Here is a 72,089-nt window from a genome sequence, read left to right on the forward strand (position 1 = left end):
ATCTCCTAAATGCAGGCATGTGCTAATGTGACCAGTCATTTGAGATTAAAATTATTTGTGCCCAAGATATCCCAAGTTGGGAACCAAACAACTGTTTAAACTAATAACAGCATTAACTCGTAAAAGGAGTGCCTTGGTTAGGGTCTTCCTACTGTGAACAGACAAGGCAGCCAAGGCAACTCTTATAAAGACAACATTTAATTGAGGCTGGCTTAGAGATTCAGAGGTTCGGTCCATTAGCGTCAAGGTGCGAGCATGGCAGCTTCCAGGCAGGCATGATGTGGGAAGAGCTGAGAGTTCTACATCCCGTTCCAAAGGGAAACAGAAGAGTGACTTCCAGGCATCTGGGATGGGAGTCTTAAAGCCCACACCCACAGTGACACACTTCCTCCAACAAGGCCACACCTCCTAATAGCGCCACTTCCTGAGCCAGGCATATCTAAAGTAAGGAGTATTTCAGTTTGGTCACTTAAAAATTGTCTTATTAGTTTAAATATATGTTTTCACCATGTCTACGTATGTATTGTGCAAACCTAGTGCCTATGGGGGCTCAGATCCTGCTGCCAGAGCCTCTGGAGCTGGAGGTAAAGACAGCAGTGTGCTCCAAGAGCAAGTGCTGAGAACCGCTGAGGAACCGCTCTAGCTCAGCGTTTTAATTTTCATTTGGTATACTTGGGTAGACACTTGACTAACATGCGGTCTAGAGTGACGCCATCCCACATGGTTGGGAGACATGGAGGCCGGGGCAGGAAGCTGAGAGATAACATCTTCACATGGAAACAGGCCAAAGGACCCCAAGTGTGGTGAGGCCAGGGACTGTAAAAGCCTGCTCCCAGTGACATAATCCCTGCACCAAAGCCATGCCCCCTTAACGTCCTCAAACAGTGCCACCAGCCGGTGCCTGAGTGTTCAGATGTCTCAGCCCGTGGGGGCGTTTCTGAGTCTAACCACCACGCTGGTGGTGGGACAGAATGTTTGAAGGAGCCTTCTACCTTCCAGCCTGGTCATGAAATATGAACTGTGGGTTCAAGGACAGACCCCTCCTCTGGGAATAGACAGGGAGTGTTAGGGGAAGTCACCTGGCACCCTCATCTGGTCTCCTTGCACAGATGCACCCACCTTGAGCACGCATGCCAATTCACTCATGAACGTGCACACCAGACTTCTCTGAAGATGTTTTGTGGATGACACATGAGGACAGTGTTCAGGAAAAGGGTCGTCACCTAGAATGACATGCTCCAGGTGCAAGTGGCTGTGTGACCCTTTACAGGCACAGATCAATGTATTCAGTAATTACTTGACAGGGTCTTCAAGCTGGTTGGCTCCGAAGCCCGTGTTATCTGGAGGTTTCAGATACCACAGCAGTTTTAGTGTTTGGATTGAATTAGAGAAGTTCTGAGTGTAGGGCTATATCAGGAAAAATGTAGGGGTTGGGGATTTAGCTCAGTGGTAGAGTGCTTGCCTAGCAAGCGCAAGGCCCTGGGTTCGGTCCTCAGCTCCAAAAAAAAAGGAAAAATGTATTTGTCATGACACTGTTTGATACAAAAATTAAGGTAATTGGCCATTAGAGGCCTAAGATGATTCAAGACAATTTTGGCTGTCCCCTTTGATGATATATTCTAGTCAGCTATGGTCAGGTAGTCTGCATGACTTTCACTGTACAGAAAACTTTCCCAGAGAGCTTCATTCTACTCTTTTGCCTTTTATTTTAGTTTTCTCTCAAGAGTTTTCTTTGGTTCTTCATATTTACAATAATATTTGCAATTGTGAATTTCTTTTTCTTACTGGTATATGATGGCTTTTCCATATCATTCAATTCATTTTCTGCAGAGTGTGAGCTAGTTCTTTAAAAAGTGCCCTTTCTAGGCATATTCATGTAGCCCATGGCCCATGAGTCCCAGAACAGCTTGAGTGTGGGCCATCGCATTTGTAAATGACATTGTCATGATGCTGTGTCAAAAGGTTGGCCAGCCATGCTAGCACTGTGACTTCCCAGATGACAGCTCCTGTGCGGTGCGCCATGGCTTCTGTCCTGTTGTTCCTCTTCGGCTCCTCTGGGTGATTTCTTCGCGTCCCTTTAGCCACTTTCCAGGAGCATCCTGTTTGCTACATAATATGCTAATGACGGCTTTAATTCCAACAATAATTCATTTTCAATATTTCTATTCACTGTTGTGCCTTGTAAGTTCATTTCTATTGTATATTCTACTTCAGATGGTCTCAGCGTCTTAACCTTTACAAGCTTCTGTTTGAGGTATTGTCGCAGCAGCCCCTGCTTCCCAGACACCCCCTACTTCCCAGACACCCCCTACTTCCCCCTCTCCCCTACAGTCATCCTGCTGAGAGCATTCTCAGTATGTCTCTGCCTAACTAACTTCCAAGTGCCCTGACTTCTCACCAGCAGAAGTGAATTTATATCAAAGTGAGTATTGGGGACCACCTATGCCGAATCCCACACAATCTACCTTGCCTTCTGCGGGGGGGGGGATCAGAAAACCCACTGCAGGCTTGTGCTGTGGAACATACCCCTTCCTTGGGGAGCTATTAGAAGGGACTCTGATCCTGCCTGAGCCTGACTCCTTCCTCCAGGATACCCACCACGCCTACCTGTCTCTCCACGATGCCCAGGCCCTGACTGCTCTTCACAGAACTGTCTAGCTCTGGGGCTGGGGCTTGAATTCTCCTCAGAGCCCCGCCATGCTGTTGTCTGCCCATACCCTTAGTAACTAACGCTTCTAACAGATTTCCTACCCCCAACATTTTGTCTCAGTGTCCTCTTGAGTCCCACATCTGAGACTTAGTACACTTTGCAGCACACATCCTGAACTGAATTTACAGATTTGTATATATTAAAACAATCTTGCATCCCTCGAATGAAACCATGCATATACATCTTTCTGTGTACAAATTCCACAGGTATTTTTATACTTGATCTTAGCCAAAAGGCCGAGAAGCGATCCACAGGTATTTTTAATAATGCAGATTATTAAAAACATAAATCTGAAAATTCAAGAAAGTTCCCTCCTTTAGCAGCTGGCAGAGTACCATCTTGTTTTATGAAAGCTAGTCCTCAGGGTGGAATGGGAAACAAGACTGAAGCTGGAATTAGGTACCCACCAAACTATAAACTTAATTTTTATTGAAAAAATTGAAATGATGAATGGGAAATTAATTTTATCTAAAAGAACCCACCAGTTTTCAAAGGATTGGCATTGACAGTTTATCAATATATTCAGAGACTATATTATATGGACCATTTTATAATGGAACAGAGCTTTTTGGGGAGAGTAATAAGTAATTGCTACAAAATTTGGTGTGATGCCCCACAAACATGTAGAGTCTGTAGTATTGGGCTTCTGAGTAACAAGGGGTTGAGGAAACAATAAAAGTTGCAGTATTGGTGAGAAAGTTGCCCAAGCTATCTACAATCAAAATGTGGAGAGCGCCACCTGGTGGCACTTGACTGCATAGGCTTAAGGTAGCAAAGGCTGTTTTTTGTTTTTTGAATTCACTTTACATCCTGATCACTGCCCCACTCCTGGTAACCACCTTCCACAATCCTTACCCCAGTTCTCCCACCCCTTCTCCTCTGAAAGACTGGGGGACCCTTGGGCATCTCCCCACCCTGGCACATCAAGTCTTAAGGCTAGGTGGATCCTCTCCCACTGAGGCCCAGCTAGAAGAACATAGCCCACAGACAGGCAACAGCTTTTGGGATAGCCCCTGCTCTGGGTGTTGGGGACCCACATGAAGACCAAGACACCCAGAAGCTGACTCGGCAGATGCAGAGACCCACAGCAAAACAGTGGATAGAGCTTGGGGACTTATGGAATTACAGAAGAAAGGATTGTGGGGCCCGAGGGGAAAGGAACCCCATGGGACCAACAGAGTCCAACTAACCTTGGGGCCCTCAGACACGCTTTCCCCAGGTTACAGTCATTTATTTACTTTTGTTAATTTTTTTGTACCGCTCACTTAAGTCCTCCCAGATCCTTCTGGCCCATCCTTAAACTGAAAGTTGCCATTCCATGTGGGGTTACTAATTTGGCAATAGTAAGAAGTTTCTGGATGTGTAATCACAAAAAATCCACCGAGGCAACCATGAAGCGTCACTGACTGTGTGGCTTGTGTTGAATGCAAGGGCTCATCTGCTACACTTGGCTCCAGAGACAACAGGAACATGCTGTGATGCCAGACCCGATTTCCTCACTCAGCACTGTGCTGCTTAATCATGAGTTTCTGAATGTCCTGTTCTCTTTTCCTTGTGGTTTTATTCCATTGTGCTCAAAAAACTTTCCCGATATGCTGATTTGAGCGCTCTCTCTCTCTCTCTTTCTCTGTGTGTGTGTGTGTATGAGGGGGGCGGGGAGAGAGAGAGAGAGAGAGAGAGAGAGAGAGAGAGCTAAAGTTGAAAGTTTGATGAGATGTTAAGAAAAACACGCATTCCCAAGTCTTTGTGTGAACCGTCTGTAGTTACCTTTAAGTTCATTTGGTTTATTATGCTGGAACCCTCACCCCACCCCGTTCTCTTACCTGGATGAGAGTGGAGTATTGCACAAATTGTAGTACTGTGCTGGGATTAATCTTATCTCTAGTAATATTTGTTTTATAAAATTAGGTAGGCCTGCGTCCTATGCCTACCTGTTTGGAACTGCCATGTGCTTCCAATGGGTTCTTTGCTAAGTCATTATGAAGTGACTCTCTCTTGATTGAAGTCACTTCTGCCAGCGATCAGAACAGTGATTGTTTTCTAGTTCTCCATCACCTGGAACACCTTTCCCATCCTTTCACTCTCGGTGGGAGTGGGATGGTTTGAATGAGATGTCCCCTCCATATACTCCCAGGCATCTGAATTTTCAGTCCCCAGCTGGGGATTCTGTTTGGCGAGGTTTAGGAGTTGTCCCTGAAGGATGGGACTTAGGTTTAAAAGCCTGTGCCTTTCTGGGAGAGCCCGGTTTGAGGATGTTGGTTCAGGATGTGAGCTCACTGCTGCTGCTCCAACCAACCATGTTCTGCGTGCTTCACTGCTCCCCACTGTGGCGGCCATGGTCTTAGAACTGTAGGCCACTGCTCCCCACTGTGGCGGCCGTGGTCTCAGAACTGTAGGCCACAGATAACCCTCCTTTCTAGACGGTGCTTTGGTCGTGGTGTTTTCAAAATGGGAAATAACTATCGAGGCTGAGTCTCTGTTTTACAATGAGATGTGTCTCTAAGAAGAAAGACAAGGTCCTGCATTTAATCCATTACACTAGTGCCTTTTCACTGCAAAATCAGGACCAATGATAGTTACTATTGAAAAGTGTGTATATTTCCTCTCACTCTGTTGACTTTGTAGTATTTGGCATTTTCTTATCCTCCCTTGTTTTCCACTTATTGAGGAGTGGTTGATTTATCTCTGTTGAGATGTTTGTCCTTCCTTTTAGTCTGAAGACTCAGCCTGACATACCTGGTTGGAAGCTAAGAGTTCCCAGAGGTCGCTTCTGCAGTGGACAGCCTTGAGCTGATGAAGGCTGAGGGCTGTGGGAAGCAGTCTGTGGGGCAGTGCTCTTTACCCCTAGTCACGGGAAGGTAGAGGGGCTCCGTCCACTGCCCAGGCAAGCACAGCACACGCACACATGGGTAATCAGCTGCTTGTTGCCTCAGTGAAGATGAACATTGCAGGAGACCATCCCTGTCAATCACTTCAGTGAGCTCAGCTGCCCTGTCAAACACTCCATACCCCACATCCCACAAACTGTTAGCAATAACATGACACTCCTTGAGTAATACAAGCTTCTCTGAAAGAATAAGGGCGAGCAAAAATGTCAGATGAAAATTAATTAAGGAGCTCAACCAAGCAATGATCTGATTCCAGATGTGCAAATCAGAACATAAAAGCAGGACAATCTTTGTTCTCTAAATCCCATGGCCCACAGTAATGGCGGCCATGAAAGTAGATTATATGAAATCTCAGAAAATGAATTAAAAGAGAGTCAGCTCTGGAAGGCATGCTGAGACCACAGCAGGCACAATGAGCTAAGGAGGCGGGTGGTACATATCCTCATCTGCCAGGGGAGTCCTGGAGCACAGAGGAGTGGAGAAGGAAAACAAAATGTAAACACCGGAAAGGAACTATTTAAGTCAAATAAAAATATCTTTGGAGTGTCCTACTAATAGAATTGACCAAAGAATTTAACCCTTTAGAGCTGGAACAGTCCAACAAGAACAATGATTAATCAATAAAAGGGGTACAAGCTGGGCTTTCGAGGTATTCAGAAATTATGAAAATGCTAACTAACCATGATGAACATACAGGAAAGTAAAAAATTTCTTTCCAAAAGCAACATTTACTAGAGTAAAACATTTCAATGACAGCCTATCTGGACAGAGAAGGCATTTAGAATATAAAACAGATGAAACCAAAAACCTCTAAAATATTTGAAACAAAGAAAGTACACTGAAAGTCGTGAGAGAGACACACGAAGTCCAGTTACACACGAAGGCGAGCTCCTCAGAACAGAAGCTCCTGGGTGTCTCAGCAGAAATGCAAAAGTAGGAGGGCGGGGAAGGGTCGTGCACTGCGGCCCCCAGATTCCTACACCCACCAAACCTATGGGACATAATTGAGGGACAGAGAAAATCTATGACTAAAAACAGATTTAAAGAATTCACGCACACTATTGCGGCTCTGACAAAACTTACGTGGAGGAATTCTTTGAGCCGAAGAGAAAGAAAACAGCCTCATCTTTTTTGCTTAGCACTGCGTCGTCTATGGTGAAGCACAATTCATTTACTTGAGAGGGCGTCTGTGGCTGCTGTCAGCTGGAGCTCGGAGAATAAGGCTGCTGTGGACACTTGCAGAGAGGGCCTCACGGACCGTTCCCGCCTCCAGGGGACAGATGAGCTTTTAGGAACGAACCGCGCCGTGCCTCTCTCCGACCGCTGTGGTGCTTTCCCCCTCTGCCTGAAATGTGACACTGTTTCTCTGACAACTCCATCCTACCACTGTCGTAAAACTTTTTGCCATTCTGATAAGTGTGCTGACACACTCGGCTTGGATGTCACTTGAATTTACCTAATGGCTAATGTTGCGTAACTCTTTTTTTAGTTTGTTTTAAATGACAGATCCCTTCTAGGGCATTGGCTTTGGCCATTTTTTATCGAGATTGTTTTTACATTATACGTTTGGGAAGCTCTTTGTGTACTTTAGGTAAGAGTTCTTTGTCAGAAATGTCTTGCAAATTTTTTTCCCACTGGGACTCCCACACCACACACACACTTATTTTTAGCGATCACTTTTCCTTGGTAAGCACCCTGCTCAGCTGTGGGTTAGGGTGTTTTGGGGGTGTTATGTCTGTCTGTGTTCCAGTTTCATTGTGAGTGCATTGTTACAGATGGCTATTGGGAATGGTGCGTAACTGGGCAAAGGCCTCTTGCTACCCAGTGCTGGGCAGGTGTCTGTCCTCTGAGGAAGTGCCTTTGACTCTGTCAGTATGAAAGGTGATTTCACGCATCTTTTGCTTTCTGGAGGGCCCTGGGTCCTACTTAAGGCCCCTTTAGGAAGGCAGCATCGCGGTCGGTCTGCTGTAATTAGTATAAGAGCTGGGTGGTTGATCTCCCGAGAAGGCAGAGCACTGACCCTCATGCAGATGGAGGTGGCAATTCCGCTCCATGTCTGACCTTGCTGATCCCTTCCTGTGGCGGTGGGCAGTGATTTGCAGTACAGAAGCAGAGTGACAGCAGGCCTGTGACTCGCCACCTTGCTCCTCCTTGTTGACACACAGGGGAAACAGAGCTTCAGATAAACACCACGGTTTACTGGAGTGGACTCTCATTGTTTTCTGGTGCTAAAGATGGAATCCTGGATCTTTAAATGTTAGGCAGTTAATCTACCACTGAGCCGTACTCCGAGCTCCCTAGTGGAAATCTTTTATGTTCACCTTTTCCATTCTTCTCAACTTAAGCAGTAGGTGAAGGAAAGTAATGTAATATATATGATAACGTGCTTATTTGTTTATTGACAGGGTCTCTCTGTGTAGCTCAGGCTAGTCCCACTGTGCTAGCCTCTTCAGTGCAGGGATTATAGGTGTTTGCGATCACTGCCAGGTGAATATTTGAATAAGTTCTAATTAATGCTAACTACTGACTATCTCCTTCTTCATGATCCTTAATGGGGCGCATGCTCAAATGTATCAATGGCACGTTATTGAATGTTGTGTTAGACTAAAAACTATACTTAACTGAATTTTCTTGTACAGTGAAGTTCTTATTTTGACAAAATATTTTTTTAAACCCCAAGGCTGATTCTTTTTTAAAGGTTTATTTATTTTTAATTTATGAGTACACTGTAGCTGTCTTCATACACACCAGAAGAGGGCATCAAGTATCAAATCCCATTACAGATGGTTGTGAGCCACCATGTGGTTGCTGGGAATTGAACTCAGAACCTTAGGAAGAGCAGTCAGTGCTCTTAACTGCTGAGCCGTCTCTCCAGCCCCTTGACAAAGTATTTTAAGTAGTGTGTACAAGGTTAATGTCTAGAGGCGTGTGACAGGTTTACTCATACTGACTTAGGAGCAGTCTGCAGTAACAAACTACACTTACACTAGTAGTAGTTTGTGCCGTCTGAGATCTCTGGTTTAATGGCAGCATAGCTTTATTTCTTTTTGTGTACAGCAGAGTGCATACTGTGATGTGAACGAAGTGCTGGGATTGAGGCTTTGTGTGTCTTTAGGCCGTCTTTCACATTGAGGAAGAAGCTTACTAAGTTGGAAGGCATAGACTTCTCAATTACTGAGGCAAGCAATTTCCCTTTCATTTCTGTCTGGACAAACACCACTAGCTTGGAATATGCTGGGTTTCTGCAAGTGGAGGAAGAGTTACAAAAGGTAAAGCATTCTTAATTTGATCCTATGAGACGGCAAGTTTATAGAGAGCAAGATTCTTAAATCAATTCTCTTTGGCTCTTTCTACAGTGCCCGTGACAAGACAGTTAATTCAAGGAGGAAAACGGAGAGTGGCCTGAGGTCAAATCCTTATAAAACATTAAGTAGCCAGAGTATATATTGAAATTTTACATTCTTATACAATATTAAGTAGTCATAATATATACTGAGATTTTAATTTAAGTACCTCTTCGTTTTGTTGTTTGATCATTTGAGCAGACACAACCCTCAGAATACAGACCCTTTCTTTTCTCTGGACACCTGTTCTAATCATGTTTTTGTAGCACTTATAAACCTTATGCAGCACTTTTCTATATGTAAATGATTTACTTATAAGAAATACAATATCTGCTTCTATTAAAATAAATAAATGGAAATAAAAGTTATATAAAATGTTGCTGCATATGTGCAGTTTTTAGTGAAATATAATTATATTTTTTCCTTTTATTATAAACATAGATTCTTTTTTCATACAGTAAGTCCGGATTATATTTTCCCTTCCCTCTATTCCTCCTAGTTCCCCACCATCTCCTCTCCCATTTGGATCTCTTCCCTTTTATGTTTCTCATTAGCAAAGAACAGGTTTCTAGGGCACAACAAAAAATAAAGAAACAAAATACATTAAGAAAATGAAAACCCTCACAGTGAAAATGGATAACCAAGCCAGGACTGTATTCATATGGCTACGTTTACTCATATCTCAGACTGGCCTTGAACTCACGGTGCAGCCCAGGCTGTGCTTGACCACCTCATGGCAATCCTCCTGCCTTCACCTCCCAGGTTCTAAGTTACAAGTTATACTACCACATCCACACATGCAGTTTTAATCTTTAGATATCATGGCTATAGAAAACACATTTGAAAACTTTAAGTCATACTATCTTTAACAGAAAATTATAAGTTTATTTTAAAAAATTCAAAGCTGTCAATCTATGCTATTAGCAAACTATCATGTGAGAGGAAAAATTTTAAATGCAAATTCAAGGAAGAAAGGAGTGATTCAAAGGCTCACCACAGTAGAGGGCAGGGCGTTATGCCCTTTGAAATGAGCAGTGTAAGGCTCCATTCGAGTTGCTATGCTATACAGGTTCTACTGGGCTCATGAGGGTAGATCCACTTAAACACATCACTATTTGGGAGAGACTGGAAAGTTCACCTTTAGTGTATGAGAAGTTCTATGTCAACTTGAAAACATGGAGGCTGATGGCGTCTCACTGACTGATTAAAGACTGTAGTAGCGGAGTGTGGCAGTGTCACCATTTCTGCGTTCCCCTATGAAGAGCTTAGGCTGCCTTTGTCAGTCCTAACCTCTCCTGAGTTTACCATGGGATCACACACGTGAGAACGCTTTCCTGCTGCTTATGGAGAGTACTGCAGGAAGGACAGTGTGTTACAAGTGTTTGCATGGCTCCGTTACAAATGGCTGCTGTCCAGAATGTTAAACTGCAGGGAAGAGAAGCTAGGGAACCATGGCTTCTGCCAGCATCTTTTCCAGTCTGTGAACACAGAACTGTGACATTAACCTAGCAGGATGGGAGGTGGAGTCTCATCCCACAGAGTTAATAAGACCATGGGAGTTCCTGATTCTCCTCATTCATTTGGTTTTGTTCCAGTAGGGACCATAAGATCTTGGCCACAGATTCAAAGCTGACGACTAACTGGAAAGGCAGCACATTACACCTATTACAGCCATGGGGAGCAACTACGGTCCACTAGTGTGTAAAACAGGTCTTAAACCCTCCAAGGTCAATAGAGAAAGCAGTGAGAAACACAGAACTAAAACTACAAATGCACTTTTTTTCTCTTACAAATGTCTATTTCACCATCCAAAATTTTATGTTCACTTTATATATCGATATGGATTTTAATAGGAAATAACAGCATAAATTAAAATATGTAGAGTGATGTATATGCATGTGTGCATACACTCCAATTCAATGCAGTGTGCGCTTTTACTGAATCTATTTAGATTATAATTTTATCTTTTGACCACCTGTTGGCAGTACCTCAACTCTGATCTTGGCAGTTTTTATCTGACTATCCCATGGGACGTCTCATTCTGTATATTATTTTTAAAGCAGGTGATCCTATGGGAATAATTCACTTAGGATAACATACTCATGGTTCATAAATATGTGTTGTGTTTTCAGGGAATTTTATTTCTTAATTACAAATTTTAAATTTTGTTTTATAACTGTTCATGGAAATAAGGAGTACTGTATCTCCATTATTTCTCCTTCTCATCTAGCTCCTCTCATGTCCTCCCCGCTCCCACGACTTCTCAAATGCATGACCTCTTCTTTAATTATTACACGCACACATATAGCCAAGTACGCTTCTCATCCATGCATGTTTAAGAATTCCTTTATAGTGGACAGACATAAACATTATGGGAGGTTTAGCTGTGGAAAAGCATTCGTTTGTTTCATTATGCCCAGAAACATCAAGTCTATCTTATTCTTATATTTAAGCCAAAAATATATAAAAGTTGTACTTAAAAATTGATTTTAGGGGCAGTTTTTCTATTCTAACAAAATATATTGGTACATATTTCTATTGGTGAGTGAGGTAAATCAGATGTGAAAAATCTCATTAAAATGAATAAAAATAACACTTACTCCTTGAGAGGTGAGCACACATAGCCGGAGGGATGGTTATAGCCACGGATATAATGTGACGTGGGAGGGTATCCTGGGAACTCCACACTCCTAGCTGTGATGTAAAATGTTGAAGTGAGACCCAATCACAAAGCAAACAATGTTATTTCTAGAAGGATAATCTTAAGACATGTGATAGCATTGGCTTCAATGTTAACACTGGTTTCCCAGTGTGCATGTATCTGAACCAGTTCCTAAAGATACTTGTGTACTTTTTTACAAGGAAAACTCTTTCAAAGTATCGCTTCATTCCTTTCTGAGGTTTGGAACAAAAGAGCAAAGCAGAGAGAGAGAGAGACTGTATTATTAATGAGTCAGGGGCTCACTGGCTGCCGTTAATACTGTTATTCTCCACAGAATAGCTCACTACTCAGACACGTTAAATGCCCTCTTCTGTTAATTCCATGTGCTAATTTCATAGGGTAATTAAAACTTAGAGAATTTGCCTCAGTAATTAATTATGCTGCAAGATATATATGCTGCACTGAAAAGAGGGAGGTGATTGTGATTATGTTGATGATAATTATATATTTTCTAAAAATAGTTTGAGAGCATATGTCAGATCAGAGAATATAGATTTTCCTGAAAGTTCATAACAAAGTCTGTGGGAAAGGCAGTGTGAAGCCCGGGTGCAGAGGGCGAGGTGCTTAGACAAATGTTCCAGTTTGAACCACTTTCTAAACAGAGCCTCGTATGCTGGCATGACGGTAGTGCCTGGAGGGCTAATAACATAGTTTTCCTTTTAAAACATGGAGATTATAATTCTATTTCTTTTTGAAAAACCTTAACAGTATACCAGAAAGCATGACTCGTTGATGAGGCATGATTTTGACAACCAGAAAGACAGGACTTTAAAATTCAGTAGCTTGTTAGAAACGTCAATCAATGTTTTCGCTGCTTAATTTCTGGAACTTAAGACTTATTTTTGGTGAGATTCCACATGCAAAGTCTCTACTTCAAAGCAAGGTGCAGAGTGAGCTTTAAAAACACTAAGAAAACTGACTAGTCATTGAAAATTTATTCACTGGGAATGTCTGACAGAAAATTTAGCTTTGTTGCTTCAAAAACAGAATTATTATTTCTAGTTGCTAGTTTAAGCTTATATCATGCTTTATTATTTTTTGAGACAGGACAGAATCTCAATATGTAGTCCTGGTTGGTTTGGAACTCACTATGTGGACAACACTGGCAACAAGTTCATAGAGCTCCACCTGTCTCTGCCTCCTAAGTGCTGGGACCAAAGGCAGGCTCAATCATGCTGGAGCTGACATACTGCTCATTTATTTTCCTATTTTCCTATTTTCCTATTTTCCTATGCTAGGACAGGGCCTAGCCTCACTCAGGTGACTCTGATAGAACTGACACAGCTAAAATCGCAGCTGCTATTTTACCTCCTTTTTGACTAGTAATAAAAGCCTAGAATGGCTTGCTTTCAGAATACGGAAAACTATAGATCTACAATTCTGAAAAGGCAAAAATGTGTACAGTAGGCTCTGAAAGCATTCTATATACGGTAACTCTGAGAACAACAGTTAAAACATGTATATACTGAGAGCATCCATCTTCAGTGATCTCCGTGAGACTCGGAGAACTGGCTTTGAGTTAGAAGGCTGAGAAGTTTTGTCTGTGAAACAGACTACGGGAGGCATTCCATATTAAGATATTGCATCCCATGGGAAGTAATAACGCAGTTTCACTGTCTATCTCTGAGTAGCTTACAGGAGAGGAAACATTCTGATAGAAATGATAAGATGAAATCAAATTCAAGAGGGAAACTGGGATCTTCGCTACTATCCTGCCAAAGTACTCTTAGTGATCCTAAGCTTTCAGAGTCCAAACTGATGTGGTGAGAAAGTTTTGGGTCAATAACACAAGTTGGCAAACGATACATTTGCATGTCACAGAGTCGTATTACTGCAGAGAGGTGCAGGGTTAGATCAAGACTTGCACTCCCTAGAGAAGATGTAGTAATAGTACATTTAAGGAGTGGCCGATCCAGCACTATTCATTCAGTATTTTCATATTTTACACTTAGTACTGTAAGAATTAATATATACATGCCTATTTTCAACAAGCCAAGTATAAAATCATATATAAAAGCTAGCTTTGTTTTATAGGATTACAAACGTATACACTGACGTTTTAGCTTACAGCCATCTATCTCTATTGAGTTCACGGTTCATACTGCAAATGTGGAGGGGGAACTTTCTAAACAGCACCTCATGTGTTAGGCACAATACCTGGCCTGTGTATAGGACACAAGCTTTTTGGTTGCACTGAATAAACAAACAAACAACAAACAACAAAAAAACTGAAAAATACAGTTTCTTCTAAACTGTTAACATTAATAATTAAAGGCAAAAAATTTTAATGATACATAGTAATTCTAAAACACGGGCAAAATGTTTCAACTTACTACTGATAATGTCCACATTCCCTTCCTGGTGCTTGATGTGTACTAAGTCGATAAAGTCTCTAGGGGAAATTGAGCCCATGGCAAAACTTTGTGTGACGGTGTGGCATATAAGTGTGTCCTGCAACAAATCAAACCATAAAGATTGCAAGAATTACTTAATGTGAATGATTGATTGCTCCCCAAAGAACTTCACCAGGTATGAAGCCTGCCTTTAGAAAATAAAATCAAGATTTCAAAAAAGTGTTAAGCCAGCATCACCAAGTCAGCCTGCATTTTTAGTGGTCGAGAAGGTTAGAGCCACAATGGTGAAAGCACAACATTCAGCAAGGAATAAAATGACCATTTATTCTATTTGTAGATGGGGAAGACAAGGCCCATGAGATGGAATCATACGCACAGCTAGAAAGTAGTTTAGAATTAGACCCAAGTTTTCTGTTTTCCATCCAGCCCTCTTTTGTCTATGTTAGGTAGGTAAAATACCTAGTCGATACTTAACCCTTTGAGTGATTTCAACTCTCTGCTGGCCTGCGTTGCAAGACAGACTTTTCCTGGAGAGAGATCATTATCGGTCTGCTCATTCCAGAAAGGGAACCCATGGTAGTCCAGTATAAGGATACAGCAAAAGTGCGATTTGATGAACCAATGAGTTTTATTAGGGTTACTTCCAGGAATATGGGCGAGGCCACTTACTTAACTGGAGCAGAAATGACTCAGAGACAGCTGCACTGCCAAAGCCACCCCATCATGAGTAACAGCTCAGAAGAGCGGAGCCTGGAGCTCCCTGCAGGGTCTGCGGGGAGCTCAGAGTGTGAGAGTGTCCTTTCCAGGTAGCTCAGTTTATCTGAACCTCTTCCAGGCAGCTCAGCTGGTCCTTGTTTCCTCACAGTAGTTGGGCAGTTCTCTGCTTATCTGAGTGACTCTCAGCAGTCTTTCCTAGTCACATCCTTATAAGGAGGAGTCTAGTGAACCTGGTGAGTTTCAGGAATTTGTTATAGAACTACCTTTGCATGTAACTTTTTCCCCCATCCTGTTGAATACACCTTCCTCCCTCCACTGTGTACTTAATGCTTTAATTATGATACTAAAGGGAGTGTTTCTTTTCTGGTTCTATTTAGTGTTCTATATGCCTCTTGAATTTGACAGCCATCTCTTTACTTAGACTTGGGACATTTTCTTCTATGACTTCATTGAAAGTATTTTCTAGGCCTTTGACATGGACTTCTCCTATTGAGCCCATAATTTGAAGGAGACTTCAAACACTCCATTTACACTTAAAAATTATGCTTTAACTGAGTGATTCAACTTTTCTACCTTATCCTCAAGCTGTGTTCTTCTGTCTTCTGTATGATGCAGCCTATTTTTTTTATTGAGTTTTCATTTGACTTTGAGTCTTCACTTTCAGTCTCTTATCGTCATGATTTTGCTTTAATGTTTCTATATTTTATAGAAATTTATTTTATTATCCTGAATTGACTTTTGTTTTAATCAGATGTTTGTTTTTTTGAACTTCACTGAAGAGTTGTTTCTGTCTTTATATCCTTCCTGGTGTTTCTATCCTTATTGAATGCTTTTTGAAATGTTGTTTTTGTTGTTTGCACTAGGAACCATTACTACAAGATTGGGGATCTGTAGACAAGTCATAGTTTTGTTTTTCATCTTGCTTGACTATTTACAGTAGGATTGCAAATATTTTAAAATATGGAATATAGAACGAGCCTGCGTGTCGTGCTCTGTTTGGATTTTAGTGTGTGTCTTGCCATACAATCTCTTTGTTGTGTGTTACTGCATGTGCAGGCTAGCTGGCCCATGCGTTCTGGGACTTCTCATTTTTCATCTACCCTGTGGGAATGCAGGGGTCACCGCTGCTACTTTGCCAACCCCCGCCCCCACCCTGTAACACGGGTTCTTGGCCATCGCCCGTGAGGCTACCTCTCCAGTCTCTGTCTTTAAGTTTCAGCAGTGCCTGCTGTTTCTCCTGAAGTCCTATGACTCACAGCATCACGTGCAGGCTTTCCAATGCCTATCCACAAACCAAACGGTGCCTGGATGCTTGTGGTCTCAGCATCAAGGAGCAGGAGAGTCTTCAGCTTCAGGCCAGTATGGGCAGGGGAGTGAGCACTGGGACCATGTGGACTTCCTCAAAAACAAACTAGCAACAAGTCCCCCACAGCCATGGCTGGAGAGACAGTTCGGCAAGTAATAGCACATAGTGCCTCTGCAGGGGACCTAAGTTCCGGTCCCAGAACCCTTCTCAGACAGCCCACAACGACAGGAACTACAGCTCCATGGGGATGCTCTGCCTCTGGCCTATTGAGCAGATGCACTGGTGTGCACACCATTCTCCCCATATAATTTTTGACTCCTTTCAAGCAGGTGTGTTTAAATTTGTTTCCATGTAATACAGGTGGACAGACAGCTAGGTTTAATTCCCCCATGGCATAAGTACATAGCAACAGGAGACTACCATATTAGGAATGGGAGACTTATTTACCAATAGAGCAAAGCTAATTGCTATCGAACTTGACTATGAAAATGGGTATTTTAAGGCTTCTATATTTCAGATGGGTGTAGTGGTCCATGCTTAAAAGTCTATCATTCAGGAAACAAAGGTTGACAGGAGCCTGGCTGTAGGTGAGATGTGACTCAAACTACTTTTTAACGGAAGCAGTGGTATACGTTGTGTGGGGCTGTTCAGTGAGAGAGTTTGCTGAGCAAGGAACGGTCCTTGGCTCGGTCCCCAACACTACCATTGAAAAAGAAAAATAGCTAATTTATATGATTAAAACATACTGACAACTAAACAGTTTTCAATAAGCTCAGACATCGAAATACAGTAATGTAGGAAACAGTGGTTTACTTTTAAATGGCAAATTACCGAATCAATCTTGTGTATCACGTTGAATGCTTTCAAAGATTTATCCCATGAAACTCTGTGTTCAGATTTGTAGAGGAAATCAGAGAGGTGAGCTGGTGATTCTGGAATTACTCCTTCAATACGGTATCTATGGTTATCAAAGTAAAGAAAATTTAAACATTTAGCTTAAGCAGAAAATATACTGGTACTGAAATTAAAAATAGCAAAGAACAGTAAAGCAATTGAGTATCCCATATCTAAAATGCTTGGGATCAAAAATGCTTTTAATTTTGGATTCTTTTGAGTATATGCATGCATATTCTTTTGAGAATATATATACAGACCTTGGTTATGAGACCTACGTCTAAGAACAAAATTCATTTGTATTTCAAGATCTTTATATACATATACTAATAGGAATTTTATATAACATTTTACAATTTTATTCAATACACGGTATTGAGTGGGAACTAGCATAGCTTATTTAAATAAACATTGCAGTCATCATTTCAAAGTTTACTTTTATAGTCAGGCAGGCCTGGTGACACAGGCCTGTAATCTCAGCTGGTTGTGGGGCTGAGCAGTCAGGAGAATTGAATCATGATATATAATTTCTGTCTAGGCCAGAAGGTGAGTTCCAGACCAGACTGGGCAATTTAGTGCAATCTTATTTCAAAAAGTATAAAGATAGTTTTGGGATATAGCTGAATGGAAGAAAACCTTCCCAGCACATGTTAGGCTGGTATGTCTGGGCTGTCATTAAATTTCTATAGATAATAACTTTTAAATTTTGTGCGTTCTTATCTACCAAAGAATTAAGGTATCAGAGAAAACAGCATGGTAAGTCAGCATGAAATGTTAAATGAGAAAACGTAGACTCTGGTAGATGCTTTCTCTGGATGACTTGTCTCAGTTATTCAACTCACACGCTGGATGCTGTTAGGATTCAGGAGAAACAACTGATAACACAAGTAGCCTTTGAAGCCAAGCCCTGGCTTCTAGAAGTTTCCATTTCACTATTGCAAGATCATCACCTATGTAAGTCTGAACTCACCTGAGCCGGGAAGGAGTAGTGCTATTTATATTGTATCTAATTGTAAATTGTGCAATTGTAAAATGTGTTTGTACGTTGTAGGAGTGAATTTTTGTTTGCTTGATGTAATGGCCAACATAGCATTAAAGGAATGCATTGTTAAGGGCAGGAAGGAAAGGGGTTCTAAGCACAGATGTGCCTTCTGATGCATAAAACCAAGTCCTCAAAAAACTAACCACTTTATGGACAACAAATTAGTAACAAAAAGCACAAATCCTAGTACAATATATAGATTACCTTTTTATATTGCAGTTACATTTAACTTTGTTTGGAAACCAATATAGCTAAAGCTCGTATATTCACTAAATAAATATCTACCGTGTGTCTATATGACGGGCAGGGCTCTGGTGTAGGGCCTACCACAAAACACAAGGGTGACTTATTTCTAGTTTCCTTCCTATTCAAGTTCCTGTTCATACCACTTCACATTCTAATAAGACATATGTAATGAGTTAAAAAATAAGTTCCATGTAGTGTCACCTGTGAAGGTTACATGAGCAGAACAGTTAAACAGGGACTGAGTGTGGGCAGGAAGGTCACTGTGAAGAAGCGACTGTGCAGCTGGGAGCCTGATGATCTGAGCTGACGTTAGCTTTGGAGAGAGATGGGGAAGTATGCCAAGCAAACAAGGATTATGAGCACCTGCAGGTTCGGTGCAGGGCATTTGATGACAGACCGCTTGTGGATAACACAGGGAAAAAGAGCATGAGGTGATAGTATGAGGCCACAATCAAAGTTTGGATCTTATTTTTAGAAGTGAAGAAATCCTTTAAAGATCTATCCAGGGAGTGACAAAGGTGGATCTATACTAAGAGCGTCACTTTGGGCACTGGTGAACAGTCTTGGCGTAGCTTCAGAAAGCGGCAAGGAATCATTCCATATTCCACTGAGAGGAGATAGCTGGCGACAGCAGGAGTAACGTCGAGGAGCTAATAAACCCCGACCACTGTCTCTGTGCATGTTTGGTCACTCGGGGTGTCTATATGGATCCAAGCTTAATACCAATGACCCTTCTCTAATCTGTTCTAGAAACAAGTATTACTAAAACCAAAGTCAGTGAGTAGCCCTGTCCTTGTGACTGCAGGAAAGGACGGTGCGCTCACTGGACAATGCTACACCTCGAAGTGACCACATCAGGCTGCACCAAATGCGGAGCTCAGGGAAGTAGCAGATCTGAAAGGGAGGCCCCACAATCCTCCTCCTTGCTACAGTCCACAGTGAAGCGATAAACCGAGGCACCAGGTGAACACCGAGTGCAAGAGGCGACTAGAAATCACCCCTGAAATTCTCTACCAGATGTCAAGGGCTCAGCAGCCCAGGGTCACTGCTCAAACAAACAAACAAAAAACCTAATCAAAAAAACAATGCAGAGAATGAATCATCATACAAGTTGGTTTTTTGAAAAGAGTAAAATTGACCAACTCTTAGCCAAACTAACCAAAAGAGTAATAAAATCTAAATTAGTAAAATTAATCAAAATAAATACTTGAAAAGAGAAAGCCTTTTAAATAAATGGTGCTGGAAACGCAGAACATAAGCCTACAGAAGAATGAAATTGGGTCTGTATCTGTCACCTTGCACACAAGTCAATTCAAACTAGATCAAAAGGACAAGAAACACTGAAAGTGGTCAAGGAAAACACTCCAGCACACAGAGACAGGAAACAAACTTCTGAATGGACCCCTAACAGCATAGCAGATAGCCGTAAGAGCTGACACGCAATGAGAAAGTTTCTGCACAGTCATGGAAACCAACTGGGTAAACAGCAGCCCACGAGTGAGAATCTTGGCTAGCTATACTTCAAACTGTTAATACCCAGGCTCTGTAAAAAACTGAAAAATTAAACACGGAAACCTTCCGTGCCACTCAATAAACAAGCCAACAAACGGAGCAGACATCCTTCACAGGAAGGACCACAAATGGAGGGTAAACGAGGTGAGCTGTGGAACTGTGCGGTGCTCTGGGCACCAGAGAGCCGCCAGAAGCTCCGAACCGTGCGAGAACGAGGCTACTCTTTGTCCACCGCCCTTTCACGTCCTATGCTGGAACCCGACCCAGCCCCCATTCTCCACTACTGCGCTCCTTAGCTCTGTCAGTTCAGTAGGCCTCGCAGCTGGGCAACACTGCCACCTACTGGTTGGACCCTTTTCTATCCCTTCCTCTTTCTCTTTCGGGCCTCTCTCTTTTTCTGTTCCCATTCTTACTGTGACTTCTCCTAAAGTGCAGAGGCTGGCCGGGTTTGCCATTTCTGGGTAGAGATTCCCCACGCTCCACACTATTTTTCCTTTATTTTAATTATTCCCTCTCCTGTGTGCAGCCATTTAACCACCCACCTGACACCTGACGCCTGTCCCCAGTCTCCTTGTGACTGATTACTTCCTTCTTCTCTCCCTTCCCATGGATGTTAACATATTAGTATACATGGTTCTATCAGGGCCCTCAGACTCCGCAAATCAATCAATATTTAACAAGGGTAGTTTTTCTTGTCTGTTTTCGGAGTGGTCTAACAATCGGATAGTGACGTGTGCTGCAGATAATAATGACAAATAAAACTGTCATTATGAAATGTGAAAGAAAAGTTTTCTATGACAAAAGCAGGCTGCAGGAAGGCTGCTGCCCACAGGCCACAGCAGCCTGGGTCTTCCTGTATCAGGTACTCAGGACCACCCCCACTGCCGTGCCTACAGACCAACCTGATCTAGGAAACCCTTCACTAAGACCCTTCCTAGATCCTACGCTGTGTCAAGCTAAACATTAGAAAGGTTTTATTACTCGGGCATGCCTGGGCTTAAATATACCTCTACACACACACATTTATTTTTATGAAGTGCCACTATTAGGTTCCTTTGTTGCTTAGACAACGAAAGAAATAATTACTTTCTTGGTACATATTAAAATGAATAAGAGAAACTCACTCCATCCTTAAGTATTAATTTTTTTTTAAATGGCACGCAGGAGGCTATGGCATGAAAGGCTTAGTGAGACCAACTGCCAAAAACAACAACCAACTCACAGAGATTGGGATGCACACACAGACAAACATCAATAAGATGAAACACAGACAAACAACAGCCACGCAAACCACACCGGCAGCCAGACGTGCGAAGTAGGGGGCTTCACAGGGGCAGTTTCTACAAATTTGGTCATGGTTTTCTCAATAATCCAGTGACCCAAGGGAACAGTTGTGAACTCCTAAAATCAAAACAAGAAAAAGACAAAAACGCTTAAAATAATGTCAGGCCATTGATTCACTTTACAAACACATTCTAATTGTGTTTGAAACAGTCTGATCCACAAAAACCACGCTTGCTTAAAGCAATTTATAGGAAAAGAGTGAGTAAGAGAAAATAAATGACGGGGAAAATATCTTTAGTGGTTTGAGAGAAAAGTGAAGGATTCCAAACATCATCAAAATGTTACTGTTGGCAAGGAACGTCAGTTTGCTTGTGCAGAACTTTTCTATCCTAGGGAATCAGAAGGACATCGCTTTGCACACATATCCATAGTTTTCTGGTGTTAGGGGTGGATCTAGGGTCGTGTGCAGTCCAGTGAAGTGCTCCACACCAGAAGTAAATCTGCAGAAAGGAATTAACTCTGACTGTACTCATGTCTGGAAGTTTGCACAACACCCAATCACTCTACTAGGAAAGCCCGTGGTTCCGCACACCATGTCTTGCTTAGTAGCAAACGGTTGGTTCTACTTAGTGAAGTTAACTTCCAGATTTGCTAATGGCACTGAATTTCAAACAATGACTGTAAATGGGAAAATGTACTCACAGGTTTCCTTGGAATAGTTTAGAGGCCTTGCTGGAAACAGTTACCTTTTTCTCAAAGGGGAAATAAAAATCCAGAAATAAATTAACTGTCAGACACGGAAAACAAGAAAACCCCAAAATAAAACAAAAGGAAAACTATGTTTTTCTGGCTTTAAAAAAAAAAAAAGAAAGAACATTATTTTAAAACATCTTTACAGTAAACTTTCCCCTGAAAAAATAAACTCTTGAGAAATACTTGTTTGCTTACTGAAGTTTTAACGACTTTCCAGCCAGACAGGTCTTGATTGTAAGCTAAAACTTGTTCAGTAGATTGCTGGGCGATTGCCTTATAGTCCATCTACCTGTGGAAATTTAACAAGGATTGTAACACATGATTTCGCAAACAAAAGGGTTCTGTGCTGCACAGCAGGTCTTGAACTCATGAACTGAAGCCATTCTTCCGCCCAGTCTGTAGAGCGGTTGGTACTACAGGTGTGCAATATTACACTTCGATACTTTCTCTTTTACACCATCTGTCATTTAGCATAATCATTATTTGATCACTTGCACTCACAAACCTCTTTCTTCAAATGAGAAAGTGTGTAAGCATTTAGAAAGCCAGATTTTGAAATCAGGGGCCTGGGTGAAGTCTGATCCCTGCCCTGTGTGAAGCATGCTATGTAATGTTTCCCTTTCTTCTTGATGTAAAACTAGAATATTCCCAACGCCCTGTGGCGTCAAAGTGTTAACTAAAGCCTCCAATGGGTTAACTAAGGTCCCAGGGCATGGCAGGTTCTAGTTTCCCAAAAGCCATTAGTTATTTCTAACGAGCTTTCCCCTATGATGTGTCACACTCTTCTATCATGTGCTCTTGGTATTAACCTTGAGTGGCTGAGGCCACATACGGCTTTCTCTCCAAGCATGCTCCTGTCAGCTGTCCTGTCCACTCAGGCACAATCATAACAATCTCCTGGATTTTCCTCACATACCAGCAAGAACCGCCCTATCTCAAGGTCTCTGTCCTTACTCTTCTTTTCCTTGGAAAATCCACGATAGATTATGTTTCACTGAATCCTTTGCTTAAATGTCAACCATTCAGACAAGATCATATTCAAAGCAATTTGGCTTGGAGACATTTACTAAATCTTTCCTTGCTGCTAAGTACTTCAAATGACTGTTTTCCTTCCTCCACACTCACAGACTGAAACCGAGTCGTGATTAAGTCATGAGGGCATGTTTGTCCCCTCTGCCCTGAGAACACAGCCATAAAAGCAGTCTATATTCCAGAAAAGTGCACTGACCAGAAACCAAACATTATGGCATGCAGGTCAGACTTATGGCCTCCACAATCAAAAAAAAAAAGGCAATGTTTGCTCTTTATAAACCACATTCCATGGTAATATGTAGTAGTACCTCAAGGCGAGCGAGTGCTCTAGTAAGTATAGCAAAACAAAACAAAATGAAATCCTGTGTCTGTTGGGACTGTGTTCTGATGAGGCCTGGGGTATCATGGTTCTTCAGTCAGTCACCCACTTTCAGTTACAGGAAGCTGAACAGATGCTACAAAGAACAGGGTAACGGGCTGGAGAGATGGCTCAGCGGTTAAGAGCGATATCTGCTCTTCCAGAGGTCCCTGAGTTCAAATCCACCATGGTGGCTCACAACCATCTATAATGGGATGCTCTCTTCTGAAAGAGAACTGCAGTGTAATGACATATAAATAAAATAAATAAATCTTTAAAAAAAAAAAAAGAACAGGTAACATCTGGACCAAACCCAGACTCTGACACTGCCAGTTGGTGAGTGCTTAGGGTCTGAACTTCAACTTCCCACGTTTCTAGGAAGGAGATAATGATACTCAGGTGTGTGTGTGTGTGTGGGGGGGTCCACAAAGGTTATGAGAGTTATTATATGCAAACATGCTTGAAGCAGTGAGTGGTTTTGTTCAAGGTGGTCAGTACAGTGAGTTTCTTATAATTAACTGTCATAACCATCCCTAAAATGTTCTTCAAATAACTGGCCCCTAAGCACCTTAACACATCTTAAGGAATGAATATCGCAACGTTTGGAAATCCTTAGCTCTCTCCTAACAAATTTACACTCTCTTCCTTGGCTTCCCAGAAAGGCATGATCACTAGGTGATACCTTTTATGTTGGAAAAACCACAGTACAATATCATAGACTCCTCTTTCCTATAAAAGTCCTGGTTTCTTTACCTTTCTCAAATCTAGTCCAGAATTTTAGTGCCCATTGTTACTGGTCTCCAAATCCTGGAGATCTCCATCTCTGTTAACCTGTAAGGGAGTAAAGTGGAAGTCGAATTATTTTGATCCACGAGATTTAGGTCAGCATATTTTATCAATTCTTTTACATTTCTTCCACTAACACTTTATATCTTTATTAAAAAACATACATCTAAGGTAGAAGTAATGGGTATGCCTTACTGTTCTATTGCTGTGATAATACACCATGACCATGGCCACTTATTAAAGAAACTGTTTCAGAGGATTGGAGTCCATCATGCCAGAGCAAACGCACGGTAGCAAGAACTGAGAGCTTACATCTTGATTTGCAAGTTGGAGGCATAGGCACAGGAAGTCGCACAAGCATTTTCATGCCTCAAAATCCATTCCTGCGGGACATACCTGCTCTATCAAGGCCACACCTCCTAATACTTCTCAAGTAGTTTCACCAACTGGACAAGTATTCAAACACTTGAGCCTACGGGGCCATTCTTACTGAAACCATTACTGGGTAGGTAAAAAACTGCCCCCTCCCAGTATGAAGATTGAATTTATCATCTGAGCAAGTATTCTACCATTGAGCTACATCCCAAAGCCAAGAAACATTGAAGAACCTTTAAAAGTAGAGGTTAAAAAGATACCTAGATGGAGCTTAGGCTTTTAAAGAAAATTTTAGGGTTTTTGTTTTGTTTTGAAGGTCATGCCAGAAACCTTGTTTGGCTGGTCTCCAACATGGGTCTCTCTTAGCATAAGAGGGTTTTACTTATCACCGACTTACCTAACACTGATCTAGAAATCTCACACTTACTGGTGTTTATCCCTAGCTGTAAGTTTCTGCGTGGGTTGTCTAACGATTTTAGAACCATTTCGCATTCCACAGTAGATGTGTGTTTAATGAACTACTGAACTGTGTTTTATAGCACCTGCCAATTTTGATAAGAACAACAGGAAGGTAAAGTTTAGAAGGCTAGAGAGAGTACGAAGATACAGGAGGCAGCAAAGCCGTGGTTCTATTACCTGATGATGCAACATTGGATGAACTAGAATGTATTCAGATGAAAGCCAAGGGTGTCTTCAGCCATTGGGTCAGTGGAAGCCAGACCATTGTTGAGATGGCACCTTCTTTTGACAAAGCACTTGGTTGCAACTTGATTCTTCCCACTTCATATCCGGCCCCAGCCTGGTAGACAGGGTCACACCAGTTAGTGATCTTTACGTTTGTATGATTTCCTGCTTCCTGAGCTGCCTCACTGGATTCCCCAATGCGTGTTGGCTCACGGGCCGTTCTTTCCTGGGAATCAAGGTCCCCCAGAAGTCAACTGACTTCCTTCCCAAGTCCTGAACCTGCAGTGGGTGGAAGCCCAGGAGGGTCAGGGATCCGGGGCGGGATGGAGATGGCATGGAGGTGAGCAGTTTGACCCTGGCTGAATTGGTACCTAGCTGGGATTGGGGTGGGGGTGGGGGGCTTGCTCTGAAGCCGCGCAAAGTTCACCGAGAAGGACTTGGGCTGTGGATGTGGCTCTGAGAAGGGTCCCGCCTCTGTGGGTGCCTCCAACTCTCCTATCGCACAGTTCCCTCCCACAGCCCGGGAAGCCCAGCCTGCCAATAGAGCCGGGAAGAGAAGTGGCCTGGATGAGGACAGCATGGGTCACGGATAGAGTCTAGAACCCTCCCACCCGACCCAGAGGAAAGACAAGAAGGAAACCCCACCTCCCCCGAGGACGGCGACCTAACGCCCCTCAACGCCCTTTGACCTCTGAACTCTTCGCGGGGCTCTCGAGAGCCCCCTCCCTCCCCCCTCCGGGCGCCTGGTACTACACATGCGCCGTGCGGCCCGGCGCCATGTTGGGTCGGTTTGAAAGCGAGCGCGGGCGTCTCGCCCGCCCGCGGGGGCGGAGGAAATAGCGGTCCCGAGGAGGGCGGTGTCGCGCTCCGGGATGCTTTGTCGTGTGGTCCCGTTTGGGAAGGGCGTGGGCTTCCCGCCGAGAGTCTGGAACTGTGCGTTTTAAAAAAGTGTCCCGGTGAGCCATCTGCGGGGAGCACCGCGTCCTTCCGCAGCAGGAGGGAGACCCTGGTGCTGGGCGGCGGGACGGAGGGGGGAAGATCTTCCCAAGGAGGGCACTGGATGGAAAAAGAGTAGGGACGTCCCGGGGTGCGGTGACCCGAGGGACCCCGTGCGTGCGGGGGCCGTTGTCACTCAGCATCCACTGCGGGCCCCGGCTGCTGCGGGATGAAGGTCTTAACCCAAGGCCATGTCTGTGTCCCCACGCACAGGGACGCTGCCACCCCGGAGCCAGCAGGAAAGCCACACCCAGCACACACGGATGGCCCAACTCTTTGCAGCCCAGAGCCTGCCAAGATCAGTGTTCGGGACCCGTCGACGCGCCCCTTTGCAGGATAAACCAGAGCAGCGGTTTCCAAGAGTTGTGCTCCACTTCCTGAGCGTTCGTCTCCCTGGCACCCTTGACACAGTCGACTGTGTTTTGTATCGAGTTGGTTGAAGTTTCTTGCCCTAACTTTTACCATTCAACAGGATGGTTGTAATTCGGGAGATCGAAGCCGGAGCTTGCGAAGGGCATGGTAAGCTATATGGTATTTACTTAAAATGTATGTAATTGGGAACCGTCCTGTGACCGAAATGGGAGGGAGGGGGTCATAAACAGCTTTAAAAATGTTGATAATTGTTGGAAGCAGGGGTAATTGTTGGAAGCAGGGGTGTAGGTGTACAGGGGTTTCTTAAACTCTTCTACTTCTGTATGGACTTAAAACTTGCCAAAAGAATTGCGGGTTTTCTTTTTGGTCATGAAAGTGGAGATAACTCTCACCCACTTGGTAAGAATTAAATCCAACCAACAGCTCTCCCTTTGACGATGTTGCTTGTTGTTGTTGGTGAAGTAAAATTGGCATCCTGATTTGTGACATAAAACGTTATCCAAGTGGGTTTAGTTGAGCCAGTTTAAAGATTCGTAAGAAGGATAAAGCATAAAATTAACTTTGTCCAGTTACAGCAGAGCCCTCAGGAACGGAGAAGAGCTTTGTCTTACATTCTGCTGCCACTCCCCAAATGCTACCTTCTCCCTCAGCCCCAGAATGCTAGGAAGATAGGCAGGAGCTATTACGGCACTGTCTCCTTAATTAGAACATTTGTTATATTTTAAAGTCAAATTTGACATTGCTATTACCATATCAAACAAAGAATATACAAAGTTACAGCCAGAATCGAACTATTGACATTGCAACATTGTAGCATGTATCACTACCTGTGTGTGAAGTTTTTTAGTACAGAGAATCCTTCAATTCTGATGACTATTATGTCCTGAATTGATACATGTCTATCTCATTGTTTACAAAAGTAGATATTACTACTGTGCCACCAACTCTCCCAATTTTACTAGAAAAACATAAAGCTGATCACATCGAATGAATTTCCAAACCAGTTGAGCTTTCTTAAGAAGGTGAAAATTTTTAAGAATTGAAACTACAGGACCTGGAGAAAGGCAGTGGTTAAGAGTGGCTGCTTTCCCAGAGGTCACAGGTTCAATTCCTGGCACCCACATGTTGACTCACAACTGTCTGTAGCAGCAGTTCCATGGGATATGCAGCCCTTTTCTGACCTCCCTAGGCAACAGGCATACATGTAGTACGCAGACATAAGTGTAGGCTCAATACTTGTACACATACGATTATAAAAATTAAAATGCACCGAGCATATGAAAAGTGAAGAGGAGATTCTCGACATTTTTAAAAAAAGGCTTATATAGCTAGCCTGCTGGGAAATAAAAATTTTAGTTTAATTTTTTGTATATATTATTTTGCCTTCTAAAGTTATTTTTGGCTAAAGTTTCATATTGATGCTTATTTCTAATGCTTTATTTAATGGCTTAAAAATTGATTGTCAGCTATCTGTAATGCATGTCAGTAGGCTTAGAAGACTTAAAAATAGTGTGTACCTATTGGAAACGTTAGGTGCTGTGATGTCATAAAGTAGATCACCATAATGAAGGACTGTCCACAGTAGCTTTTAGGACTCTAAAACAAGTACATTTTCCTTGGTATTCCTTTTATATTGGCAGATAATTTTTATCTGTATATTTCCAAGCACATAGTAGGTGCTCAAATTTTTTTCCTAAGTCATTCATGAATGACTAACAGTAAAGATAATAGGAAACTTTCAGTGCTTACTTAGGATTATCCATTATCAATAATTAATTTTAATCCTGAAAAACTTCATTTACATATTTAATAATTTATATTGCCTATCATCATAATTCATGGCCACTGTCACATTTGTTTCTGTATTGTAGTATTTAATGGAAATGAATAACTCATCTTGGGAAAGCAATGGCGAAATTAAACACAAAGCACAGAGTTTGTTCTCGGAAATCTTCAATATCTTCTCTCCTGGCAAGCTGCAGCCTGAGTGGTAGTAGTTCCTGCAGTTCCGACAGCTCGTTTCAGTACAAGGACCAACTGTACAGCTCTGCTTCTGAGGCGCTGCAGGCCTACATTGATGATTTCGACTTAAGCAGAGGACATCCTGGTGCAAACACTGACAAAGTGAACATTGTTGGTGAGGTTGGTAACCGGCCGCAATTTTCCAGCTGTGTGCTTACACCAAACAATGGTAGGCTTTATTCTTTATGCTTGCTTGAACTCTTTTATGTCCAGTGATTTAACATACTTGAGAGAGGTGCCTTAGAAAGTCGGACCTTTTGTTATTTTGAAAAAACCCTTATATTGCTGAAGTCTTGATATTTTGTAAAATGTATTGTCTACTTGTCATGATCCCAGGAGTTTTTTGCTAAGATCTTTTGTCCTCAGAGAGGACACAGGTAAATATAATTAACAGTAGAAAGTGGCTGATCCTAAAGCCATTTTTCTGTGGTATGATAGAAAGAGCACTGATACTTTTGTCTTAAGAAGCTATTAAATAGGGCTGGAGAGATGGCTCAGTGGTTAAGAGCACTGACTGCTCTTCCAGAGGTCCTGAGTTCAAATCCCAGCAACCACATGGTGGCTCACAACCATCTGTATTGAGATCTGATACCCTCTGCTGGTGTGTCTGAAGACAGCTACAGTGTACTCATATACATAAAATAAATAAAATTAAAAAAAAAAAAGCTATTAAATAGGGCTGGAGAGATGGCTCAGAGGTTAGGAGCACTGACGGCTCTTCTGGAGGTCCTGAGTTCAGTTCCCAGCAACCACATGGTGGCTCACAGCCATCTGTAATGAGATCTGATGCCCTCTTCTGGTGTGTTTGAAAACAGCTACAGCATACCTGCATAAATAAATAAATAAAGCTTTAAAAAGTTTTATTAAAAAAAAAAAAAAAGAAGCTATTAAATAATCCCGATCTTTCTGAGTTTATATTTGCTCAATTTCAGCTGGTGAAATAGGAATATTATTTTTACCATCTGTATTCTGTGGAATAATAATTATGATATACTAAAAGTTTGTCCTTCATAAAGCCTCACGAAGACAAGTCTGGAAAATGAATTTATAGACTCGACTGAACACTAAAGAGTGGTAGCGTGGGAAGAGTGTGGATGATTTGTTTACTCGCAGAGAGAACCAGATAGCATTCTCTGTGGCGGTGCCATGGCAGGGTTGGGAGCAGAGAAAGCAGATTGTCTTCCCACCTACTTTAATAGTTTTCTCTGTTGCTGACTGTGACTGCTAAGGATAAAGGTGAGTCTGGGTGGAGAAAGTTGAAGAAACAGTAAGAGAAGCCACAGATTTAGCGGACTGATGTGACGTATAGAAACTAAATACTGAAGAGGTATGAAAAAGCATGTGCTATATTTACCAGTTTATACGTTTAAGATTTCTATTCAAAACTAATGGTAAAGGGGAAGCCCCAAACCAATTCCTAAATGTAATTCGCGTTTCTGCTGACTATTATATATGATAAAAATAGACAGAACTGTCTTTGTTTTTCAGCATTGGCAAATCTTGATGACAAACGGCACTTTAACCCCTTATACTATAGAAGAGAGACTATTAATGACATGGACTCCATTAGCCTAACAACCGATGATTTGTTAAGACTTCCAGCAGATGGATGCTTTTCCTTCACTCATGTTACATCTGATCACCGACAAAAGAAGAAAAGCAAGAAATACATTGGAAGACAGGATTCACTGGACATTAAAGATAGTCCGAGTTTTTATGCTCCTAAGATCAAGGATAATACACTTCCTCCTTATGTATATACAAATATAAATGGAAAGAAGTGTGGTAGGCCCAGAACCCCAAAACCTATTCATAGAAAAAGTAAATGTGTTTCGGAATCATCTTTATCTTTCCCTAAAGAATCATCTCTCAAGGACCGTTCAGAGCACAGTCTTGAAAAGAATTATCCAAGATGGCTCACTAGCCAGAAATCTGACCTGAATGTCTCAGGGGTAACTAGTGTACCTGATTTTAAGTATCCAATTTGGCTCCATAATCAAGACTTGCTACCTGATGCAAATACTCCAAGGGTGTATAAATTATTTCATGAAGATGCATGTCACCCTATACATAGTTACCAAACACAAAGAACAACTCAGCCTTTAAATAAAGTAGATTGTCTTGAGTACTCTTTTGAGCCTTCAAACGTTACAGATTCCTTTAGTGAGTATAAAGGATTAGTTAATGAATTTAAATGTCAGTGTGACAATCCACTGCTCCCCGGACAGTCCCAAAAGCCATTCTGTGGTAATATTTTGTTTTTAGTTTTTTATTTTAAAACAGGATGTGTTAAAATGTAATATACTCTGTAGAAGTTTTATGATGTACTAACACTTTTAGAGTATATATGATCTTTAGTATTCTAAAGCTATTAAAGTCTTTATATCTGTTTTCCTTGCTTAAATTATCACACTTTATCCTAATTTGTTGTTATAGATGTATACATTCCCAATGTTTTACTTCCTGTTGACTGTGAGATATTTTGAGATTTCTATTTTTTTTTTCTTAAAGAGTGTTTTTAAAATTAGGTGACAAAATTGAATTGCTCATCCTAAAGGCTAAGAAGAATCTCAAACAGTCTACTGAAGACTTAGCGAAGCCTGTGGAAAAGGACGACAGTCCTTGCTCCTTAGATAAACTTGAAGCAGAGCGAACCTGGGAAAATGTCCCTGTTACTTTGTAAGTAAGTGACATTGTTTAGTGTACCAAATGACAAGTATTACGTCAACATCAGATGTGCTTTGCACATAACTTAATGATTAATGGTGGCATGATTTAGCTTTCGTATGGCTTAAGATGCATTTTTCAAGTGTTACTGTGAGATAATACAATGTTTCATGTACTTCCATAAAATAAATGCTGCATGGCGTTAAACTATCTATAATGAATATATGTGAAACTATGCATACATGTAAAATGGAACCTGCGTAAACATTTATTTTGCAAATGGAGTAGTGCTATTGACTTTCCTGTTAAATGTTCTCTTCCCAGCCTCTGTTACTCATGTCTTGTTACATTTTGATTTTCTCTTTTGGTTACTGCTTTCCTGAGATGGCAGTACCTTTTGAGACATGGTCTGTTGCAGTTCCTAGGGCTCTTTTCATTTGTACACTCAGCCTTCCTATGGCAGTGTTTCTTGGAATAATTTAAAAAGTGCCTACACACCTAAGATGAGTATTTTACTCACTGGAACTTACATAAAAAGAGTATTTTCATATTTGCACTTATCAGAAATGCAATTTTGGTAAGTAATATTTATGTCTCAGGCTCTAATAATTGATTATATTTTATAATTCTGTATCCTGTTTTCTTTCTTGAGACAGTGTCATACTCTGTAGCCTAGGCTGGCCTTCAACTCTTAGTCCTCCTCCGTCAGCCCGGGAAGTACCTGGATTCCTTTGGCTTGTTTCTCAGTTGGGTACTTTGATGCCAACGCTGACTGTCATCTTCATTTCTTACTTTCTTGCTTTGATAGTAGTGTAAGTTCTCTAATTTTAAAGATAGAGAAATAACAGTTCCATAGAGTTGTTGAGAGGATTCAATTTGAAAATGGAAGTACTGAGGCTAGTACTGAGGCTAGTACTGAGGCTAGCTTCCGACTGGGGTGAGCTGTCTATGAATCCTGTGGTGTCGGTGATTGCTCATAAGACTTGTCTTTTTTGTTTTATTTCTCATGCTACACCCATATGTTTTTTAAAAGATTTGTAGCTAGCTCACTTATTTAATGCCCTTTATTTTTTTGTTTCCTAATCAGTCATTGCGTGAGTAAAAGAATAGCTACAATGCTTATTTTATAGTCGTGACCAAATGAGGAGTAAAGTCAGAGCGGAGCTGAGGAGGAGTGGGCTTAGAAACGCATTTACTGTAGGCGTTTGCAATTAGACTGTACTACTTGCATTTTATATGAGTAATATTAATGGTTTGACCCAGTAACTCGCACCCAGCACTTCAGTTTTGGAGTGTCAACTCACAAGTACTGTGCTTGTAGGAAAAAAGAAAAGATGGACTGCTGAGAAGAGTAAACAGGTCTTAGGTGGAAACTGGCAAAGCGTTCCAGGATCAGACATCGTAAACAGGAAGTGTAGAGTTAGTGCTGTAAAGGGCGACTACATGCTGGGCAGCCGCCTCCGTGCGTAAGGTGCTTGCACACAGAGTAGAGTTTGGATCTGTAGCACCCAAGTTAGGAGCTGGCTATGGTGGTGTGAACCTGTAATCCCAGTGCCTGGGGAGGGACGGAGGGAGGGAAGGAGAGACAAGAGGACCTCTGGATCTTTTGGCAAACTAGTTTTGCTAAGTTAGAAAGCTAAAATTCAGTGAAAGACCTTCAGAAATTAAGATGGGTAATAAGACATGGGACACTGACCATGGTCCCGACGTGTACACACACACCACATGCATATACATACACATATGCCACACACACACACACCACATGCATATACATACACATATGCCCCCCCCACACACATACACACACAACACACATGCTCACCCCCCCACATACACACATACCACACACACATATACACACCACACACATACACATGCTACACATACACACATACCACATACATGCCCCCACACATACACGCATACCATACACACACACACACAGCACACACTACATACATATATACCACATACACACATACTACACACACACCACACACATATATATACATATATACCACATACACACATACTACACACACCACACACATATATACCATACACACTTACACACATGCCACATACCTATATATACACATAAAACAACATACACACATACACATATAAAACACACTAAAATGTAGAACTTAATAAAAATCAACCAAACTTTCTTTAAACAAATTTTGTTGTGAAATGTTAAAAGTAAAAGTAGGATAGTGTAATGAGCATGTTTGCCTGTGTCTTCAGTGTGGATATGTAAAACCATCTTGTTGAGTTGTGAGGGAAAAGACTACCCAGACTAAGAAAAAGCTCATGTCAAGGTGTAAATAAAATATGTCAACTAAGAACTGCTTCTTGAAATAATTAATTAGCATGCAGCGTTTAAAGCGTTCTATAAAGGTTACTAGATACTGTGTTTAAGTTATAAATATATAATGATATGTAAAGAGCTAGGATAATTTCGTTTATTTTTGTGATAAATACAGTTTAATTTGGAAAGTTCTTATTTTCGCCATGAGTAATCCTTAGTACTCAGAATATCAAGGAAGAAGTGATTATTGAATGACTAAATATGTAAGGTGCATAGAGAATTATTTAACAACACCTCCGAGATAAGGACAATGGGTGCAGATACTCAGGATTAGACTGGATTAGACAGGATTGGGACTGGGATCAGAATTTTCAGTTTGGAGTTTAGATTTTAAAAATTAAATCTTAAGGCTTGGGGATTTAGCTCAGTGATAGAGCGCTTGCCTAGCAAGCGCAAGGTCCTGGGTTCTATCCCCAGCTCAAAAAAAAAAAAAAAAAATCTTTCCTCAGTTTTCCCACATTAATAATAGTTCTGAGGTGGGTTTGTCCCGTTGTCTCCTGGGAGAATGAAACTACCACTTAAGTAGGTCTCTTCAGAGTTTGAAGCTTTCTGTTATCACTAGTAAAGAATTTGGTATGTTATGCATGGCACGGAGGGATGAACCCAGGGTCCCCTGCGTGCTTGGCTGGGACTCTACCACTGAGCTACCCTCCCAGCTTTCACTGTATTTACTTGGGAAGAGGTATTGTGACAAGCGAATGAGCTTTTGAAGTTATTCTATAGTTGGGCAGTTCAGTTGAGGAATAGTTTACTTTATATGTATTGTCTTTAAAGTCGGAAAGGACAAATAAAGGGACACAGAAGGGCTGAATTCTGGTATCAGGTTAGGGACAAGGTGGAGGACTTAATACCCAGCTTTAATATGAGTCATACCCATGACATTTATTTTTTGGTCACTACTAAAAAATTACTTTTAAGTGTGCACCTGTGTGTGTGTGTGTGTGTGTGTGTGTGTGTGTGTGTGTGTGTGTGTACGCATGCACTCACATGGGTTGTATGTACGTGGGTTGTATAAGATGTGGATGCTGGAGAAGCATGGGGTCCCATACAATAGCAGCAAGGACTCTTGCCTACGCTATCCCTGTAGCCTCGCTAGTTTTTAAGGGAAAACTTTTGAATTCTATCATGCCTACTTTTAAAATTACCGTTTGTATCCTTTAAATCCCGTGTAGCAAATCTCCTGTCCCTGTTAAAGCTGATGACAGTCCTCAACAAAATTCCAGGACACAGTGTCTTGAGGACTTTTTAAATGATTGTAATCAGGTGAGTAAACCTAATGATTATATTAGAAAGTCTGTAGTTAAATTGTGCATACTGATTTCTCTTACTCAATATTCTAAAACAGCAAACAGTTCCTGGATTCATTTTCCCCAACATATCCAAAACCTACAACTATTTTCAGGATATTTAGTATTTTAAAGTATAAGAAGTTAGTATTTTGAGGACTTTTAGTACTGTAAAGTATAAGACGCTGGAGTCGCATTGTACATGTAGCTTGGACTGTCATTACAGCTTTTTTCTGGAAAACAAAGGAGACCATTGTGGGGAAATGATCTTGCTTTGTAGGCTAGTTGATCACTGAGGCTTGAATTTCTCCAGTACTAATACATATTACAATAATGTAAATTTTTAGCTTATTTTACAAAGTCAGTTTCTGTGTCTTATAAATCAAGTTATATGCATGCATTGAAGAAATGATACATGATTTGAGCTAAAAGTACAAGTACACCTGACACGTTCCAGGATTGTCAGAGTGAGTCAGATTAGCTCTGACAGAAGGGTAAGAAGGTGGCAACATGGCCAGGAGATCTGAGAAGCAGCAAATGCCCTGTGAAGAGCATGTTAGAAGACCAAGAGAAGGAGCAGTGACCTCGCTGGGGAGACTGCTGCAGCCTCCAGAATAGTAGAGCAGTGAATTGGGTAGGGTACGTACCTTGGAGGTGATCAGCAGTTGTCCCATTTGAGATGTCTTGGAATCCAAGGTATTTTAGCCAGGCAGCTAGGTGATGGCGTTAGTAGAGGAACATTGGTAGAGGAACAAATCTGAGTAGACTTTTTGAGGTTTGGCATAGGTCCTAGATAGTACTCCCCTATCCATACTCCGTCTCTCCGCACAGTATCTCTTTCCTTTGCCGTAGAGATGCCCATACAATCTCATTTATCTTGGACGTGTTGCTTCAAGTCCTGTCTTTCTGCATGTGTGACCTTTCTTTTTACATGTGAGTCTTGTGAGTCTAACTCTCCCTTCTGGTGAAATGTTTCAATTTCAAGGAAACCTCTATCCTTCAGCAGTAACAGTGAGAAGAGAGGACACACTGTAACATCAGCCATATTAAGCTGTCCGAGATAGAGAGATACAGTTAGAGTGACTAAAGCCTATCAGTATGGCCGGTAACCACAGGAGGGGGAACATGCTAGCAGGCGGAACATTCCTCACAGAATGGTGAGATAGGTGTAGGGCAGCAAATGCGTGAGGGGGGCGAAGCAGGTAAACTAGAGCAGGAAAGGTAAGGGGCAGACTAGGGGAGAAGGTTTTAGAAGGAAACAGAAAAGACCCAGAAACTAACAAACAAATAATAAAGTGGAAGAAAAAATGAAAATGATTTCCCAATAATGAAAAATTCATAAGTAAAATTAGATAAAGTAACAACAAAAATATTAAAGGCTTTTCTTAAATAAGACAAAGTCAAAACAGTACTAAATATAATATAAGGAAAGGGGAAACATGAGGCAAAACAAAGAAAAAAGAAAAGTTGTCTTATACTGAAAAATACACAAAACTAGATAAGTATATTAAGGAGAGTAAAAAAGTAGAGATATAAACTAAAACTGGGAGCTAAAGAACAGTAAAGAGAGAGAAGCATGGAATAAAAGAAAGGAAAAAAGAAAAGACGTTAAAATTGGACATGACAGTTGCTTTCTGGGCTGTCAGATATTGGAGGCTGTTTCATGGGGTCGAGGGTCAGTTGGGCTTGAGAACTCCTGGCGTCTCCTATGGTTGGTGCTGGTGTTGACCTTGTGTTGGACAAGGGTGGGTTGTCTACTAGACTTGTCTGTATTATCGTCCCTGTGCTGTGTGCAGCAGGGGCCTCTGCTGCTGGTACTGAGTTGCTCTCTCTCTAGCTACTCTCACTCCTCCTTTCTCCAAGTGGTAGACATTCTAGCTGGCAGGCACTTATCAGATAGTATTGGAGAACAGAGAGTAGTTATTTGTATAAACTGATGACTTAAACATTAGTCATTCTGTTGGGGAGATATGATTATGGATATTAAATAGTTTGCTGGAGCTTCAAAGTCCTTGGCCTGTGTAGCAGTAAATTTCATCACTTCTGAGGTTTTTTTTTCAGTCGCTGACCTCAGACTCTGGACTGTCAGACTCCAAGGTTTTTCTCAGTTGATGAACTAAGGGCAGGTCTCCTCCCTCCTCCCTGCACCATTTACTACCTGGGTTAAACCAGCTGATGTCTGATTTTGTTTTTGTTTTTGTGTTTTTTGTTTTCTTGTTTTTGGCTTATGAGTAGATTGGACCTCTTGTTCTCCCTAAAACTCTGGTGTCTATTTCAGCAGTGGTTGAATTTAGGCTCCCTTACTTGTGATGGTTTCCTGTTCTCGGGCTCCCAGGTTATCTTAGTTAAGCAGAAGGTGCTCTGGGAGCTTGAATGAGAATGACCCCGTATTCTCATGTGTTTGACCACTTGGTCCTCAGTTGGCGGAACTGTTTGGGAAGGATAAGGAGATGTGGCCTTTTGGAGGAGGTGTATCATCTCCACTCCTGGGGGTTGAGCTTTGAGATTTCCAGAGACTGACTGCGTTTGCTCTCTGCCTCCTACTTGTAGCTTCTGGGAGCTCTCGCCCTCTGACACTGTAAGCCCAAATAAACAGTTTCTCTTATAAGTTGCCTTGGCTGTGGTGTCTTATCACAGCAGTGGGAAAGTAAGACTAGGGCAGTGCTCTGTCAAGATGCCAGTGCAGGAGGAGTGCTCTCTGTTGTTAACACACTTTCAACCATTTCTGAAGTTCGTGAGAGCCAATGTTGTCCTGTGGGTAGGACTGTTCTGTGTCTCACTGAGAGGAACTGTCGTATCTTTGATGAAGGTTTGTTTCCCTACTCCTGCCAGAGGGCTGTGTGGTTCTGCTTACTTCTTTCAACACCGAGTTACCCTCTGTTTCTGCACTGCTCCGCTCCACATGCCAGTCTTTGCTCGTCTCTTTGGAATAGGGTCTATTTCTAGCCCTGATACTTCTCCATAACCAGCTCACGTGGAGTCAGCTGTCAGTCTGTTACTTAGAAGTTTATAGTTTTGTGTGTGTGTGTGTGTTTATATATGAAACATTACTGAATCAGGAACAAAATATTTCCCCAAACACTATTAAATTTCAGTAGTAAGTCTCAGAATATTGAATAGGTTCTGATTTTAAGCCTAACTGGATCCTTACACTGCTGCTTTTTTCCTCTGAGGTTTTATTTTATTGTCGTAAAGTATACATGCCATAAATCTGCCATGTTAATTCATTTTAAGTATATGCTTCGGTGACATTTTAGTAGCGTGATATTATTTTAAAGATCACCAACAACTGTCTCTAGAGCCTTTTCATCTTCCTAAGCTAAAGTGTATTACCGTGCGAGCACTGATTTCCCCTTCTTCTCCACACCTCCTGACTAAAGAAGTGTCTTGGTTTTTGTAACTATAAAGTAGCCACTGGGGAAGTTCATAAGAAACGTCATGAGCAGTGGAGCTCAGAAGGTGGAAGTTCCAGGCCAGCATGGGGTATAAATTCCCACATAGGCAAATAAATTAAAATCCTGTAAGACTGTCTGCAAACCGTCACCCTGCGGTATAGGTAAGCACTGAGGTGTTTTTCATCATGCAAAGGGAGTATGGCGGTGGTTAGGTCTTTAAGTGGAAGGCGCTAAAGAGGTAAAAAAACAACATCTCTGTGTGAAAACATACAGACAAGCACACATTTGACTTAAAACATAGTTTTAAATTTAATATCTGTATCAGAGGAGAGTATTTCTAGATTAGCTTATTTAACATGATTTCTGGTTTCACCATTTTCTTGGCAAAATGTAATGGTTTTATTCATTTTTCCTTATGTCTGCATAAGACTTCGTTGTATTTATATTCCACATCTTCTTTCTGTATTCAGCCATAGCTGGGCATCAAGGTTGGCTCTGTTTCCTGGCTGTGTGAATAGTGCGGCAGTAAGCTTGAGTGAGCGGATACTTCTGTGGCGTGCTGACGCACTTCTTTGGATACGTAACCAACAGTCATGTAGCCGGGTTATCAGTCTTGCGTTTTCAGTTTGTGAGGGATAATCATTTCATTTCCACAGTGACTGAACAATTTGACATTTTCACAAGCTAGTGACTAAGGCTTTCTTCTCTTTTCTCAACCAGTGAAAACATAATTGAAATCTTGAAATCTAGTTCTCACTTAGTTGATAACTTTCTTTAGATATTGGAAAAGAACATTTCAAAAGCTGTGGATTTAAAGGTATTATGTAAATGCGTAATATTCATTTTAAAGACCCAAGAATTAGGACTCTGTCAATGCTCACTACAAGACGAAGCTTCCCTGAGAGTGGCTTAGGTCTATGGTTATAACCATGTGTTTGGAAAGCAGTTGCACAGTTCCGCTCTTAGCGGAGTAACAGTAGTAAAGCTATGTCTTGACCTGTGGCCTCCTCTAGCTGTCAGCTGTTGGTCAGATATCGTGAAGGCCCCGTCTATGGAGCATCCCTCAAGGTCAGTCAGAAAGCACTAGTCGGTAGCAGCCATGCTACTGCGACACCATAGATGAATCTTTTCTGTCAGGTTAGTATTGCAGCTTGCAGGGTCCAGGCTATGTAAGACCACAGACAGACGATTTGATTTTTAAGACACCAATTTTAATGCATTGTCTTGCTTTTTACATTCATTCTATGTTGAGGAATATTATACAATGTACTATTTTCCTTTTATATCTAATGGTTGATTTTCTTATTTCATTTAACTTTAGAGCTCGACTTTATCTGGAGGCAAACATCATGGTCCTGTGGAGGCCTTGAAACAGATGTTGTTTAACCTTCAAGCAGTACAAGAAAGTTTTAATCAGAGTAAGAGTACAGAGCCAGAAGAAAAGATTAAACAAGTAAGCACAACCTTAGGAACTGAGAGTCGTGTTATTTCTTCATGCTAGTGGCAGGATACATGACAGAAACATGGTTTATCTTGGCTTGTAGTTTCTTAGATTTCAGTCCATAGTCTTTGGTTCCTCTGAATTCTGCACTCACAGTGAGGCAGAACACGAAGGCCGCAGGAGCAGTGGTGTCTGGGAGTAGAATGGGGAGGCTGTGCATCCCATGAACCTCCTGAGAGTGAGAGAGGTAAGGGCTGGATACCAGTGTGAGCGTCAGCAGCAGGCTCTGTGAGCACGGCCTCCACGCTGTAGCCTTCCGAATAGTTCACCCGTGGGGGATCAGCACTTGAGCTGTGGGATCATTCTGTATTCACGGTTAGATCAGACTTGATCAGAATCGTTTTAGACATACGTGTAGTTGTCTGTAGATGATCATGTCAACACAGTACACGAGAAATGGTTTCACTCCCATCTAGTACTAGTAGATTTACATTTCTAAAGCTTGATTTCACTGTTCTGCTTCCGAGCTGTTGTTTCTGTTTATTTCATGCTTCTGTGCAACATCTTATTTAGAGATGCTGCTGCCATGTTTTAGAAACGGCAGCAGTGCCCTCTCTGCACGTCCTACAGAATTACTCTTGTGTGGCCTCTCACAACACAGACGCTTCCTAGCGCTTTTGTGAAACCCAGACGATGTTCTTAATGTTAGGCTTCTCCACCTTTGTATCAGAATAGCAAATCTATTTTTATTATGTGTTTATTGGCATTTCTGAGTATAAAACATTTTTTAAAAATTGAGTATTTTTAGAAATTTTGAAAAATGTGTTTTTGCTTCATGTAGCAGATGAATTTTCAAAGTACAGAACTATAGAATTTAAATTCTCTTATATGTACTTGTGAATTCTAACTGGCACTTAAAACAAGTGAAAAACAAAATTTGGATATTTTGATGTAATATATAAGTATAGATTATTGAATTGTTAAGTTAAGCTTATTAATGTATATCTACCTTATATAGGTATTTTTTTGTAGTGAGAACATTTAAAAATCTATAAGTACCATAGTTACACAGTAGCTATCTTGAACTTGCCCCCTTCTGGGTGTGATATCATATTCTTACCCACGGTTCATTTGTCATCACTTGATCCTTTAATCTTACTCTGTGGTCCAGTGACATCAGAAGTAGCTCAGTGGTTAAGAAGGCAGGCTCTCACAGAAGACCTAAATATAGTTCCCAGCACCGTGTAGGATGGCTCACAACTGCCCGTAACTCCAGCCCCGGGGCTTTAGGAATGGGACTTTTTAGATTCCACGTAAGTGAGATCTTGACTATTTGATTTGGCTCACCTTCCTGATCAGTTTTCCTGCCATTCAGTAGAACGTTACAATAGTCAGAGAGCATTACATCTGAGTGAGTCAGCCTTATATCTCACAGTCTGTGTCAGTTTTGCTCCGACACTCCACTCATAGCTGTAACCCAACCTTCATTTGCTCTCTTAAACATCACTGACAGGTAGCCTTGCCTGTTAAGGTGTAATTTCCAGGCAGTGTGGTTCCTTAATGGGCATGTGCTTAGAAGCATGTTTTAGGAGCAGTAAGCAGTAAGTCAAAGAAGTTTTAGAATGAAGGAACAGTGAAAGTATTAATTGCTCTTCAAAAAATAGTTTGGTACAATGTATCGAGTATTTCAATTGTTTTTGTGTCTTTTGGATTTAATAATAGGTGTCAGAGGATGATTTTTCTAAACTGCAGATGAAGGAAAACATGATTCCTATTACTCGGTCTCTTCACAAGTAAGTATTGTTTACTATTTTGGACACGAATCCATTTTAGTTATTCCTTTGACAGAAGTTAGGGTGGAATTCAGTAGTTCCCAGAGTAAATGTGTGGTAGGCATACTTAAGGTTCTTGTAGCACATATTTTATTTTAAAATGTGATATGTGTATTTATGTAGTTTTTATGTGTGCTTTTATGCATGTAGAGGCTAGAGGTCAACATCGAGTGTCTTTCTTATTCATGGAGTGCATTATTTTTTAAGAATATTGCTTGCTCTTAAACCTGTGCAACTTATTTATTTAAATAGTCCTAACGGCTGAAAAGATGCGCTAGGACATACATACAAGCTGTAATGGATATGACTGGGTCTGATTCTCTCTGTATTTCAGAATAAAAGCTGAAATTCGAGATATTTAGTAAGATGTGGATATCCTGTAACAATAATAAGCCATGAAATGAGTCCATCTAGTCACAAATGCATCATTATTCAATGTATCTGAGGCTGGCAAGATGGTTTGGTAGGTACGAGCACCGTCTGCCAAGCCTGGTGATCTGATCTCAATTCTTGGAACCTATGTAGTGGAAGGGCAAAACCATTCCTACAACTTGTTCCCGGTCTTCTACACAAATGCTGTGTGTGTGTGTGTGTGTGTGTGTGTGTGTGTGTGTGTGTGTGTGTGTGTGTGTGTGTGTGTGCCTTTTATAGTAAGGTACATTTATCTTCCTTAGTCAGAATGTCCTAAATAAAAATGTAGTGAATACTACAAGTTGTTTCTATCGTCAGGCAATATGGTTCTTTATGTTTGCATTTGGTTATAAAGATATGAGGTAAGGTGGTCTCTGCGCCTTGGGAGGAATGGGTGTGATATAGATGCCTCGTATTTTCTTCACGTTAGCCAGATGTGGGTCTCTGTGTTAATCACCGTCTGCTACAGAATGGTCTCTGATGAGGACTGTGAGGTGGGTCATTAGGAGTCGCCGTAATACCACGCACAGTTAGAAGAGCAATAGGAATGGTTCCCCCAGGGCCTGTGGAGCCGGGAGGTTTTGCTATAATGGACAGTGTAGGAGTTATCCCCTGCACCCTCTCCTACCTCACCCACCTGGCATTCCCCTACACTGGGGAATCGAGCATTCATAAGACCAAGGGCCTCTTCTCCCATTGATGCCAGACAATGCCATCCTCTGCTACATATGCAGATGGAGCCATGGGTCACTCCATGTGTACTCTTGGGTTGGTGGTTTAGTCCCTGGGAGTTCTGGGGGATCTGGTTGCTTGATATCGTTGTTCTTCCTATGGGGTTACAAACCACTTCAGCTCTTTCAGTCCTTTCTCTAACACTTCCTTTAGGGATCGCTGTGCTCAGTCCAATGGTCAGCTACAAGTATCCTCATCTGTATCAGTAAGACTCTGGTAGAGCCTCTCAGGAGACATCCATATCAGGCTCCTGTCAGCAAGCACTTCTTGGCATCCTCAATAGTGTCTGGGTTTGATGTCTGTATATGGGATAGATTCCCAGGTGGGGCAGTCTCTGCATGGCCTTTTCTTCAGTCTCTGCTCCGCACTTTGTCCTCATATTTTCTTTAGACAGGAGCCATTCTAGGTTGAAAATTTGGAGATGAGCGGGTGGCCCTGTTCCCCAACCGGGGGCCTTGCCTAACCTCAGGATATGGTCTCTACATGTTCTCCCTTCCCTTTGTTGGGCATTTCAGCTAATCTCATCCACATAGGTTCTGGGAGCCTCTTGCTTTCCTAGCATTTGGGACGTGCTGGTGGCTACCCCCCAGTTGCCCATCCCCATTGCTACACACCTCTGTTCAAATTCCTGACCCTCTGTATATCATCCATTTGATTTGATGTTGGCTACTGGTTTGCTGTACATTGCTTTTACTATGTTTAGGTATGGGCCTTGATTTCCTGATCTTTCCAAGACTTTTACCATGAAGGGGTGTTGAATTTTGTCAAATGCTTTCTCAGCATCTAATGAGATGGTCATGTGTTTTTTTTTTTCTTTGAGATTGTTAACATAGTGGATTATGTTGATGGATTTCCATATATTGATCCATCCCTGAATCCCTGGGATGAAGCCTACTTGATCATGGTGGATGGTTGTTTTGATGTGTTCTTGGATTCAGTTTGCGAGAATTTTATTGAGTATTTTTGCGTCAATATTCATAAGGGAAATTGGCCTGAAGTTCTCTTTCTTTGTTGGGTCTTTGTGTCGATTAGGTATAAGTGTAATTGTGACTTCATGGAACAAATTGGGTAGTGTTCCTTCTGTTTCTATTTTGTGGAATAGTTTGAAGAATATTGGTATTAGGTCTTTGAAGGTCTGATAAAATTCTGTACTACACCCATGTGGTCCTGGGCTTTTTTTGTTGGGAAACTTTTAACGACTGCTTCTATTTCTTCAGGAATTATAGGACTGTTTAGATGGTTTATCTGATCCTGATTTAACTTTGATACCTGGTATCTGTATAGAAAATTGTCCATTTCATCCAGATTTTCCAGTTTTGCTGAGTATAGGCTTTTGTAGTAAGATCTGATAATTTTTTTTAATTTCCTCAGTTTCTGTTATGTTTCCCTTTTCATTCATGATTTTGTTAATTTGGATACTGTCCCTGTGCCCTCTGGTTAGTTTGGCTAAGGGTTTATCTGTCTTGTTGATTTTCTCAAAGAACCAGCTCCTGGTTTTGTTGATTCTTAGTGTAGTTCTTTTTGTTTCTACTTGGTTAATTTCAGCCCTGAGTTTGATTACTTCCTGTCGTCTACTCCTCTTAGGTGTATTTGCCTCCTTTTGTTCTAGAGCTTTTAAGAGTGCTGTCAAGCTGCTAGTGTATGCTCTCTCCAGTTTCATTTTGGAGCCACTCAGAACTGTGGTTTTTCCTCTTAGCCCTGCTTTCATTGTGTCCCATGAGTTTGGGTATGTTGTGCCTTCATTTTCCTTAAATCCTAAAAAGTCTTTAATTTCTTTATTTCTTCCTTGACCAAGTTATCATTGAGTAGAGCGTTGTTTAGCTTCCATGAGTACGCGGGCTCTCTGTCATTTTTGTTGTTGTTGAAGACCAGCCTTAGTCCATGGTGATCTGATAGGATACATGGGATCATTTCAATCTTCTTGTATCTGTTGAGGCCTATTTTATGACCAGTGGTCAATTTTATGGTCAGTTTTGGAGATGGTACCATGAGGTGCTGAGAAGATGGTATATTTTTAGTTTAAGGATGAAATGTTTATAAATATCTGTTAAATCCATTTGGTTCATAACTTGTGTTAGTTTCACTGTATCTCTGTTTTCTTTGTGTCCGTGATGTGTCCATTGATGAGAGTGGGGTGTTGACGTCTCCTACTACTCTGTCGGGTGCAATGTGTGCTTTGAAGTTTAGTAAAGTTTCTTTTATGTGTGCGGGTGCCCTTGCATTTGGAGCATAGATGTTCACAATTGAGTTTTCCTTTGATGAGTATGGAGTGTTCTTCCTTATCTTTTGGTTGAAAGTCAATTTTCTTTGATATTAGAATGGCTACTCCAGTTTGTTTCTTGGGACCATTTGCCTGGAAATTTTTTTCCAGACCTTTACTCCGAGATAGTTTCTGTCTTTGCCACCGGGGTGTGTTTTCTATATGCAGCAAAATCCTGGGTCCTGTTTATGTATCCAGTCTGTTGGTCTATGTCTTTTTATTGGAGAATTGAGTCCATTGATGCTAAGAGATGTTAAGGAATAGTGATTGTTGCTTCCTGCTATGTTTGTCCTTAGAGGTGGTTATGTCCGTGTGGCCTCTCATTTTGGCTTTGTTGAAAGATTGCTTCTTTGCTTTTTTCAGGGTGTAGTTTCCCTCCTTGTGCTGGGGTTTTCCATCTATTACCCTTTGTAGGGCTGGATTTGTGGAGAGATATTGTGGAAATTTGTTTCTGTCATGGAATACCTTGGTTTCTCATCTGCCTTAACTGAGAGTTTTGCTAGGTGTAGTAGCTGTGCCTGGCATTTTTTTTTGTTAGCATCTGTATGACATCCACCCAGGATCTTCTGGCTGTCATAGTCTCTGTTGAGAGGTCTGGTGTAATTCTGATAGGTCTGCCTTTATTTGTTACTTGTCTTCTTTTTCTTACTGCTTCTAATATTCTTTCTTTGTTTCATGTATTTGGTGTTTTGTTCATTATATGATGGGAGGAATTTCTTTGATGGGCCAATCTATTTGGAATTCTGTAGGCTTCTTATATGTTCATGGGCATCTCTTTCTTTAGGTTAGGGATATTTTCTTCTCTAATTTGGTTGAAGGTCTGGTAAGTTGGGAGTCTTCGCTCTCTTTTGTACCTATTATCCTTAAGTTTCGTCTTCTCATTGTGTCCTGGACTTCCTGGATGTTTTGGGTTAGGAGCTTTTTTCCATTTTGCATTTTCTTTGACTGTTGTGTCAGTGTTTTCTATGGTATCTTCTGCCCCTGAGATTCTCTCTTCTATCTTCTGTATTCTGTTGGTGATGCTTGCATTTATGACTCCTGATCTCTTTCCTAAGTTTTCTATCTCCAGGGTTGTCTCCCTTTGTGATTTCTTTATTGTTTCTATTTCCATTTTTAGATCCTGGATGGTTTTGTTCAATTCCTTCACCTGTTTGGTTGTGTTTTCCTGTAATTCTTTAAGGGATTTTTGTGTTTCCTCTTTAAGGGCTTCTACCTGTTTACCTGTGCTGTCCTGTATTTCTTTAAGGGAGTTATTTATGTCCTTCTTAAAATCCTCTTTCATTATCGTGAGATGTGATTTTAAATCCAAATCTTGCTTTTCTAGTGTGTTGGGTATCCAGGATTTGCCGTAGTGTAAGAACTGGGTTCTTTTTTTTTTTTTTTATTAACTTGAGTATTTCTTATATACATTTGAATGTTATTCCCTTTCCGGTTTCGGGCAAACATCCCCTCCCCCTCCCCTTCCTTATGGGTGTTCCCTCCCAACCCTCCCCCATTGCTGCCCTCTCCCCAACAGTCTAGTTCACTAGGGAAGAACTGGGTTCTGATGATGCTAATTAATTCGCCTTGGCTTCTGTTTCTTAGATTCTCCCTTGCGCTTGCTGCTGGTCACCTGGTTATCTCCAGTGTTAGTTGGTCTTGCTGTTTCTGGCGCTTGTTAGCACTCCTCGAAGACCAGCTCTCTTCGGGGTTGAGGGTGGGGGAATGGAGTGCAGAGGGTTGTGGTCTTAGGTGCCTCAACACTCCTGGGAGAGCAGTTCTGTCCAGGCAAGATTTGGTATGGAGAGTTGTGTCACAGGGTAGCTCCTGGGTGCTGATGGAACCAGAAGGATCCTGTCTCTGGCTGCTCTGTGGTTCCTCTTTGGACTCTTGGTGGGTCCCTCTTTGGACAGTTGTTGGAGCAAAAGTGGTGGTCTCACCTGTGAGCTTTGGAGTGACAGTATGCATGGGAGACCAGCTCTCTTGGGGCGGGATTTGGGTATGGAAGGCTGTCTACAGCCTTAGCCGGGGCATAAATGGAGACCAGAAGAGAGATTTTAACTGACTTTAAGCCATATTTTTAAAATTGAAACTATCTTCACTATAAATATTAAATGAATTACATGCCTTGTTTCTATATGATTCATATAGCACGACAATAAAAATAATTTTTTTTACAGAGCTATTGGGAAAAGTATATGAAAAATGTCTTATTAAATATAATACCTGTGATACTATTTTTTATTAGGTTCTGGCAGATTACTAAAAATCAAATATTATATTTAAAGCAAATGTTTACAAAACACCAACTTATTTTACTTCCGACGTCAGTTTATAAAAAAGAGTTCTCAAAGTTTTATACTTTTTGTAGCTTAATTTCTTATAGTAACTTTCTTACAGTAACTTTGATATTTAAATGATATTATCATCATCTCTTGCTTTATATATTGGCTGTTCACTTCTCAGTATTTTTTTATAATGTATTTTTAATTTTTTTAATGAAGGGCCTTAGAACATTTATCTCGCCTGAGAGACCTGGTTGATGATACCAGTGGGAGACAGTCACCAAAGATGTGAAGAGGAAAATAAGCCTTCACCACAATAAAGAGTCACCACACAATGAGCTGTGTACTCTTTGCTGTTCCTTACACTGACAGAGTGAAATAAGTCATGTGCTACTCTCTGACTAGTGTACTTATTTCTAAGGATCTGAATGAAGTTGGGAATATTTGTTGGCCTGATTGTATATGATTATACATTGGATCTTCATACCAGAAGATCTTTAACATTCAGAAGTGGATCATCTCCCTTCTCGCCATTCACCTGGATTTAGTTTGTATCGACGTTCTTATCATTTGTCATGTAATTCTTCATTGTAAAGTCTTTAGCTTCTCCCCAGATCTTCTGAAGTTTAGATTTGAATGTGCGTGTACTGAATGTTTTCAGGAATACCTACATTGTTGTATCATAGGGGACATTCTGTTACTTCCGAAGTTTCATAAATTGGTTATTTAAGGTGACCTGTTGTAAATAGTTGTGACTCACTGTTTATGGAGTGTTCTTATTATGAAACCATGTAACCTTTTCATTTACTTAATTCAATTAATTGATTCTTTGTAAGATAATCTTGATAACACTTAACACTTGACAAGTCATTTTACAGAGTATATTTTGAATTTAATATTTGATATGAAGTTTCTCAGATTTTAGATTTGGATTAACCTCAACCAATTAAAAACTATGACGTTATGACAAATCTAAAACTAAACAAAAAATGAGTATAGAAAATCTAAAAACAATTATAATTTAAATCTATTTACTCTAGTCTTCCAAATTTATCTCTAGATAGAACTGAATAGAATTGTGCTTTGCAGGTTCTACTAAGCAGATATTAATATTAAGTAGAAAACATTTTCATCGAGAATGAAAGTTATGTAATAAAGCATAAAGAACGCATTTCAAAGCCTCATGAAATTATAGTGTATGGTCAAATACTGCAAAGTAACATTTTACCCAACTTTTTGATGAATAAATTTGTTATATAGAATTTCTAAGTATATATGGCTAAATACTTTTTTCATCTAGTAAGGCACTTTTGACATCAAATACAACCAAGTAGGCCCTGTCTTTTGTGTTCCCTGGCATTGAGGTTCCACCACAAGTCTCTGGCTAGGCGAGAAGCTCTTTACTCACATTAAGATCTCTCTGCTGCTGACACTCTGTTGTGTGGTAAGTTCTCCTGCCTGGTATTAAAAGGGAAGATTGTAACAGGATAAGCATCAGGTATGTCTGGGAGAGCCATTTTACCTAGTAAAATAGCCTAAAGGCAATTTGTAAAGAGAGATCTAGGTTATAAGTGCCAATATATTTGTCACACACAATACATACTATTCCTAGAAAGCATCAGAAAAACATGGTGCTGCAGTGACTAAGATTCTTTTGGTCAGTACTCTCTTTGCAAGAGCATTATCTCCAATACTAAATATAACCAGCTCACCCAAACCAAAGTACAACCTGCACTTTAAAGCACTTCATATTACCAAAGAAGCACTTGTTTCTTTATGGAGTAATTCAGCATTTACTTAAATAAAGAAATTGATTTAATAGGTTATTAATCCCAACGTGTGTGTGTGTGTGTGTGTGTGTGTGTGTGTGTGTGTGTGTGTCTGAGAGAGAGAGAGAGAGAGAGAGAGAGAGAGAGAGAACTAAAAAGCAAATGTTCATAAAGTTCGTCAAAGAAGTAGTTTAGCTGCATGTATAATTAATATTTTAAAGTTTTTTCTTCATAGAGTTTTGAAAGAAAATGGCAATATGGAGCTTACTGAATTGAGAATTTAAAGTAGATAAATTAGATTGAAAATGGATAAATGTAAAATTGTAACAGTTTGTTGCTCTTACTTTTAACGTTTATTGGGAAGATTTTTAAATTGGAGAAACGAAAAGGCTTCAGGTTTTCTAGTATAAAAATTTTTAACCAAAGGAGTGTTGTGGTGAGGTGGTGCACATCTTTAATTCCCGCACACAGGAGGCAGAGGCCGGAGACTCTCTGAGTTTGAGGCCAGCCTGGTCTACAGAGGGAGTTCCAGGACAGCTAGAACTGCCAGTGAGAGACCTTGTCTTTCAAGCAAAAAATAAAAAGGGAAAGGGCATGGAGAGATGGTGCTCTGAATACGGCGCTTGCTACGCATGCTTAACTCAGGTTAAAACAAACAAAAACAAGCGCAGTAGAGCATGGCTTGATCCTAGCCTCAGAAAGGCAGGGAGAAGAGAGTCAGTCCTGTGGCTTGCTGGCCAGCTCGTCTAGTGAGTAAGGTCCGTGTCAGAGATATTTCTCTAAAAATAAAGTAGACAAGCATCCCTGAGACATGACACGGGAGGCTATCCCTCACTTCTGTCTGCATGCGCTCACACTCACGCGATTTCATGCCGAGATCACGTGAACAACTGAACCAGTACTGAACAGCACTGTCTTATGTTCAAGGCGAGTTACCCGTTCAGCGCCATAGTTTCCTCACCACTGAGGAACCGTCTCCTTGAATTTGCTCTGGTATATGGTTCTGTAGTTAGGTTATTTCCTGCCAAAATTTATAAGTTGGGATTTTCTTGTACTTAATATTTTGTTATTTTGTATTTAATTGGTTAGACTAGTATCTTATATACATACAAATGAAAATTCTCAAGTATTAGAGCAATGACTCCACAGTTAAGAGCACACACTGCTCTTCCAGAGAACCTCAGTTTGGTTCCCAGCACCCAGGTTGGGCAGCTCACAACTGCCTATAATTCCAGTGCCAGAGAATCCAGTGCCTTGTTTTGGTCTCTGAGGGAGGACACCTGCACACATGTGGCAGTTACTCATGCTGTCAAACACACTTGAATAAGAATACTACTCTGTAAAATATTCTGAAGAAAAATCATATTTTTCCTGCATTTTGAATAAATGGATTTGCTCTAAATCGATTGATTTTATGTTTTTATTTTATCCTGTACATATATTTTAAATCTGTTTAGTGGAAGAAGTGCCGATGAGCACAGGGTTGACTCTTGGTGTTATAAATTCTGAGTTTGGACAATTGTGTGATAAGGAGCCACGATGATGTAAGCATCATGGTGTTTTTTTCCTTAAAAATCTGCTGTTGTCCTATTCATCTCCACCTCCACCCATGCAAAGCCATCTTGAAATGAGCTGCATCAGACCTACTTGAAACTTACTTCCTTTCTAATATTTCTGCTTCTGTTCTCAAACAGGATCAGAAGTTTTATAAGTATTACACCTGGATGAAACCATAAGCTTCCTGATTATTTGAACCCTGATTATTTGAACTTGAGATTTAAAAGTTTTTGGTATTTTGCATTTTACCAGATACTCAATCCATTTTACAGATGTAGAACTAAAGAACTAAATCTGGGCAGATCTTCCTGGTTGCTGCCACCGCGGAGAGCCCGTGGGCAGAAACCCGCGAGCAAACTTGAGCCTTGGGACCACAGGTAAGACTAACTTATCTGCTGCAAGTGACTTGCCTGGTGGAATCGGGACAACAGAGGCAGAATCCCTCTAGGACCAGGCACGTCCTGTGTTTACGGAAGTCCCACCCCAAGGGATCCCGGCCCGCAGCAGCTCTCTGCTCCCAGAACCCGTGGGAGAGATACCTTACCGCCTGGTCAGGTGGGCACTCCTGAGGCTGCAGAGCGGAAGAGACCACCAACACTGCCCACCCCTGCCCACATCCCTGACCCAAGAGGAAACTGTACAAGGCCTCTGGGTTCCTGTGGGGGAAGGCCCAGGAGCGGCAGGAGCCCTGCCTGAGACACCGGAACCTGAAGGAAACAGACCGGATAAACAGTTCTCTGCACCCAAATCCGTGGGAGGGAGAGCTAAACCTTCAGAGAGGCAGACACGCCTAAAACCAGAAGAGACTGCTCTCTGCACACATTACTGATTCCAGAGGAAAACACCGGAGGCCATCTGGAACCCTGGTGCACGGAGGCTCCCGGAAGAGGCGGCGCAGATCTTCCTCGGTCGCTGCCACCGTCTGAGACCCGTCACGCAGAACCCCGCGAGCGAACTTGAGCCTCGGGACCACAGGTAAAACTAACTTATCTGCTGCAAGTGACCTGCCTGGTGAACTCAAGGCACAGGTCCACAAGAACAGCTGAAAACCTGTAGAAAGGAAAAACTACAGGCCCGAAAGCAGAACACTCTGTCCCCATAACTGACTGAAAGAGAGGAAAACAGGTCTACAGCACTCCTGACACACAGGCCTATAGGACAGTTTAGCCACTGTCAGAAATAGCAGAACAAAGTAACACTAGAGATAATTTGATGGCGAGAGGCAAGCGCAGGAACCCAAGCAACAGAAACCAAGACTACATGGCACCATCGGAGCCCAATTCTCCCATCAAAACAAACATGGAATATCCAAACACACCAGAAAAGCAAGATCTAGATTCAAAATCATATATGACCATGATGCTGGAGAACTTCAAGAAAGACATGATGAACTACCTTAGAGAACAAGTAGAAGCCTACAGAGAGGAATCGCAAAAATGCCTGAAAGAATTCCAGGAAAACATAAATAAACAAGTAGAAGCCCATAGAGAGGAGACACAAAAATCCCTGAAAGAATTCCAGGAAAACACAATCAAACAGTGGAAGGAATTAAAAATGGAAATAGAAGCAATCAAGAAAGAACACATGGAAACAACCCTGGATATAGAAAACCAAAAGAAGAGACAAGGAGCTGTAGATACAAGCTTTACCAACAGAATACAAGAGATGGAAGAGAAATCTCAGGAGCAGAAGATTCCATAGAAATCATTGACTCAACTGTCAAAGATAATGTAAAGCGGAAAAAGCTACTGGTCCAAAACATACAGGAAATCCAGGACTCAATGAGAAGATCAAACCTAAGGATAATAGGTATAGAAGAGAGTGAAGACTCCCAGCTCAAAGGACCAGTACATATCTTCAACAAAATCATAGAAGAAAACTTCCCTAACCTAAAAAAAGAGATACCCATATGCATAAAAGAAGCCTACAGAACTCCAAATAGATTGGACCAGAAAAGAAACACCTCCCGTCACATAATAGTCAAAACACCAAACGCACAAAATAAAGAAAGAATATTAAAAGCAGTAAGGGAAAAAGGTCAAGTAACATATAAAGGCAGACCTATCAGAATCACACCAGACTTTTCGCCAGAAACTATGAAGGCCAGAAGATCCTGGACTGATGTCATTCAGACCCTAAGAGAACACAAATGCCAGCCCAGGCTACTGTATCCTGCAAAACTCTCAATTAACATAGATGGAGAAACCAAGATATTCCATGACAAAACCAAATTTACACAATATCTTTCTACAAATCCAGCGCTACAAAGGATAATAAATGGTAAAGCCCAACATAAGGAGGCAAGCTATACCCAAGAAGAGGCAAGAAACTAATCGTTTTGGCAACAAAACAAAGAGAAGAAAAGCACACAAACATAACACATCCAAGTATGAATATAACAGGAAGCAATAATCACTATTCATAATATCTCTCAACATCAATGGCCTCAACTCCCCAATAAAAAAGACATAGATTAACAAACTGGATACATAGCGAGGACCCTGCATTCTGCTGCCTACAGGAAACACACCTCAGAGACAAAGACAGACACTACCTCAGAGTGAAAGGCTGGAAAACAACTTTCCAGGCAAATGGTCGGAAGAAGCAAGCTGGAGTAGCCATTCTAATATCAAATAAAGTCAATTTTCAACTAAAAGTCATCAAAAAAGATAAGGAAGGACACTTTATATTTATCAAAGGAAAAATCCACCAAGATGAACTCTCAATCCTAAATATCTATGCCCCAAATACAAGGGCACCTACATACGTAAAAGAAACCTTACTAAAGCTCAAAACACATATTGCACCTCACACAATAATAGTAGGAGACTTCAACACCCCACTCTCATCAATGGACAGATCCTGGAAACAGAAATTAAACAGAGACGTAGACAGACTAAGAGAAGTCATGAGCCAAATGGACTTAACGGATATTTATAGAACGTTCTACCCTAAAGCAAAAGGATATACCTTCTTCTCAGCTCCTCATGGTACTTTCTCCAAAATTGACCATATAATTGGTCAAAAAACGGGCCTCAACAGGTACAGAAAGATAGAAATAATCCCATGCGTGCTATCGGACCACCACGGCCTAAAGCTGGTCTTCAATAACAATAAGGGAAGAATGCCCACATATACATGGAAATTGAACAATGCTCTACTCAATGATAACCTGGTCAAGGAAGAAATAAAGAAAGAAATTAAAGACTTTTTAGAATTTAATGAAAATGAAGGTACAACATACCCAAACTTATGGGACACGATGAAAGCTGTGCTAAGGGGAAAACTCATAGCGCTGAGTGCCTGCAGAAAAAAACAGGAAAGAGCATATGTCAGCAGCTTGACAGCACACCTAAAAGCTCTAGAACAAAAAGAAGCAAATACACCCAGGAGGAGTAGAAGGCAGGAAATAATCAAACTCAGAGCTGAAATCAACCAAGTAGAAACAAAAAGGACCATAGAAAGAATCAACAGAACCAAAAGTTGGTTCTTTGAGAAACTCAACAAGATAGATAAACCCTTAGCCAGACTAACGAGAGGACACAGAGAGTGTGTCCAAATTAACAAAATCAGAAATGAAAAGGGAGACATAACTACAGATTCAGAGGAAATTCAAAAAATCATCAGATCTTACTATAAAAACCTATACTCAACAAAACTTGAAAATCTGCAGGAAATGGACAATTTCCTAGACAGATACCAGGTACCGAAGTTAAATCAGGAACAGATAAACCAGTTAAACAACCCCATAACTCCTAAGGAAATAGAAGAAGTCATTAAAGGTCTCCCAACCAAAAAGAGCCCAGGTCCAGACGGGTTTAGTGCAGAATTCTATCAGACCTTCATAGAAGACCTCGTACCAATATTATTCAAACTATTCCACAAAATTGAAACAGATGGAGCACTACCGAACTCCTTCTATGAAGCCACAATTACTCTTATACCTAAATCACACAAAGACCCCAAAAAGAAAGAGAACATCAGGCCAATTCCCCTTATGAATATCAACACAATGATACTTAATAAAACTCTGGCAAACCGAATCCAAGAGCACATCAAAACAATCATCCACCATGATCAAGTAGGCTTCATCCCAGGCATGCAGGGATGGTTTAATATACGGAAAACCATCAACGTGATCCATTATATAAACAAACTGAAAGAACAAAACCACATGATCATTTCATTAGATGCTGAGAAAGCATTTGACAAAATTCAACACCCCTTCATGATAAAAGTCCTGGAAAGAATAGGAATCCAAGGCCCATACCTAAACATAGTAAAAGCCATATACAGCAAACCAGTGGCTAACATTAAACTAAATGGAGAGAAACTTGAAGCAATCCCACTAAAATCAGGGACTAGACAAGGCTGCCTCTCTCCCTACTTATTCAATATAGTTCTTGAAGTTCTAGCCAGAGCAATCAGACAACAAAAAGGAGGTCAAGGGATACAGATCGGAAAAGAAGAAGTCAAAATATCACTATTTGCAGATGATATGATAGTATATTTAAGTGATCCCAAAGTTCCACCAGAGAACTACTAAAGCTGATAAACAACTTCAGCAAAGTGGCTGGGTATAAAATTAACTCAAATAAACCAGTAGCCTTCCTCTACACAAAAGAGAAACAAGCCGAGAAAGAAATTAGGGAAACGACACCCTTCATAATAGACCCAAATAATATAAAAGTACCTCGGTGTGACTTTAACCAAGCAAGTAAAAGATTTGTACAAAGAACTTCAAGACTCTGAAGAAAGAAATTGAAGAAGACCTCAGAAGATGGAAAGATCTCCCATGCTCATGGATTGGCAGGATTAATATAGTAAAAATGGCCATTTTACCAAAAGCGATCTACAGATTCAATGCAATCCCCATCAAAATACCAATCCAATTCTTCAAAGAGTTAGACAGAACAATTTGCAAATTCATCTGGAATAACAAAAAACCCAGGATAGCTAAAACTATCCTCAACAATAAAAAGGACTTCAGGGGAATCGCTATCCCTGAACTCAAGCAGTATTACAGAGCAATAGTGATAAAAAACTGCATGGTATTGGTACAGAGACAGACAGATAGACCAATGGAATAGAATTGAAGACCAGAAATGAACCCACACACCTATGGTCCTTGATTTTTTTTGACAAAGGACTAAACCATCCAATGGAAAAAGATAGCATTTTCAGCAAATGGTGCTGGTTCAACTGGAGGTCAACATGTAGAAGAATGCAGATCGATCCATGCTTATCACCCTGTACAAAGCTTAAGTCCAAGTGGATCAAGGACCTCCACATCAAACCAGACACACTCAAACTAATAGAAGAAAAACTAGGGAAGCATCTGGAACACATGGGCACTGGAAAAAATTTCCTGAACAAAACACCAATGGCTTATGCTCTAAGATCAAGAATCGACAAATGGGATCTCATAAAACTACAAAGCTTCTGTAAGGCAAAGGATACTGTGGTCAGGACAAAACGGCAACCAACAGATTGGGAAAAGATCTTTACCAATCCTACAACAGATAGAGGCCTTATATCCAAAATATACAAAGAACTCAAAAAGTTAGACCGCAGGGGAGACAAATAACCCTATTAAAAATGGGGTTCAGAGCTAAACAAAGAATTCACAGCTGAGGAATGCCGAATGGCTGAGAAACACCTAAAGAAATGTTCAACATCTTTAGTCATCAGGGAAATGCAAATCAAAACAACCCTGAGATTTCACCTCACACCAGTGAGAATGGCTAAGATCAAAAACTCAGGTGACAGCAAATGCTGGCGAGGATGTGGAGAAAGAGGAACACTCCTCCATTGTTGGTGGGGTTGCAGACTGGTACAACCATTCTGGAAATCAGTCTGGAGGTTTCTCAGAAAATTGGACATTGAACTGCCTGAGGATCCAGCTATACCTCTCTTGGGCATATACCCAAAAGATGCCCCAACATATAAAAAAGACACGTGCTCCACTATATTTCATCGCAGCCTTATTTATAATAGCCAGAAGCTGGAAAGAACCCAGATGCCCTTCAACAGAGGAATGGATACAGAAAATGTGGTACATCTACACAATGGAATATTACTCAGCTATCAAAAACAACGAGTTTATGAAATTCGTAGGCAAATGGTTGGAACTGGAAAATATCATCCTGAGTAAGCTAACCCAATCACAGAAAGACATACATGGTATGCACTCACTGATAAGTGGCTATTAGCCCAAATGCTTGAATTACCCTAGTTGCCTAGAACAAATGAAACTCAAGACGGATGATCAAAATGTGAAGGCTTCACTCCTTCTTTAAAAGGGGAACAAGAATACCCTTGGCAGGGAAGAGAGAGGCAAAGATTAAAACAGAGACTGAAGGAACACCCATTCAGAGCCTGCCCCACATGTGGCCCATACATATAGAGCCACCCAATTAGACAAGATGGATGAAGCAAAGAAGTGCAGACCGACAGGAGCCGGATGTAGATCGATCCTGAGAGACACAGCCAGAATACAGCAAATACAGAGGCGAATGCCAGCAGCAAACCACTGAACTGAGAACGGGACCCCCGTTGAAGGAATCAGAGAAAGAACTGGAAGAGCTTGAAGGGGCTCGAGACCCCATATGAACAACAATGCCAAGCAACCAGAGCTTCCAGGGACTAAGCCACTACCCAAAGACTATACATGGACTGACCCTGGACTCTGACCTCATGGGTAGCAATGAATATCCGAGTAAGAGCACCAGTGGAAGGGGAAGCCCTGGGTCCTGCTAAGACTGAACCCCCAGTGAACTAGACTGTTGGGGGGAGGGTGGCAATGGGGGGGGTCGGGAGGAACACCCATAAGGAAGGGGGGGGAAGGGGATGTTTGCCGGAAACCGGGAAAGGAATAACACTCAAAATGTACATAAGAAATACTCAAGTTAATAAAAAAAAAAAAAAAAAAAAAAAAAAAAGAACTAAATCTGACTGTCGTGGTTGCTTTGTGCTGCTGTGATGGGGTATTCGGGACTGGTAATTAATAGAGTCCGTTTCCTTGTTCTGGAGGATGAGAGGTCATCTCCAAATGCTGCCACGTCTGTTGTTTCTGTGGAGGGCCGCTCTGCTTCTGAGGTGGTGCCTCGCTGCCTACTCCAAAGAAGACTGTTTCTGTGTATAGCAAAAGCATAGAAAGCAAAGGGAGCCACATTGTCCCTCAAGCGAGCCCTTTTATAAAGACATTAATCCATTCGTTCATGAGGACAAATCCTTCTGACTTAAAATACCGAACCTGAGGCCCTGCCTCTAAGGCTGTTGAGCTGTGTCTGTAGTGCGTGGGTTTGAGGGACTCAGGTAAAGCAAACACGGCTTTTGCATCATACTGCTTTGAGCCTGGCTACTATCGTGTGTGTGTGTGTGTGTGTGTGTGTGTGTGTGTGTGTGTGTGTGTGTATAAGGAAATGTGCATAGTGACTGAAACCATGGCTACTTTAATTTTTAGTTTACTTGTTAAGCTAGAGCTGAAGACAGACAGACTTGGGAAAGACTAAGATCTTGCTGAAGAGGTATCTGGAGTCCACTAGATGGCAGATGGAGGTAACCATCTTGGCGGGGCCAGATCTCACCTTGAGTCACTAGGCAAACAGCCAGCTCCAAGGTGCAGGAAAGTTGTTGATGACTGTCTTTTTTTCCCCTTCCCCTGTTGTTGTAATAATGTAGTCTGAGGAAAGAAGGGGTTATTTTGTTCAGAGTTGAAGGTAGCACTCCATCATGGCCGGAAAGCCAAGGCCGCAGGAAGCTAAGGCAGCTAGTCAGATTGTATCCCACAATCAAAAGGCAGTGAGTCCTCCATGTCTGCTGCTGCTGCTGTGTTTTCTTTTATTCAGTCCAGCATCCTCTGTTTGAAGATCCGTCTTTGTACATCAAGTAAGATAATCTCCCTGAGGCATGTTCAGAAATCCACTTCTCAGGTCCCAGATCCCATTGAGTTGACCTCACTAACTAACTAACTTCACAGTGAGTGGATGGGTGGGTGAGCGGAGAAACATGAAGGTGCTGAGCAGAGTCTGAATGAAACCCCTAGCCCAGCCCTGGAAGCTGGTGAGGACGGTGTCCTGGGAGAGCGGTTGGGACAGAATGCTCCCAAATGTCTTATACCACGCTTCCTTAACCACTAGAGCAGTTGTCAGAACTCAGTAGGAAAAACCCTTCAGGATCATTTTTGCCTGAAGGCCCTTAGTTCACCAATACAGTTGTTCATCATGTTCCAGTTCCGGTTCCTATGGGGTTTTGCTGAGAGGAAACTTAAAAATGTCTCAGCTTTCTACTTTTGCATCCCTTCTTTTGCAACCTATCCTAACATCCAAGATAACAGTAAAAAACATCAGGTTACTTAGAAACACCAAAATTCAGGGGGAAAGTTTCAGCTGGTGTTCCCAAACTCTGACGAATCTGACCACTTCATAAAAGAGTTTGATGAGCTAGAATCCTGGAGTCGGTAACTGGGGCCTGGAGTGAGGCTTTCCATGTTCCTTTCCTCTCATTCAAACAATTGAAAATACGGGCTCACAGGATCGCAAGAGGAGCAAGATAGTTTTCTTTGTGAGTAAGTCAGAATACAGACTAAAGAGGGACGCGCTTTAAAGACGGACAGCAAGCCACATGAGTGAACGAAAGGCCAGTTACTAGTCAGGGCTTTCTTCTGTTAGCTCCATAGGAAGAGATGCTTCCTGAGAGGCACCGTTTGCTTGATTCTCTATTTGGATTGGTTACGGAGTCATTTCTGTACATTTCTTAGAATGCGTCTGATTTTAATCATATGCATGCCCAGTTATGCATAGGCATATGGTAATAAATAGGGGATTTTTTCCCTACGTCTCCTAAAACAATTTCCTACAGTGTTTCTAATGGAAACAGTTTTGAGTTTTACTGTCTATGCCCCTGAAAACAGTGGAGCTTGAAACGTCCTAGCCTGCATACTCGAATACCTGAGGAATACACTCGAATGTTCTAAATTTGATTATTACTAGGATGGCAAAGCTACCATTGTTCACAGATGGTAGTGTGCAGCCTGCCTGACGCAGGTTCGGGGTTAATGGGGTCCTGAAGCCGCTAGGTGCACGGCCTGAAGAGAGATGCTCGTGCAGGAAGTGAACCAGGCTTCCACGTGTTTCCAAGAGAAGGGTTGACTGACCTAAAGTCAAATGGCGGTCCCACAGTATCAAACTATCTCTGCTTGCCTACCTCAGAATTACATGTCATTTTTCTGTAAATATTTCCAGAAAAAGAAAACTACAATTGAAATTCTTTGTTCCTTAGCAAATTCTTACCTCAGTTAAGCTGTGATTGCTGTATCAACTACAGATCATAATTTTGTCCTTCAAGGTAGAAACATACTTTATTTCAGTCTTCCCAGCATTAAAAAGTAATGTTCAGGCTTAATATTTAGTTTCTAAATTGTTTCATAGAGTGCAGTTTTGTTTTGTGATGGTATCACTTTTTTTTTTTTTTTGGTTGTTCTCTAGCCTTCAGTGTTGTGGGGTTTGTTTGACACGGGACACCAGAAACCTGAGAAGGAGTAGACTCTGATTTTGATTCTTAACTAATCTGTTGCTGTGCCAGATGGGGGATGTCTGAGAAGTGAGGGAATTACAGGGTCAGGACAAAAAAGAAGGTACATGGGTTCAGGACTAACTTGGCTACACGGCTAGGTCCTGACTTTAGCGGGTAAAGAAGCAAGATCAAACGCTAAGTCAGATGGAAAAAGTTTCATCCAAGATGAGATGTGTGAGTTGATCTCGGTAACTGAAACTTCAGTTTTCCATAAAGGAATTGGGTTAAAGGGCATTTATTCTTGATAAGTGTAATATCTGCAAAGACCTGAATCAAGTCTGATATACCATAGTAAGAAGGGCATATTCTGAGTTATGTGGGAAGGAATCTAGGTTTGCAATAAGGTAGGTTTCTGTTATGATTCTGTCATTTAAAATCTCTTTAAAGGGACACAAGGGAAGGTGATCTTTCTTGAGCTTTTTCCTTTGGTAGCGATGGGGAGAATGGACCCAGGACCTCACTTTTGGTTAGGCAGCATTCTAATACCTGACTTCCTCACTCCTGTGGTTTGAAGGGTTAAAGGAGAAAGGGTGCAGCTGTCACTCGTGAGCTCAGTAAACACCAGCTGCTGTGGTGTTGACACATTAGTTAAGGGAGGCTAGGAGCGCTAACACAAGGAAGCTTCTGCCCTTGTGCCTCCTGCTCTAATCTCCATGAGCACATTCATTCTCCACAGTAGATGTTAGTCCACCTCTTCTCAGGCTTTGCCGCCCTCCTATCAGTAAAATAGAGGTTCTTAACTTAGACTTACACTTCCTTGTGACAAGGCAACAACTCTGCTTCGTCATCTCCCCAAACTGAACACTTTCCTACACCCCATTTGCTCTGTGATTTAACAGCTTGGTCTTAACTCTTTAATAACTGCACATATGCTCTAGCCTCCAGACCTTGGTACTGCCCATCCAGACAGACTTATTTCCAATACTTCATGTTTGCTACCACAGACACGTGGGTCCAAACAGCCTATGCCATAGTCATTTATCCTCTATTCCTCATTTGTAAAGAGAATGGGGGGGGCTTGGGAGAGGAAGATCGGGATACAGAACTTGGGAGGGGCTGGAGGGAGCAAAGGAAGGAAGAAAATGATAGTATATTTTAACTAAGTAGGAACCAGTAATAAGGAAAAGTCTTCAGCTGGAGTGTTGGGAAACGAGCTTAATAGAGAAGGAGAAGGAGAGAGGAGGACAAATAACATCAAGGTTATTAGATAAATCCTCAGGGAATCAGTTCATAATTATGTAAAATTATATAATGAATGCGTACCACATCTCCCTTGGGCTAAAATTGTCCCTACAACTTTTTATCTGATAACCACAAAAGTTCCAGTACCAGATATGGGACACCTGCATTTGAGTGGGTGGTCAGGGGAGTTCAAGAGTCTCTCAAAACATATAGACTATTGCTGCTCTTCTCAATTGCCTCCCAAAGTTTGAAGGCAAGACCTATTGCTGAAGACGCTTCACCTGCATGCTTAGGATGCAGGTGGGCTGGATCCTCCTTGTGACCTAATTCCGTGGTACCAGAGCATACTATGCAAGCTGCCCATGAGGAAAGCAATCAATTGTCCTATTCAGCAGTGATGCCTACAAACCACACTACTGGCCAACATGACAAGACATCCCCAAGGTATAATAGTGATCTCTACAAATAGTGACCAATGCAATACAAAAGCTGCCACTTAATACAGTAAGCACTCACGGTCTGCTCAATAGGTGGGAAATCATCCCTTGCACTAGATTTCCCAGGGCAAGTGAGGTCGTGGATCTTAGAAGAGAACCTACTACTGCCTCTTTATTGGATCAGTGTAGTCCCTAACTACTGTCTAAACCTTTTTATTCTTATGCTACAGGTAAGGTTAGCGGTCACCCCCGGCAAAGAAGCTTCTATTTACAGCAGAGACCGTTACAAAAAACCATAACTGGCCATAATGCAGAGAGCAGTGGATCATTGAGTAGTCCAGCCCAAATGAATGCATTGACAGCACAGCTCCAGTGTCTATGGTTCAGGAAAGAGGAAGAGGGAGCAGAAGGTTTGTGAGAAGCAGAGCACCGGAAGTGTGCTGTGAAACTGTGTCTCCCAGAAATGGCTGCCTAAGCCATACCTGAGCAATGGCAAAATCAGGAGATGTGCTGATGTGGAAAAGCTCATTCATGATTCTCTTCCACATGCTTATTGTGCTCACACAAAAGTCTCTAGATTCATCATGAACAGGAGCCCTAAATATTAGTTACTCTTTGTTTCAATGTGGCATACTTTTTAATGTTACTGCTGCGGGTATCGACATCTTGTATGTTTTTTGATTATGGCATTTTGAATTTATGATCTTTTAATGTTTTCAGTTTATTCAATTTAACTACAAAGTAAGCAACATTCAGAGCCCCAATTGTCAAAATCTGGCTTATGGAAGCTCTCTGGAAGGACGAGTGGAGAGGGATGAAAGCTACATATGTTAGTATGGAATTGTAAAGATTATGTAAGATCCAATCATTTATTCACTTAAGCCTACAGAATGCCATCACCGTGATGCTCCCTCTTTGTAATCTGGCCTAACAACGGAGAATTGTAAGAATTTTGTTTTTTAAATAGTCAACTGAAATGAGTACTTTAAATGAAGCAGGCAGAGTGTAGGGACACTTAATCTATCTCAGTACAGTGTAACTATATTGTAGGGTGCTTTGAAAGATAGAGGCAGAAAAATGGCATCTGGGCCATTTGGCAGTTAGATGATAAAGAACAGGAAACCTGAGAAAGGACTTGCAACATTGGAAGCATCAAGGGGCTCCTAGAAAACGTTTGACTACAGCCACTGAACACTTGTTCTTTAAACAGTAATTTCTTGGGTTGAGGGTCTAGCTCGGTCGGTAGGATGCTTGTCAAGCACACACAAAACTCTAGGCATCATCCATAGCACCTAATAAACACCTACCCTGGTGATGCATGCTGCTAATCTCAGGATTTGGGGGTTGAAGCCTTAGGATCCAAAGTTCAGCATCATTCTTGATGACATATCGGGAAGTTTGAGCTCAGTCTGGGCTTCATATAACCCTCAAATCTCTCCATCTCCATCTCCATTTCCAACCCTTCTCTCTCCTCTCACCACCTCTCCTCTCTCTCTCACATACATAAATACATGTAAGAAAAGAGAGGAAAATAAAAACAAAAACCCAGAATGAAACTAATAATTTTTTCCTTTAAAAGTTTGTGAAAACAAGCACACACACACACACACACACACACACACACACACACCCATCTCGCAAAACAATTTACAGAATGCACTATTGAAATAAGAATTTGTAGCATCATGGTGGTTGGCAGTCACTGAAAGACATCAAAGGAAGATTGTTGCAGGTGTGTGGAACTGTGTGAAGTATAAATACGATAGCTGCATCTGGAAAGTGACTTCTAGTGGACAGAACATCTGCGAGGTCGACCTAAAATCTCCAACTTAGAGCTGGAAGGAATTGATTCTAGAAGAAATTTAACACCCCTTGAATGGATCCAAGATAGGTAAGGTAGGGGGAAATTTGAAGGTAGCAGGATATGTTTGGGAGTGTTATCAAAAGAATGAGAGACCTAAATCCCCCCATAAAGGGCAGGAAACAAGATAAATTTACTAAACAATCCAATGGATTCCCAAGAATGAGAATGAGAACCTTGGGGAGTTAGAAGTTTATTTCTCGAAGCATTACCACTGACTCAAGTTGTAGAACTACGAGCCTATTACAGTCTGTCTTGTTTGCTATTTATGAAATAAACTTACGAAGGAAGCAAGTTTCTATGGCTTGTGACTCTGGTGACTGGAAAGTCCAAACCACATAGTAGAAAGGTGCAAAGGTGGTCATTTCATGTGTAAAGGGGGCTCGGTGCAAAACATAGATGCAAGAAAGCTGAACTTGGTCATTTACAATTCATTCCCAGCAGAATAAAATTCAGCCACAGGGGAGCTGACACAGTGCTCTAAGCAGTACTAATCCATCTGTGAGAATATACTCCCTGTGACCTAACTACTTTTCATTAAGCGCATCGTCTTCAGAGTCCTGCCACCTTAGCATCCCACCCTGAAAAGCACATGTTTATCCCATGGATGTTTGCTCAATAATCTATATCCACAACATGGTAATGCCATTTATTTTAGCTTTAATAATTCATACACACGAGGAAACGGTCTTGGCGAGGATACTTAACAGAGCTAAATCAATGTTTTTTTAAATATTAACTTTACAAGGTCAAGGATGTTGTGACATTCTTAACATTTATTAGCAGTTGATTCCTGTTTAATGCTTGCAAGCTCTTCGTAAGAGCAAGGGCATTTCTCGAATGGGTATCGGTGGGTATGGTAGCACTGGGAATATGTATTGATCTTTTCCCACAAACAGGTACATCCAATGTCTGTCACTGGCTTTCCTTGGGTCCACTAAGGTGCCTTCTCTGTCTTGTTATCAGGATACTATAAAATGTATTTTTAAAATGTTTATCTTCCTCATGCATTTATTAGCTGGAGTGAATCATTACATTGCACTGTGTTTGAGGAAGAGGTCTGTTTCGCTTCTTGACCTCATAACTTTTACCTCATAACTTTTACCATTGTCTGGTCCATGACGTCATCTCACATATTTCTGATAGCCACTCATCCATTTAGCGCTAAGCAACAGATAAGAACTATTGCATAATGAGGACCTTAATGAATCTTGTTACTGGTAGACATCCCTTGCTTGCCATTTCCGTGTCAGTGACTCCACAGTCACCCCGCGGCTGTGACTAATTGGTCCAGAGTTCAGATTCTCAACCACTTCAGTATAAACTTGGCAGGCTAAGGCCATACACTTTGCTACTTCTGATTGGTCAGTGCCTGTATCTTTTACATTGATAAGTATTTGGGGGGAAACGTCAGGCTACGAGTAAATAAAGTATTTCCTGTTGGGTTTAGCAAGGCAGGTAGCAGAAAATGGTAACTGATTAGACTTCAGAACCACTGACATTTCTTCTCTGTCAGGATGGCATATAAAAGGGTTTACGTGGCTCAGATTTTCCAAGGAAAACATTGTTCTCTTGTGACTTGATATGTTCTTGGAAAATAAACTGACTTCCTGTAAACCCATCTCACCCAGCCCATGATCTCTTCCTCTCCTTCATGGTCCCGCTTCTGGTATCATGATCTGTATGTGCATACTCAAGACTTATGGAATGAGTCATGTCTCCAGATTATCCATTTGCTGAATAATGCAGTTAGCAGCTCTTACGTCTGCTATAGTATTCGTATACCCTACTCCTTGAGATAAAGACCCCAAAGAGTCAAGTTTGCAGCATATCCTAGTGGGAATTATGGGCAAAAATGTATTTTTGGTTGCTGGTTTAAAAATAGACCGGGCAAGTGTGAGACATGGGAAACAATGGAGCTTCGCAGCTTATGGATGTGGGAACTTGAGGCGGAAGTTTGTTTCCTGGCCTGTGTGTTTCCACACATCCACATTGCATTCTCTTCCCGAAGACGCTACCCGCGCATCACTGCATCTAACTGGTAAAAGAGTAACAGAGATTGGTTCTCAAAACAACAACAATAAGAACAATTCCATGACTCATGATTTTAAGGTCACCAATGTGAGATTTTGGAATGGTTGCCTTTGCTCTTGGGTGTTTTTTCTTACTCCTTTTGATACTATAGTTCTTGTCTTAAAGTTTTTTGTTTTTTTTTTTGCTTCGTATTTTTGACATTATAAAGAGATTCTTCTCTGATTATGTCTTGCTTTATATATATTAAATATATAAAATACATGAGTGAGTATTTTTATGTGTGTGAGTAGCTTGCCTTCTGGCCTGCATGTGAACCATGTGTGTGCAGTGCCCATGGAGGCCGCAGAGGGTGCTGAATGCCCTGGAGCTGGAGTTACGGGCAGCTGTGAACGGCCACATGGGCGCTGGGACTGAACCTGTGTCCTCTGCAGCAAACGCTCCCCACTGCTGGAGTCGTCTCTGAGGCCACTAAATACTTTTTGTTTGTTTTGGTGTTCATTTCTATTTCATTATATTTTGGAAAATCTCTGCTATTACTTGTTTGAATAGATTCTCCCTGTCTTTAGTTTTAGTTTTAATTTCTTCTACCCCACAGATTTTGCCACTAAACTGTTTCCCAAAGTTTTTGTGTCCCTTTGGGTCCTCCATCCTTGATATTCTTCTTTGGATCTGTTGAGTCAACTGATGGTGCTTTCTACTGTCTTTTAAATTCAACTCACTGGGTTTTTACACCTGCCACATTTTTTAAAATTACATACATACTGCCGAATTTTTCCTTCCTATTGCTGAGATTTTCATTTTTATTGCTGATTTGTCTCATTCCTCTTGTGTTGCTAGTTTGCCTCTGTCTTGGCTGGGGTTTCCATTGCTGAGATGAAACACCGTAACCAAAAAGCTGGTGTGGGAGAAAGCGTTTACACCTGCACTCTAGTCCATCACTGAAGAAAGCCCTGGCAGGAACTCAAACAGGGCAGGAACCTGGAGGTAGGAGCTGATGCAGAGGCCACGGAAGGGTGCTGCTTACTGGTTTGTTCCTCATAGTTTGCTCAGACTGCTTTTTTATAGAACCAAGAACCACCAGCCCAGAGACGGTACCCCCTACAATGGGCCGAGTCTTCCTTACCAATCATTAATTAAGAACATGCCTTACATCCAGATCTTAGGGAAGCATTTTCTCAAGTAATGTTCCCTCCTTCCAGATAACTCTAGTTTGTCTGTTAACCTGACATAAGGCTATGCAGCACATACTCTGTGATGTTGAGTGTCCTCTCAAGACCTAGAATTGAATTTATTGGGTCTTTATATCCTATTTTGGGTCATGAGTAATTGTATCTAGTCAGTGTTTGACCCACCTTGAGTTGGTAGTTAGGAGTTATCTTTTGAAAGAGTCACATGACCTTGTCTTCCTGTTTCTTGTGTTTCTGTGGTGTCATTTGAGCATCTGTGGTTTGGGACATGTCGTCCTGTTTCATTGGGACCTGTTGGGGTACAGACTACTCTTGATGGCTCCATCCCCAGTACCATCCACAGAGGAAAAAGCACATTGCTTTGAGAGACTTCTGCTCTCTCAACACAGAAGGCACTGTGCTTCTGGGGCCCTTGGTTCAGGTCACTTCTGTTTGGTGCCAAGACTTTCCCCTTCTCCGAACATAGCAGATATCCTGTCAAATAACCTTATGAGTCCTTTTGGGTTCTCCATTTCTCACTCTCTGTGGAATAGTAATTTGTCTTATTCCCACATTCTCCTTTAGAGAGGTAACGTAGTGCAGCCCACCATCTGACTTAAAAATCCCATTTTATCTGTTCAATTGACATAGGACAATTTGACATATTTACGAGACAATGTTTTCAGTTTGCTTCCTGTAGACAATGAGTAACAACTGATTAAAGTAATTGGTATGGGTAAACACCTTGACCCATCATTTCCTTGTTCTGAGCAAAATAAATGAAATCCTACTATGTAATTTGAAATATCCAGATACTTGCTGTCATAGATATTCTGTGCTAGAGAACATTGTAAGTTATTTTCTTATCTGGTCACAAACATCTTCCCAGTACTTCTTCTCTGCCTTCTGAGGCTCTAGTAACCACGGAAATGTATATGCTTACATTTCCAGTGTTTTGTCTCTACTTATAGGTGCGAAGATGCGGGATTTCCTGGCTATTCTTGAATTGAGTGAGTTTTATATCTGACAGTGGTAAGTGAACTCAATAAATATGCTTGGTGCTTATATTTATAGTTGGAGACACATCTCTAACAAATTAAGCATTTGGAGGGCATCCAGAGTGCCAGAAACTTTCACTGCAGAACATAGGTCAGGGGCAGAAGCGCCTTATGGAAAGGCAGGACCAGGGCGTGGAGCAACAACTGGAAGCACCAGGGGAAGGGATGAGTAGTGAGCTCAGATCTGGGGGAAAGGCCATGATATCAGTGAAGTGCTATCAGCGTAGAGGCCTGGGTTCCCGATGGGGCGAGCTTCAGAATGTTCTAGAAGAGTGTCTTTCCAATTGACTGTACAGAAACAAGGAAATGAGTACAGGAGGAGTCTCTGATATGGCCAGGGGAGGTACATGACCAGATGATTAAAAAACGAAGTGCAAATAGAAATACTTATCAATTATTCTGCCTAAGTTTGAGTTCCCGATTGTTTTTTGAGCACACAAGCATGGTTCTTACACTGGACATTAGGTGCTTTACAAAGAGATGAATGGAGCCATACGTTCTCCGTTCTTTATATTGCTTGGTGATATGGCTTCATTTGTTTTACTTTTGTTGTTGTTGTTCTGCCTTGAGACAAGTTGTCATTATGTATCCCTGCCCAGCCTGGAACTTGCTATGTGTAGAAAAGTCTAGTCTCGAACCTGCAACGATCCCACTGCTTCTTACGTCCACTATTTATTGTATGCAAAGGAACGAAGAGCAATGGGACAGAGTCAGGTTAGCAGCGGGGAGCTGGACCTCTGGTTTTGTGTTGCTAGTGACGTACTTACTCTGTTAGCGTGGAAAAAAAATAACTTGGCCTATTTGAACCTTTTGCTTTTTTTAATCTGCAAAGATCAAAGGGACCTTATCTTAGCTGCAGTGGTTGGTTGAGTTTATTAGTGAATTTCAGTATTTTAGTATACTTTGGTTGATAATTTACTTGTTCAGCTGTTTTAATAATGCTATGCGGAGACTCTAAATAATGCTGGTGTCAGAGGGCAGTGTTTTTTCCTATACTCAAGAGAGAAGAGGAACACATAAATTGTGTCAACTGTGCTCTGATGATCCTAATCTAACGATTGTGTGATAAATGGTAATAAATAGTGTGTATAATATGTTTCCTCAAGTCTAGAAGACGACTCATCTTAAACATCTCCCCTTAACAGCAATGCTAGATTGATAAACCATGCACCTTAGATTCCATAAATATAGTAGAAAAGCTGCAAGGTCAGCTCTTCAGCAGGTCAGTGTAGATTTACATGCAACCTGGTCGGTCCAGGTAAAGTGCATTCTTCCCACCTGCTCTATGCTAGATCTGTTTGTGGATGAGCCAAGACTGTAGGATCTACTGGGATTGACTGAGTATGTGTCTCAGTGAGTCTGCATTGGGACTTGAGAGCTCAGCTCTAGATGACATTCCAGGAGACACATGCCTTCTCTTTTTTATGTCACCAAGAAACATGCACAAACGCTAACACTCACAGCATAAAGCTTAACACTTTGTTTTTGTAAAAATTTTCTAAGGTAGATTTAAAACTACTAAGGCTTCTTCCTACACTAAATTTATTAATGTCATATCACCTGGAATGAAGTAAACATTTGGTCATGTTTACAGGAAGAATAAAGATGGATGAGTAGAAACAGGACCCAGTGTTGATCTTTTGGATTGCAGACGCTGTTTCAGAGCAGTCATTTTCCACTCACGACCAAGAAAAATGATTCAGAGTGGATTTTATAAGAATTAGCAAGAATATTGTATATATGAAAATGTCACTGTGAAAGCTGTGATTTATATAATTAATATCTGTTAATAGAAACAGAAAAAAATCAGCTGTCAAGTTACAAAGATGATTTCGTAAGCATTAGAAGAACAACTCACGGCTCAGAGGCACAGCTGATTTGCATATGAAAAGATTTTACTAAATTACTTGTCCATCATCAAAACCCTAGAGAAGCGAAGTCAAGGGAGAATCTTAGGTGCTTAGTCCCAACGCTAAAATTGGTTTGGAATTTGGGTGCCATTTCTCTATGGCTTAATTTTCCCAGTTTGAAAAATGAGAAATAATTAAAGGAACCAACAATATTACTGTAAGAATGACGTCATACTCTACTTGTGAAATACCCAACTTACAAATGATGTATACTGCTAGGAGGAAGTAAAGGTTGTCTGTGACTGTCGCTGTTTGAGCATGTGTCATCAGTTGCCAAGGAATTGGGGACTATTGCTGGTTCCTTACTGATATCTCGTCTTACATCTCTTTCAAGAGTAGTTTTTTTTAAAAGCAGTATCATAATTTGGGAGTCAGCTTCCTTATTTCCCTTCGCTATCAGCTCTATATAAGCGTTTCCTTTCTTGAGAAGTCTCATTTCTCTCCGGTTGGGAATCTCTATTTGTAAAAGCTGTGTTTCTCTTCTTTCTTTTTCAGTGGATTATTAGACCCTTTTTGCCAATGGACAACTTAGCATTTGAAATGCAGGAAGATGGAACACAGAAAGCCTCCTCTATGGGAAAGATTGGTCCCCTCTCCAACATGGTAAGGTAGAGATTTGCATGCTGGGGTGCTGTGCCCGGGCTGGTATAGAGCTTAAGAAAGCTCTTTAGTGTTCTCAGTGAGACCCTCTTCTCATTGCTACTGCCTTTTCTTATAAATTCTTAGATACTGCTTATAGCTCTCTAATGGCCAAATCATTGCCCATAGTAACTGCCTCCCACCCTCCCACCGGCAATATTGTCATGCATTCTGATCAATTTTTTTTATCCTTTTTGTTTAGGGGATTATTCTTTGGTGACTTTGCTATTTGTTTTCTCTACCAATCTGAGCAGGCACTATAACCTGTTATATTTTCTATTTAAAGAGACCTAGACAAACTTCAGTTTGTACCTATTAATAATGATATGCATACAGTGTGTAGGAATAGCATTTTAAAAGTAGTAGAATAAGAATTAGATGGGAAATTTTCGTGTAAATGATGGTGTGTGCTGTGTGTGTGTTATGAAAGACGTAAGTGACTAAGTATAGGAATATATTTCTTAATGTGGATGTGGTTAAAAAAAATGTCAAGAAGCCCTAAATGTTTCATGTTCTGATAATTTCCTGATTCAACACCAATAGATAAGATGTAAACATAGAGTATACTGATTGAAGTTAGCTGAAAAATTTTTCAAAAAAAAAATCCAGAAAGAGACCATTTTGTCACAAATGGAGAATAATGGCTTCAAAATTTCTCCTAGGAAAAGAAGAGGCAATGGTCGCTGGTGAGCATATTCCTACTGTGCCTGCTCGCCTGCTTCATCACCTCTACAATAGGAGTGCTTACTCTCTCCCTGGTTTATGTCAACTCCAAGCCTCACTTTGAGCAGAAGACCTCAACTGCGCAGACAGCAGTTTCCCAAGTACAGAAGGCTGTTGATCCGAAATTTCAGTTTCTTAACCACTTACCCAAATCCAAGGTATGAATCATGCATATTAGACAACTGGTCTCTAAATGGTGGTTTTAAAGCTACATTTACCCTTCATGTTATTAAACTGTTCTCCGTGGGGAGAGCCAATGGGCGGTGCAGACTAGAGGAGTGCCAAGTTGGTCTGATGTTGGATTCAGGCCGAAAATTTCAGTAGATTATTTTATACTCTAGATAGAGGAGAGAAATGTCAGGCTGTGAGTGGAAATCTTTCCACTTTCTTGTCAAGGTGGCGAGAGAGAGAGAGAGAGAGAGAGAGAGAGAGAGAGAGAGAGAGAGAGAGAGAGAGGACACAGAGAGAGAGAGGACAGAGAGAGAGAGAGAGGACAGAGAGAGAGAGGACACAGAGAGAGAGAGAGAGAGAGAGAGAGAGAGAGAGAGAGAGAGAGAGAGAGAGAGGACACACAGAGAGAGAGGACACACACAGAGAGAGAGGACAGAGAGAGAGAGAGAAAACTGTGTGTGTCTGTCTCTCTCTGTCTTTCTGTCTCTCTGTCTGTCTCTCTCTGTCTCTCTCTGTCTCTCTGTCTCTCCGTCTCTCTCTCTCTCTCTCTCTCTCTCATGTGTGTGTCTGTGTGTCTGTGTGTCTGTGTGTCTGTGTGTCTGTGTGTTTGTGCATCTGAGTGTGATAGGATTAGGCTGATGGCATAGCCTATACCATTGTTACAATTCCTAGACTCCTTTTGGGAAGCCCTAAAATTTACTCCCCATCCATTTTCCATTTTGCCTCCTTCTTACTCTCTGGGTAATAGTGGACTCCCATTCTTCATGGACAGAAGCATGGAAGATGGCCTCGATGGTGGTAATTTTCTGCTTTTCACTTTTTAGGTGTTTGAGTTCCCTGGTGGTGCAATCCAGTGGGCTCGGTACAGGAACAACATCAAAGACTATCTCAGTGATGAAGAAGAGGCATTTGGTACCAGCTTGAACAGTCTGAGGTCACAGATGACT

General features: G+C 41.3%; 2 protein-coding genes across 2 annotated transcripts; one reads left to right on the forward strand and one right to left on the reverse strand.

The window, feature by feature from the left end:
* Nucleotides 1-8,584: 8,584 nt before the first annotated feature.
* Nucleotides 8,585-25,605, reverse strand: Stard6 (StAR related lipid transfer domain containing 6). The gene is given in 9 exon segments (XM_032885503.1): nt 8,585-8,840; nt 11,543-11,636; nt 13,998-14,115; nt 16,873-16,999; nt 21,722-21,771; nt 21,968-22,061; nt 23,916-23,993; nt 24,960-25,122; nt 25,435-25,605. Coding segments are annotated over 6 exon segments (735 nt in total). The 5' UTR covers nt 22,058-22,061; nt 23,916-23,993; nt 24,960-25,122; nt 25,435-25,605.
* Nucleotides 25,606-26,215: 610 nt separating this feature from the next.
* C15H18orf54 (chromosome 15 C18orf54 homolog) lies at nt 26,216-48,885 on the forward strand. Its single transcript, XM_032885685.1, has 8 exons — nt 26,216-26,522; nt 28,247-28,566; nt 29,886-30,644; nt 30,926-31,076; nt 34,611-34,701; nt 39,441-39,572; nt 41,283-41,353; nt 47,279-48,885. Exons 2-8 carry the CDS (start codon nt 28,284-28,286, stop codon nt 47,349-47,351), a joined length of 1,560 nt encoding a protein of 519 aa, XP_032741576.1. The 5' UTR covers nt 26,216-26,522; nt 28,247-28,283; the 3' UTR covers nt 47,352-48,885.
* The last annotated feature ends 23,204 nt before the right edge of the window (nt 48,886-72,089 follow it).

Source organism: Rattus rattus, chromosome 15 (assembly GCF_011064425.1).
Source record: "Rattus rattus isolate New Zealand chromosome 15, Rrattus_CSIRO_v1, whole genome shotgun sequence".
In the NCBI taxonomy this organism is placed as follows: Eukaryota; Metazoa; Chordata; class Mammalia; order Rodentia; family Muridae; genus Rattus; species Rattus rattus.

What these genes read in the sequence shown, in the direction of transcription:
- C15H18orf54 (XM_032885685.1), top strand. Translation starts at nt 28,284, where the DNA reads ATGGCGAAATTAAACACAAAGCACAGAGTTTGTTCTCGGAAATCTTCA. An exon ending in GTCCCAAAAGCCATTCTGTG is followed by an intron (nt 30,645 to 30,925) that starts GTAATATTTTGT and finishes TTTTAAAATTAG; the next exon opens with GTGACAAAATTGAATTGCTC. An exon ending in TTTTAAATGATTGTAATCAG is followed by an intron (nt 34,702 to 39,440) that starts GTGAGTAAACCT and finishes ATTTAACTTTAG; the next exon opens with AGCTCGACTTTATCTGGAGG.